The 72,089-nt window shown below is 34.6% G+C and overlaps 1 pseudogene; it reads right to left on the bottom strand.

Moving 5' to 3' along the window:
- Positions 1-18,745: 18,745 nt before the first annotated feature.
- Positions 18,746-36,832, bottom strand: LOC133032330 (uncharacterized; annotated as a pseudogene).
- Between the last annotated feature and the right edge of the window lie 35,257 nt (positions 36,833-72,089).

A 72,089-nucleotide genomic window follows, 5' to 3' on the forward strand; every position in this document is an offset into this window, starting at 1 on the left:
AACAACAGATTTATAATATATCTTACAAAATTATTAGAGTATTAGTAAACTACAAAAATGTACACATAATAAAATAAAATAAATATATTTATATATATATGCTTCAAAATACAAATGTAACTGGAGCAGAGCCGGTGGGGACGATTGCTAGAGTCGAAGATGATTGTTGAAGGCCCGGAACCGAGGACGACTACCGATTGAAATTGTTGAACCTGGAAGGCCAAAAAAACAAAGAACTTGAGAGAAATCTAAGTGAATAGAATTTTTTTAAAGAAAAATTAATAGCAAAAATTCTAGTTTGATACATTTAAGCATAATAATAAGATCTATGAGAGGAGAGATCTTAGAGGTTAAGAGAAAATATATATATACTTACAGTGAGAGAAATGGACGTGAGAAAGAAATATTGAGGAGAGAGAGAATCGGCAGGGGTTCTACTTTAGAAATTTAGGAGTTTTACATAAATTTATACAATTTAAAATTTTTGGGTTTAGAGAGAAATGAAGAAGATGAACTGATGAAGAAAACAACTATGTATATAGCTATTAACCCAAAAAATTATGCGGGAAGTATTTGTTTTCCCACTCGTACAAAAATTTCATCTACCGCCAATAACTACAATTTTTTATGGCTAATTAGGATTTTCGTCCCATGAATTTTGACATGTACCAAATCATGCCCCCAGAACTTTTAAGGTCATTGAAAATGCCCCTGAACTATTGAGATTGTTAGATTTAAGGACTTTTTCTAATTTTAGTAAAAAAGTCTAACATGGATGAAAGTTCAAGGGGCATAATTTAGTGCATGTCAAAGTTCGAAGGGCATGATTTGGTAAATATCAAAGTCTGGGGAACATAGTTTAGTACATAAACAATCATTGAAATAGTAAAATTGAATAAAATTAGACAAAAGTCCTTAAATCCAACAATCTCAATAGTTCAGGGGACATTTTCAATGGCCTTAAAAGTTCAGGGGGCATGATTTGGTACATATCAAAGTTCAGGGGGCAAAAATCCTAATTAACAATTTTTTATTTGTGTAACACTATTAGCCGCGGGATCCGCCCCTAATAATAAATACATCCGCTGCTAATAATTTTTTAAAATATTTTATTATTAGTGGCAGATTGGACCGCCAGTAATAAATATTTCTCCGCTGCTAATACTATTATTATTAATTTAATATTAAAACTTTTTAATAGTGGTGGAATCATATATCTGTTGGTAATATTGATATTATTAGCAGCGGATTTGTTCCGCCCCTAATAATTCCGCTGATAAAAATTATTTTTCTTGTAGTGTAGTGGTTAGTGGTTTATTATACTTGTTGGTTATGTAAGTTGTATCGGATGCAAGGACATCACCAAATAAATTATAATCATCTATTGAGATTCCATATGCCCAAAACAAGTTTGCTAAGCGATTATCTTGATCAACTTAATATACCACCTCCATTTTTGGATCCCTTTCAATTAGGAAGTCCAAAAATTCTAATGTTGCATCTGAATCAGTTTGAGACTGCTCAAACACACGTGCGCCAGCCACTTTATTATACACATCCCACAGTTGGCATGGCAAATTGGTGAATCCACCACTCTGCAGGGCCATGTGTGTCATTAAATTGGATGTTCTAATTCCGACATCCATATTCATTGATCTAACTTAGGACACCAAGTCTTCACTCACTTGACGATTTGATCTGCGTAGTTGTATCTGTTGGATTAAAAATTCTGTGTGGGCACATATGTATAATGTATATGCTATTATAAAGTGTGATACAAAATTAAGTGACCAATTATGTTATGGGTATCAAAAGGATATTAAATTGTCATGGAAATAATGTGTAGATACCATAAGTTAATTTATAATTTGTTGAGGAGCCAAATTATAAATACCCAAAACTCATTCTAAGATGAGTCTATAAATAGGTAGTGGTCCCCAAGAAACACTAGGGTTTTATGTATTCTCTCATTCCCCATCAGAGAAAATACTCTAGAAAATAGTGTATTCTTGGAAGATCAAAACCTTCTGTGCAATCTCCAACAATGGCTTCAGGTTAGTGCTTCCGCTGATCTTTTATCATCATCTTCTTCTTTAATTTAGCAAAGGCTTTATAGATTTATGATTTAGGGTTTTCTATATTAAAGCACTTTATGAATATGTTTAGATCTGTGATTTATATATTTCTTAAGTGTTTTATAAACCCTAACAAATGGTATCAGAGCCACCTTTGTTGAATTAATTGAAGATCTGATGATTTTGTTTATGAAATTTGGAGATTTTAAAAATTAGAGTTCTTATTTTTTCTGCTGCCGTAAATTTTTGTGAATACAATTATATATATATATTGCTATAAGATTATCTCAATTCAGTATAATTATTTGTTTTGTTTTTCTTTACTGTACGAGTAAAGGAGATAAATTAAATTATATATATATATAATTGTCGATAGATTCAAAGATGTCAATTTTTTTTTTATCACCTCGCGCGGCATCGCTTCAATTTGTACTGTACTAGTTAACAGTATAAGTTTTGAGATTTTAATTGAGTCGTACAGTATATATGGCTCTGACATATATATTTTAATTGATTTCGGTATTATATTTTGATTTGGGAATTTGGCTTCTCTAACGCCTCCCATATTACTGTTTTTTGGATCAATTTTCGGTGTATTTTTTTTTTTGTTTCTCCCTCAGTATTGATATATATTATACCCATAAATTTTTATTTATTGATCAATATATTCATATTATGGTTTAGAATCTCTATGAAATTTGTATTGTTTACATATACTAAGGATATATAAATATTCAGTTTATTATATATTTGGAACAATTTAATTCAACTTTTGGTGTTGGTTTATGACTAATATTTTGAGTAAATTAATTGAAACAATATGTCGCCAAAGTGACCTCTTTTGTGTAGATTAATTTATTTAAATATTAGGTTGGTTGTGTGTTTGTAATTGATGCTTATATTGACTAGCCCAAAGGTAAGTGAATATTTTGCTAGATTTCAAACATACCTGTGGCGATAAATGTGTGACAATTATAAGGTATTTTGTGTGAGCAATACGTTAGTCCAAAGATTAATCTATTGTTTGACACAGTTTTATTGTCAATATTTGATTGCTACACCAAGAGTACCGCTTACAGTTAATATTACTGTCCAAAGACTTGATATTAATGTGTGTTTGGTATCTTGAGATGGGATTAACCAAATTTTGAATTTATTGTTTAATTATGCATATTAATGTGAGCTTGTTTTATTTGTTCTATATTCAGCTAGTTCATCTTCTGCTGCTTCAATATCTGCTAACATTAATTCTATTCCTATGCTTAATGGGACCAATTTCAAGGATTGGAAAAGGAACCTACTTATAGTTCTGGGATGTATGGATTTGGACCATGCACTAAGGAATGAACAACCTGCACCTCTCACTAAGGAAAGTTCCCATGATGATAAAAGGGAATTTGAGAGGTGGGATCGTTCAAATCGCATGAGTCTAATGATTATGAAACACAGCATTCCAGAAGCCTTTTGGGGCACAGAATCCGAAGGGGTTACTATGGCTAAGAATTTCCTTGAACAAATTGAGGAACGTTTTGCTAAAAACGATAAGGTTGAAATGACAACACTTCTTGGTTCTTTAATGAACATGAAGTATAAGGGTCAAGGAAATGTAAGGGAGTACATTATGGAAATGCATCATATTGTCTCAAGATTAAGGACACTTAAGATTGAGCTTTCGGATGATGTACTTGTACTCATGGTTTTGTTAACGCTTCCTCCACAGTTTAACCAATTTAAAATTAGTTACAAGCGTCAAAAGGAGAAATGGACTCTCAACGAGCTTATTTCTCATTGTGTGCAAGAGGAAGAAAGGTTGAAAAAGGACAAAACCGAAAGTGCTCATTTGGCCACTACTCCTAAGGATAAGGGCAAGAAAAGGAAATTTGAGAATGAAGGCGCTAAGGGTCCGGTTCAAAAGAAACAACAACGGGATTCTAAGGGTTGTTTCTTTTGTGACCAACCTGGACATGTGAAGAAAGATTGTGCCAAATATCACGCATGGCGTGTAAAGAAAGGTATTAATCTTGCTTTGGTCTGTTCTGAGGGTAATTTAGTTTCAGTACCTAGAAACACTTGGTGGATAGATTACGGTGCTACTACTCACATAAGTGTTTCTATGCGGGGGTTGCACGAGCTACCGAAAGCCAAGTGATGGTGAAAGATACATCTTTGTGGGCGATGGTCAATCGGTGGAAGTGGAAGCAATTGGGCATTTCGGATTGTTATTAGGAACCGGTTCTTATTGGGATTTGAAAGACACTTTTGTTGTGCCGTCTTTTAGGCGGAATTTAGTTTCGTTTCTTTGTTGGACAAATTTGGATATTGTTGTTCATTTGGAAACAATCAGTTTACTTTGTCTTTAAATTCAAATATTATTGGAACTGGTTATTTGAATACTTATGACAATCTTTATTTGTTAGAAACAATTGCATCCTATAATGAAACCTTGCATGTGGAATCACGAGGTACTAAACGCAAATTAAATAAAGAAAATTCAGCGTCATTATGGCATAAACGCTTAGGTCATATCTCAAGAGGTAGAATTGAGCGTCTTGTGTCTGATGACATTTTAGAGTCTCTTGACTTCACGATTTCAATGTACGTGTAGATTGTATCAAGGGAAAACGAGACCAAAACTAAGAGATTAGGTGCCAATAGAGCTTCGAAGTCTTAGAATTGATTCACACAGATATTTGTGGGCCATTCCCTACGGCATCTTGGAATGGTCAACAATATTTTATATCATTCATAGACGATTACTCACGTTATGGGTACCTATATCTCATTCATGAAAAATCTCAGTCTGTGGACGTGTTCAAAGCTTACAAAGTTGAAGTTGAGAATCAACTCAACAAAAGGATTAAGAACGTCAAATCTGATCGTGGTGGTGAGTACTACGGTAGATATGATGGCTCAGGTGAACAACGTCCAGGACCATTTGCTAAATTCCTAGAGGAATGTGGTATTGTCCCACAAGACACCATGCCGGGATCACCTAGCATGAATGGTGTTGCCGAGAGACGAAATAAGACTCTTAAGGATATGGTAAGGAGCATGATCGCTCATTCTACCTTACCCGAGTCCCTACGGGGAGAAGCATTAAAGACGAGCGACTTACATTCGAATAGAGTACCAAGTAAAGCGAGTTGCAAAAATACCTTATGAGCTTTGGACAGTCGAAAGCCTAGTCTAAAGCATTTCCACATTTGGGGATGTCCAAAGGCAAGGCCTTATAGGCCACATGAAAATAAATTGGACTCCAAAACAGGTTAGCGGCTACTTTATTGGTTATTACGAGCGATCTAGGGGCTATAAGTTTTATGATCCCACCGTCGAAATATTTTTGAGACGGGAACTGTAACATTTTTTGAGGATGTTGAATTTGGGGGAGAAATAAGGTTAGAGACATTGTTTTTGAGGAGGAATTGAATTCAAATTCAGTTCCTACTATCATTTTAGATAATGTTCAAGCTTCCACACCTGTCATTGATCAAGAAATAAATCCGAAACCTCAACAAGACAATGTTGAACAACTCCCAAATCAAAATGAGGCTATTGTTCCAGAAGAACAAATTCAACACCCTCAAGAACAAGAGCCATTAAGGAGGTCCACAAGAGAGAGAAGAAATGCTATTTCAGATGACTATTTTGTATTTCTTCAAGAACATGAGGATGAAAATGGAATGATGGAAGATGATCCAATCAACTTGCATCAGGCCATGAAAAGTTCTAACTCTCAAAAGTGGATTGATGCCATGGATGAAGAGAATAAGTCTATGCAAGACAATAAAGTTTGGGAAGTTGTCCCATTACCAGAAGGTGTAAAACCAATTGGTTGTAAGTGGATACTTAAAACCAAGAAGGATGAATATGGTAATGTGGTGAGATTTAAGGCACGTCTTGTAGCAAAAGGCTATACTCAGAAACAAGGCATTGATTATACAGAGACTTTCTCTCCGGTTTCATCGAAAGACTCTTTTAGGATAATATTGGCACTTGTTGCTCATTTTGACCTTGAGTTACATCAGATGGATGTTAAAACAGCGTTTCTCAATGGCGACATTGATGAGACAATTTATATGGAGCAACCAGAAAACTTTGTGGTTGGTGACCCAAAGAATATGGTTTGCAAATTAAAGAAATCCATTTATGGACTCAAGCAAGCTTCTCGTCAATGGTATCACAAGTTTCATCAAGTAATTATCTCATTTGGTTTTGAGATGAATATTATTGATGATTGTGTATATCACAAGTTCAGTGGGAGTAAATACATATTTCTGGTTCTATATGTCGATGACATATTGCTTGCCACTAATGATATAGGCTTATTGCACGAAACCAAGAGATTTTTATCTAAGCAATTTGAGATGAAAGATCTTGGTGACGCCTCTTTTGTATTAGGAATTCAAATACGCCGAGATCGTTCTCGGGGTATTCTTGGATTATCACAAAAGAGCTATATCGATAAAGTACTCAAAAGATTTGGCATGCAAGATTGTAGACCAGGTGATACCCCTGTTGCTAAAGGAGACAAATTCAGTCTTAGACAATGCCCTAAAAGCAAATTTCTTTGAAATTCGAAATGAAAAAGATTCCCTATGCATCGGTTATAGGGAGTCTAATGTATCTTCGGTATGTACGCGTCCGGATATTGCGTACATTGTTGGGATGTTAGGCGGATATTTAAGCAACCCCGGTATGGACCATTGGATAGCGACAAGAGGGTTATGAGGTATCTTCGGAGAACAAAAGATTACATGCTCACATACAGAAATCGGATCATTTGGAGGTCGTAGGGTATTCGATTCGATTTCGCCGGATGCCAAGATAGCAGAAGGTCTACATCAGGCTACATTTTCTTGTTAGCTGGAGGAGCTATATCCTGGAAAAGTGTCAAACAGACACTTGTAGCTTCTTCCACTATGGCAGCTGAATTCGTAGCGTGTTATGAGGCATCAAATCAGGGAATATGGCTGAGAAACTTTGTCACCAGGCTGCGTATTTTGGAGAATGTCGAAAGACCACTTAAGATATTTTGTGACAATAAATCAGCAGTGTTGTATTCCAATAACAATAGGAGCTCATCCAAGTCAAAGCATATTGACATAAAGTTCCTAGTTGTTAAAGAAAGAGTGCAGAGTGGACAGATTTCCATAGAGCATATTGGGACAAACTCCATGATAGCGGATCCGCTCACAAAAGGATTACCACCCAAGGTCTTTCATGAGCACACTGCTCATATGGGTGTAGTATTACTTGAGGATATCATGATTTAGTGGGAGTTTGTATTCTCTTTGCTTTATGTTTGTTTAAGACATTTATGTATTTGATTATTTTCTGATCAGAAATAAAGTTTTCAGTTTATTCACTCTGTTTTGTTATGTTTAAGTTTGACCTCACTTTGGTTTAAGGAGGACCAGTTGGAAATAGGCATGTTCGGTTCACATTGCATGTAATTTCCATGCTACACATCCATGATTGATCTATGTCATTTGGCTATATTTGTATATGTGACCATTGATGGGTTTAGTCATGATTGATATGACGAAAATCGCTTTGATCCTATATGGGTATAGTTGATGGAGGAGATTGTTTTGAATACCTTTACATAATAGCAAATTTTGAGCTCATAAGGTTATACATTTATCAGGTAACATATGTGGCCCAAGTGGGAGATTGTTGGATTAAAAATCTTGTGTGGGCACATATGTATAATGTATATGCTATTATAAAGTGTGATACAAAATTAAGTGACCAATTATGTTATGGGTATCAAAAGGGTATTAAATTGTCATGGAAATAATGTGTAGATACCATAAGTTAATTTATAATTTGTTGAGGGGCCAAATTATAAATACCCAAAACTCATTCTAAGATGAGTCTATAAATAGGTAGTGGTCCCCAAGAAACACTAGGGTTTTATGTATTCTCTCATTCCCCATCAGAGAAAATACTCTAGAAAATAGTGTATTCTTGGAAGATCAAAACCTTCTGTGCAATCTCCAACAATGGCTTCAGGTTAGTGCTTCTGCTGATCTTTTATCATCATCTTCTTCTTTAATTTAGCAAAGGCTTTATAGATTTATGATTTAGGGTTTTCTATATTAAAGTACTTTATGAATATGTTTAGATCTGTGATTTATATATTTCTTAAGTGTTTTATAAACCCTAACAGTATCTCTACTGGTGCCACCATTTCGTGGTTATGTTTGGCATTGAAACAAGTGCACGGCCAAGAGTTTGTCCCTACTATTTTCCTGACACGAATTGCTGCGTTACACCCCACTCTTATGATTGGATTTTACTATTTTTCAGCGGTGCATTTTCAGCATGGTTCTCACATCTCAAGCCTTCCTTGGAGCACACCCATTTTCGTACATGTGGTGTAGCCCCTAGTTTCCGCTTCACGTCCAGACATCTTACACCAAACCCAATGGATTGTGAGTAGGTCTTGTAGAATTCGTGCCAATCATTTTGTGGTGGTAACGCCTTCCCAACGATGTTCTCGATAGTGATTTCAGCCAGGGGTTTGCTAATTTAAAGTAGTTCGTGTATCATTTCCCAATCTGTTTTGGAGAAATTCTGTGTGTTATCCATAGTGTCTTGTATTTTAAGGAATAAGTGAATCTTTTTAGTGAAGGATAGGTAACGCTCAATTAATAAATGAATTAATTTAATTCTTATAATTAATTAGCTTCACTTTTTATTGAAACAACCTTCCAAATTTTCTAATTGATTTGATTATATAAGTTTTTGGTTGTTTACCAAGTTACATAATCTTCTTGTGAGTTAATAATGGGACCGATCTTAATTCTATTAACTATTTTTGGCCTATATTATTTTTTCTATATAATGGAAAAAAATCTATTATTTTATGGAAAGAAAATGAAGAAACAGAACTGCAAATAATAATTTAGTTGGCTAAGGATGATTTTTTTTATGTTTTAAAAAAAAATTAGTTTTTTTGGAACTCAATGAATTTAAATATTGTGTTAAGGTGAGGGGTTTTTACACTAGGTACCAAATTTAATTACTTTTTTACATTTTTAATGTTTATCAATTTATTAAATATTTTTACAAAATTACTTTTACTTTTTTAAATCTCAAAAAGTGTTATAATTACAAAAATACTACATTCACCATTTTTTTTTTTTTTGAAAAGAAGAAGAAACTTCATTAACATAAGTCATCCAAAATCAAGGATGAAATTTCAGATGGCAAAGTAGCCACACTGAATGTACAATCAGCTGTATGAACAGAATTACGAGCCAAAGCATGCGCAACCTTGTTCGCGGATCGCTTAACAAAAACAATTGAAACAGACAATAAATCTACTAAGAATGCCTTACAATCATGAATCACAAAACCATATGGAGAAATCATTGGTTTGTTAGAATTAATATCATTGACAACATTAAGGCAATCGGTTTCCACAATCACATCTCTCCATCCCTTGCTCTTAATCCAACTCAAGGCCTCCTTTATTCCCACTGCTTCAGCCAAAATCGGTGCAACTACACCAGAAAAACTGGTTTGCCGAGCCTCCAGTAGTGCACCAGCACTTGTTCGAGCCACCATGCCTGCCCCAAACCTTTCCTCTTGTTGAAAAATGGCCCCATCAACATTAACCTTAAGCTTTTGAAACGAAGGAGGAGTCCAATGCTCATTGTTAGCTACCCTGCTGTGACTTGTAGGGGTAGTTTGAAAACGATTTTGAGCATTTATCCAATTAGCTAAGGTGAGTTTCGCTGATGTGACAATTTCTTCCACCAAAGGTGACTTTGCATTCCAGACTTTATCATTCCTGAACTTCCATAGAGACCAACACAGCATAGATACTTCAATTTTTGTTACAGCATCCCATTTAGCAAGACCCGATTGGAACCAAGCTGCAAAAGTTACATCAGTTGAGTCTATACTTCTAATTCCCATATTACTCCAGCAAGCCTTTGCAACAGAGCAGTGCACAAACAAGTGAAGAGAAGTTTCTGCAGTCGTATTACACCATGGGCATCGAGTATCAAGGTGTACATGCCTTTGCCGAAGCTGTGAACGAGTAGGCAAACACCTCGAACATGTTCGCCAAAGAAAATTCTTGACTTTAGGGGGTACCTTAAGATGCCATAAAGCCCTCCAAAAACCCGAGTTGTTGTCTTGAGACCAATTTTCTTTCAATTCTTGAAGACAATGGTATCCACTCTTTACGGTATACATACCAGATTTTTCTTTACACCAGTACCAGCCATCGTTAATTCTTGTAGAATTTAGAGGAATACTTAGCACTAGTTTTTTATCCCTTTCATTCAACACATCCTCCAAAACTTCTTTATCCCATTCCCTCACACCTATTTTCATCAGAGAACTTACCGTAGCGTTATTCAACACAGGATGAATTGATGAAATGAATGGATCATCATCATGCATAAGCCACGGCTCCTTTAGGACAGTAACCGAATCACCTGATCCTATAAGCCTTCTCATACCCACCTTAATGAGATCTCTTGATGCTAGAACACTTCTCCATATGTAGCTTGGATTGGCTCCCACTTCAGCAGATAAGAACGAGCCCTCTGGGAAATATCTAGCTTTGAATATTCGAGTAACAAGGCTCTCGGGATTAGTCATGAGTCTCCATCCTTGTTTGCCCAACAATGCAATATTGAAATCCCGAAGATCTCGGAATCCCATACCGCCTACGCCCTTGTGCTTGCTCAGATTTTTCCAACTAAGCCAATGAATACCATTCTTTTGGGATGATTTCGAATGCCACCAGAAATTACACATACTTCTCTCAATATCCTTACAAGTATCCTGAGGCAATTGGAACACATTCATAGCATACGAAGGAAGTGCCTGAACCACAGCTTTGATTAACACTTCTTTGCCTGCTCTAGATAACAACTTCCCATCCCAACTTTGAATCTTCTTTCTCACTTTGTCTTTCAGATAGCCAAACACTACAGACTTATTCCTAGACAAAGTACTTGGCAGCCCCAAATACTTACTATCCTCCCCTGCTTCGATAATGCCCAAAGTCTGACATATACGATCTCTGTCTTGACTTGTGGTGTTTGTCTTTGAAGAAAGTGAAGATTTAGCAAAATTAACCTTCTGACCTGAAGCCATTTCGAAGACCCGAAGCAATTCGAACTCTTTGAACGTCACTATCATTTGCCTTGCAATACAGATAGCTATCATCCGCGAAGAGCATGTGCGACACCACCGGGGCTTTGTTTGCAACCTTGCACCCATGAATCCACTTTCTTTCTTCATATTTCCTTATCAAGGTCGAAAATCCTTCGGCGCATATCAGAAATAAATAAGGCGAGATAGGATCCCCCTGTCGAAGTCCTCGAGACGGAACAATAGGCCCAACCTCATGCCCCCCACTAACCACTGTATACTCTACCGAGGATAAGCAACTGGCAATCATTCGAACCCATTTCTCGTCAAAGCCCATCTTCGTCAACATAGCGCCTATATAAGACCATTCGACCCGATCATAGGCCTTGCTCATGTCCAATTTAAGCGCCATGAAACCATCCTTTCCACGTTGCTTCCTTTTCAAATAATGAAGAATTTCAAAAGAGACCATGATGTTGTCAGTTATCAGTCTTCCTGGGATGAATGCGCTTTGGTTCACGGAGATAATGTCATTGAGAAGCCCTTTCATTCGATTAGCGAGTACTTTTGTAATGACTTTAGCTAGCACATTGCATAGCGAGATCGGTCTAAGCTCCGTCATCTTGTCTGGGCACTTCTTTTTGGGAATTAAGACCACGTTTGTCTTGTTTAAACCATGTGGCATTGCTTCCTTGCTGAAGAACTCCCTTACCGTATGTACTACATCCCCTCCAACTATATTCCAAAATTTTTGATAAAATGCCGGATTCATCCCATCAGGTCCCGGGGATTTGTCAGGATGCATTTGGAACACAGCCGCTTTAACTTCCTCATCCATAATTGGTTGTAACAACACTCTATTATGATTCTCTTTCACCACATGTGGTACACAAGACAAAATTTCTCTCCAATCAACAACTGAAGCCTGAAACAACCCTTGGAAATAATCAAAAATGACACTATTCAACCCACTTTCCCAATCCACAAAGACTCCATTCTTATTTTTTAGACGCACAATCTGATTGTTTCTACGTCTAGCACTAGCTCTAGCATGAAAGAACTTACTATTTTGATCGCCATCTTTGAGCCATAGTTGTTTAGACCTCTGCTTCCAATAGACCTCTTTTTGATGAAGAACTTCAAACAACTTCTTCTTAGTTTCACTATACTGTTGCAACCCGTCCTCATCACTTCTTCCTTTAAGCCGCTTAAGAGCCATATTACAGCTTTTAATTCTTTGAGAAAAGTTGCCTTCCATGCCTCTGCCCCACTCCGCAAGAGCTTCACCACATTTACTAATTTTGAACTGAAGGGATCCCCTTATATTATTTTCCCAGCATCCTCGAACAACTTCCTCACAACCCGGTTCACTCAACCACCAATTTTCGAATTTAAAATGCCGATGCCCCTGCTCTTTATTTCGAAAATTTGTGTTCAGAATCAAAGGTGTGTGGTCCGAAGGAGAGACATCATGGTTGAAGAGTCTCGCATAGCTAAACATTGCCAACCAATCATCACTTATCATGACCCTATCCAACCGAGCCTCAATCCAATTTGGTGTATTTCTTCCTTTCTCCCACGTAAATGGATGACCATATAACTTTAAATCTTGCAAACCACACTCTCCAATCGCTGCCCGAAAGCCATCAATGAGCCAATTTGGATAGCGATTACCTCCTTTCTTCTCGCTTTGCTCCATTACATTATTGAAATCACCAATTAGACACCACGGCAAAGAACTTTCAGCTTTTAACTCCCTTATTAAATTCCAAGTGTTAGCTCTAAGACTTCGGTTTGGCTCCCCATAAATGCCAGTTAGCCGAAATTGATGAATGCCTTCCCAAGAGATAGAAGCATCTATATGGTTCCGAGAGTAACCATTGATTGATACTTCATCTTTGTCTTTCCACAACAGAGCAAGCCCCCCACTTCTTCCTTGAGCCTCCACAACAAAACATCCTTCAAACCCAATAGAACTACTCAGCCTCTCCACTTTGTCCTTTTGACATAACGTTTCACATAAGAAAACAATACTGGGTCTCTTTTGACCAACAAGTTCGGCCATGAACTGATAGGACCGCGGGTTCCCAAGCCCACGGCAGTTCCATCCTATAATACTCATAATGTTGGGCGAGCCCCATATGAGAAGCCCGCCAAATTTGAGTTTTTTGAAAGCCCAACATTTTCCAAGCCCACCGAAGCTTCCTTTTCCAAAGCCTCTGTTGACTTCCTTCTTTTATTATCCAGTATTAAAACATTCTCATCCAAACTATGTGTAGCTGATTCCTCCATTTGTGAGTCAGAGATATCCACAATGAGATTCTTTCCCTTATTAGTCTTCCTAAAATCTTGCAAATCCACCTCATGATTCAAATTAGCTTCTTTTTCTCCACCTTTCTCTCCATGATTCTTGCCACCTTCCTCTCCCTGGTTGTCACTTTCCATATTGGTCTTTCCCATATGATTCTCCACCGGTCCACCACTGCTCTCTCCGACCACCGCCCCTGGAGTCCACCCTCGGGTTCTAAGCCATTTCGCACCAATGTTTTGCTTACGGTTCTGGAATTTGGCTCTCATGAATTCCCCATAAGGCTTAACGATTTGGTCTAAAGGTTTGTCAAAGAGTTTGACACAAAACCTTTCTGAATGTCCAATGATTCCGCATATAAAACAAAATGTTGGCGCCCTTTCATACTTGAAATTTGCCCAAAATGTTGTTCCATCAGGCTTTGTCAATCTCATCTACATTCACCATTTAGTTTCTCTCATTTTCGTTCTTCTTCTTTGTCTCCGACTATTGATGAAGGGTGGTGGTTCGGCAACTGAGTTTGCAAGTCGGAGAAGTCGAGCTCTAATCGCCGCTTCCAACTACACAAAGCCAACTCGTTCATGGAGTCCTTCCCTCAAGAACACATTGCACCGACTCCGTTGTCGCAACTCACTCACCCCATCACTCGTTGCCCGAGTCATCGACCCCTTTCTTCTTCCTCACCACTCACTTGCACTTGGATTCTTCAACTGGGCAGCCCAACAACCAGGTTTCAGTCACACTTTCATAACTTACTAATCAATCCTCAAATCTCTTTCTTGTTCCCCCCAATTCAATGCCATTGATGCTCTCCTCAAGCAAGTGAAAACTCAAAAAGTTACTCTCCATTATTCTATTTATGGCTCTATTAAATTTCGAACCAAAATATGTAACTCTTTATTAGGTACTTTAGTTTTTGCTGGTTATTTTGAGCATGCTCAGAAGGTGTTCGATGAAATGTCTCAAAAAGGTGTTCCTTTTACAACTCTAGGATTTGGTGTGTTTATATGGAGATATGTGAGAAAGTTGAATTGGGTGTTGTTTTAAGTGTGTTAGATGAGGTTAAATGATGTGAGTCATTGATTAATGAGAACTGTAAACTTGATTGTGTTTGAAGTGTTTCAATCAATAGGGAATGTGTTTGAGATAGAGAAGTTTTTTTTTTTTAAAAAAAAAAAAAAAAGAGAAAGCTTGGGGTAGCTCCAAGGACTAATGACTATAGAGACTTCATCTTATGTTTGATTATGGAGAGGAGATTATATGAAGCAAAATAGTGGGTAATTATTTGTGGAAACTTTCCAATTGAGGATGATGTCTAAATTTGCATTATCATGTTGTTTGTTTGTTGTTATATAGTTGTTCAAGCATGTATTAAGATTGTTTGTGTGTTGTTCAATTTTAATCACACATTATTTATTTATGTCCAAAAGATAATATTTTCAATTAATTTGATTTGTGACAATATATTAATTAAGAAATTTATTTTTGTTGTTTTAAATTTTTATTTTAAGTTTGACGCTATATTTTGATGGGAGTTGTTATCCTTTTGTTTGTTTGTTGTTACTTAGTTGTTCAAGCATGTATTAATGTTGTTTGTCTGTTGTGTTTATGTTGTTAGTTAGCAATTAAAAAAAAATCCTAATGCAAGTTAGCCATTTTAATCCCACGTTATATATTTATGTATTCAAAAGATAATATTTTAAATTCATTTGATTTGTAGCAATATATTTAAGAAATTTATTTTTCGTTGTTTTAAATTTTTATTTTGAGTTTAGGCGCTATATTTTGATGTCTAATTAATTTTCATATTAAAGTAAAATTATTATATGCTCTTTTTTTATTTATTTATTTGTTCAACCAATTTAAAAATGAGTATCTACTTCATTTTTCATAGGTACATATACTTTTGAGTTAGTGTACAAGTATTTTGTAGTTGCTTTTAGTTTTAGTTTTTTTTTTAGATTATTAGTTTGTAGCTTTTATTTTTGTTATTGCAATGTGTCGGAATCTATTTAATTTGCATATTAAAGTGGGGTTGTTATTATGTTATTTTATTGTTGTTATTTAGTTGTCTAAATAATATAAAAATAATAATATGTTTAATTTTTCATGAGTACACGTAAGATTACTTTTGTGTTGTTAATTAGCTGTTTAAACATGTATTAAGGTTGTGTGTGTGTTGTGAGAACCCAAAAAGTTACTGCAATGTGGTGTTGAAATCTATTTATTTTTGTATTAGGTTGTAGCTTTTATTTTTGTTATTACAATGTGGTGTTGAAATCTATTTAATTTGCATATTAAAGTGGGGTTGTTATTGTGTTATTTTACTGTTGTTATTTAGTTGTCCAAATAATATAAAAATAAAAATATGTTTAATTTTTCATAAGTATATGTATTAAGATTGTTTTTGTGTTGTTATACAGTTGTTTGTTGGTTGTTAATTAGATGTTTAAACATGTATCAAGGTTGTGTGTGTTGTGTTTATGTTTTTTTAAGGTTGCTGACAATATTTCGTTCATGTCCAATTTATTTGCATATTTTTTTTGTTAATTAGTATTGTTGTGTAGTTATATTTTTTGTTGCAAAATAAAGTTAAAAGTCAATTTTTTTATATATATATTTGAGTTTTTTTTATATTGTTATTTGTTTACTGTTAGCTATTTATTTATTGTTATTAAATGTTTAACTAAGAGAAGAAAAAAAAATACATACATATATATATGTTTAGTTTTCATATGTACATATTTTAATAATATTTTCGGTTTATTTTTAGGTACTTTGTAGTTTTTGAATGGTATTATAGTAAACAAATATCAAATTAATTTTTATTTTATATTTTAATTGATCATTATCTTAAGTATAATTTTGCACAGATATATTTTGAGTTAATTATGTTTAAATTATATATATCAATGTTTGATATTATTGTCTACTTGATTTCTAATTGAGCATATTTTTTTATTAATTATTTTATTTTTCTAAAAAAATATTATTTTAGTGTAATTTTTATATTTTTTTAGTTTATGTGTTTCAATTTTTTTTTTATATTTATTGTATTAAATTTGTAAATATTTTTTATATGTTCAATTAGTAGTTCTTGTACAGTGTTGTTGTCTAAATTTTAATTGTGTTAATGCAATATGTTAATATTTAATAAATTTCTTTTGAAGTTTGATTGTTGTTAAGTTGTTTTTGTATTGTTAATTAGTTGTTTTCGCATAACTGTTGCATTGAGAAAAGAAAACCCTACACGCCCAAGCTCACTTTGTCTAAACTGCCATGTGGCAGCCGCAAAGTCACTCCCACATTTTGACGCGCGTCAGTAAAAATTTTTACTCTCCCACTAGCGTGTGAGTCTCACTCTCCTATCCTATTCACATGTGTATCTCACTCTCTCCTTTTACACTTGGTATTTTATCTCTCCATTGTATTTTTGTAATAAAAAAACTTTATAAATATTATTTTTGTAATTAGTAAAAATACAAATGTTTATTTTTTCTTAGGATGGTATAAATGTTTATTTTGAGTAATTTTAACCTAAAATAGAAAAAACCCCAATAAATAAATACTTGGTACACCGAAATAATTGTTGGGCTATACATGGTCAAAGTCACCTTTAGGAAGGAAGGTATACTTAGCTATGGTATATTTATCTAGCCAACTAGAATTAGCTAGAACTCGATTCAGTTTGGCATAAGTCCTAGCTCTCCCTTCTGGCTTTAATTCTAAGTAAAGAAAATCTCACTGATCTTAATGTCCTCCAAACTCAAAAACCGTATTTTTGCAAATGTCAATTATATATACGAAAATATAAAACTGTATGCGCCTGCAGAAGCAGAATGTAATTCTGTTATTGCAGAAACCAGTTTTGCATTAACAAAACAGAACAGGTAGAATATAAAAATATTTGCAGAAAAATAAATAACTTGACACAAGAGATTTATACGTGGTATCAGTGTTCTCCCGAACACTACTAGTCCACGGGGCCACGCCCAGAGAATGAAATCAATTAATAAAGTATCAAAATTACAAAGACAATTGACTTAAACAAGTTTAGACTCCCTCTAAAGTATTGCCGCAATCCTTTGTAATCTACTTTATGAATCTGACTTCTTGAAACACCTTCAAACCCGAACTCCCTTTGTCTTTGAAGTGTGAGTGCTTACTTCCTCCCGAAGTAAGGCTTCAACAAGTCTTCTCCCGAAGACCAAGTGCTTACTTCCTCCTGAAGTAAGACTTTATCAAGTCTTCTCCCAAAGACCAATCTCTTGTTCAGTCAAGTAGTTCTTCACAACCTCTAAGATAGAGTAAGAACAAAAATAAACAACTAGAACCTAGATGAACAACTAGGCTCTCACAAAACAAAGAAAAACTCTCTTCTCTCAAATAAGATAAGTGCAAAAAATGATTAATGGAAGAGCTGATTCCAATGGCTGCTCTCTAGGCTCTATCTATAGAACATAGAAACCTTAGAGACAGTCACAAGATCGAATCTACAGCTGTACAAAAGCTTTCCTAAGAAAACACGATCTGCAGCATCAGATTCGGATGCTGACGCAGCAGATCAGACCAGAAACGGGAAACTTGCTATAATCGGGTCTGATCCTCTATCAATGCTTGATTCCTGCCAAAAACAGATTAGATATTCTGATTGTATCAAGATACAATCGAAATCAATAAGGAAAAGGCAATAATCAAAGTTTCCCTAAAAAAGACATCTTTCCAAAAGAGAATTGCTTCTCTTTTAAGAAGTTTCCAAAGGAAAGTTCAGCTGAAAAGTGCAACTTTCCTAATAAGGAAAAGAGCAACTACAAACCGAATAAACAAGGTAAGAAATCAGTTATGAATGCACAAGAATCTTACCATAAAAGAAAAAATATTTGGTCAACTAACTTGCCAAAAAAAAGGAATTTACAATCTCCCCCTTTGGCACTTTAGATGAACAAAATATTTTTTAACACAAAGTACCTGCAAGATAAAGTTAGCCATAACAAATAACTACTCCCCCTGAGTAACACAATCAAAAACCAACAATAACTAAAGAAACATGCTAACTTTTAAATCAAAATAGTTCACAAGTACTAAACACAACTCCCCTTGGAAAATGGGTCCAGAGTTGGTTCAAACAAACAGTTAAGAACAAAATATTACTCCCCCTTTTTGTTTATCTAAGGGCCAAAGATAACAAATAAGAAAATAGTAATATGTCCAATCAAAAGCAAAGAAAGAAAAAGATAAAAACTTAGTCTCTGTAAAGCTTGACCAAGGAAGTCAATTGCTTGGACATCTCTTGCTGAAGTTCCTCTATGGCAACAAGACGATTGTTCACCAACTGAACCTCATTCTTGACTTCCTGGATTTCTGCAGCAGGAGAACTTGAACTTGCAGCAGCAGCAGCACCAGATTTAGGCCTCTTTTGAAACACACCATCAAAATACTCAGAGGGTTGGAATGTTGGTCCAGTGATCGAAGGCTCAAGTGTTTCATGAGATTGGGCCACATTTTTCTGAGAGGATAAAACCTTAAAGATTAGATTTGGAAAACAAGCTTAAAGGTTGGTTTTTTACCTCTTCAGAATGAAACAATTTGGTTCAAAATGTGGGAGGCCAAGTCAATTGAAGCTCCAGAGGTGATGCGGTATAGGAATGAGGCCACATCTTGAGACACCACAGTCTTGTTGGAGTTTGGAACCCAATTGCTAAGAGCAAATCGCATAAGAGATGCATGAGGAAATGTGAGATGTGTAATCCGAAGACTCTCCCCTGATTTCAATTCAGACCGTGCACCTGTGAGTTCAGAGAGCATCAATTCACGATCCATAGACATTACTGCATTGGAGACATTCTCTGGAAGTTGCAAGGCTTGAGCAATGTTTTTTTTTTCAGAAAATGAAAACCAATGTCCCCTAACATATACTCTCCGAAAAAGTCTAGAATTCTCATCAAGAAAATCATCAGTGAGATTAGCATAGAAATCCTTAACAATGTTTGCAATGTACCCATTGAACCCAGTGAGAGTGTTTTCCCATTGATGGAATTGAATAAACTTAACAATTCCATAGACCCGATGAGCAAGCAAATCATAATTCCTCTCACTTTCAAACTTACGGGTAGCATACAAATTCCAATCACGCTCATTATCACGATAATAAAATCGAGGACAGTGAGAAAGAGTTGAAGGAACATTACCAGGAGAAGACTCCTTCATGGGCTGCTTGCCTTTGGCAGTAGCAGAAGCCTTTGCTGCTGGAGAAGAACGAGCAGGAGTTGGAGCAGATTTTGTCAATTGAGGCTCTGGCTCGAGTTCAGTGTCCTCACTATTTGAGGAAACTCCCATGTCCTCTAGAATCTCCTTCTCGGAGTGCAGAGAAGCGGATTTGTCAGAGGAGACTTCCGTTGGTTCTTCTTCTTCTAAAGAAGAAAAAATCGAAGGAGGATTGGCCTTAAGCTTCTTCTTGGCTGGAGTCACTGCCTTATCACGACTTCGAGATGCACGAAGTTCTTTCTCGACAGATGCTTGCTGGGCTTGGGTTCGAGTAGAAGGACCGGTTGGAGTGGTAGCAGGAACTGATGCAGCAGGAGGAGGGATTGCTAAAGGTGGAGGATATTCCTTCGAAGATGAAGACGAAGAAGACCAGGTTCGATAAGGGCGTACAGATTTTTGAGCCACTTGCTTAGGGATGCGTTTTGGCTTCTCGAGTTGAGATTCACGCTGGGGAAGCGATGAATCTCCTGATTTTGTAGCAGCAGGAGGCATGGATGAAGCAGCAGGGGATACATTGGAAGGGGTTGCATCGGTTTCCACCAACTTTTTGGTATGCCCTAGGTTCTTAGTTCTCACCATTTTCGATCTGAAAGGGAAGATGAACAGAAACAACAAGAGAAACAAGAAACTAGGTTCGGGTAGGTGGTGAGATAAATAACAAAGATTGGTTTAAATAGATATGGAAGCTAGAAAAGAAAAGGAAACCAATTTTGAAAATTTGAAAAATAACCGCCATCCCATGTACAAAAAGGAAACTGCCCATTCTCTTACAACTCCTTTCCCCTTTTTTTTTGAAAAAATAAAAGGAAACTAGAATTACCAACAATATTTCCAAAAATAAGACAATCTTTCAAGATTAAAAACACATTACCATATAAAAGATCAATCTTTAAATGGAAACATATCAAAATAAATCAAGGAAGAATAAATATTGATACTTACCACTTAAGCACAAAATTTCCTTAGCCCATGAATCAAGTCACCACGCCTCCCCCCTTTTTTTAATATTTTTTTTATTTAAAGAAACGAATAATAAAATAAAATATATACAATAAATATAAGAAATTCTAACCAAGCAATTTAATCAAATATCATTAAAAATGACAAAAAAAAATACATGTTATGCTTTCAAAAGAGAATAAATAATTAGTATCTCAGGTACAAATCATACTTAATTGATGTTGAGGAAAAAGATATGCATGTTACTAAAAATTGTGAACCAGGATTTTCAATTTAATTTAGTAGAGGAGATTTACAAAGTTGAACACACTTGTCAGACATAAGTGTGTGCAGTGAAAATAGGATCATTGTCCTTGGCAAGATTTTTCATTTTTTGCCTTTTTCAATTTGATCCCGCAACTGGATGCTATCACACCATACTTAAGGTAGCCCTTTTCTATGGTAGTGCATCCTCATCATAGTTGCTAATTACAATGTTCCAGCTTACTCAAAAGATGGCTTTCACACCTCAGTATGGGTAGCTCTATTCCAGTAAGGGGCCTGACAAGACTGAAACAAAAATAGCTTAACTCTGTATAAGTACATTATTTAATCCCAGACACAAAAAGAAAGTAACATGAACCTTTTAACACAACCTCACAATGTATGATAAGAAAGAGATCCTAACTAATTATAATCCAAAAGAATAAACATGATTTGTCAAATTAAAATGAAAGAAGATTAAATGCTAGAAAAGAAGACTTAACAAAATTGTACAAAAATATGAACAAGAGAGATTTAGACAATGCAAACTCCCAAAGACTTTCTTAGGGAGTCAAAGCGACTTGAATCTAGGGCCTTGGTGAAAATATCAGCTAATTGTTTTTCAGTATCAACATATTCTAATTGCGAAGATTTATTTTCAACAAGTTCCCTGATAAAGTGATGCCTTATATCAATGTGCTTTGTTCTAGAATGTTGAACATGATTTTTGGAAATATTTATGGCTCTAGTGTTATCACAAAAGATAGTTAAAACACCCAATTCAAATCCATAATAAATTAACATTTGTTTTAACCATAACAGTTGAGTACAACAACTGCCAGCAGCAATGTACTCAACTTCGGCTGTGGACAATGAAATAAAATTTTGTTTCTTGCTATGCCAAGATACTAGATTGTTTCCAAGAAAGAAACAACCTCCACTTGTGCTCTTTCGATCATCAGCATTGCCTGCCCAATCTTCATCACTAAACCAAGCACGGTTAGAATTAGTATCTTTAGAATACCAAATTCCATAATCAAGAGTAATATTAACATATCGAATAATCCTTTTTACAGCTGATACATGAGATTCCATAGGATTACTTTGATATCTAGCACAAACCCCCACACTGTAACAAATATCTGGACGACTAGTAGTTAAATATAATAGACTTCCAATCATGCTACGATAAAGTGTAGTGTCTACCTTTACTCCATTCTCATCTTTTGTCAATTTCAATGTGGTGCTCATTGGAGTACTTACCTGCTTAGCCGACTCAAGACCAAACTTCTTGACAAGGTTCTTAGCATACTTACTTTGAGATACAAATGTACCTCCTTCCATTTGTCTAACTTGTAGACCCAAAAAGAAAGTAAGCTCACCAACCATGCTCATTTCAAATTCACTTTTCATTTGATCAACAAAAACCTGCACTTCATGGTTAGATGTAGAACCAAAAACTATATCATCAACATAAATTTGAGCAATAATAAAATCAGATTTTATATGCTTGATGAAAAGAGTTCTATCCACACTACCTCTTTGATAATCATGAGAAAGTAAAAAATGAGTCAACCTTTCATACCAAGCTCGTGGAGCTTGTTTCAGACCATACAAAGCTTTTTCAAGCTTGTACACATGGTCTGGAAATTGAGGATCTTTGAATCCTTTTGGTTGCTCAACAAAAACTTCCTCACTCAAAATACCATTTAGGAAGGCGGATTTTACATCCATTTGAAACAATTTAATATCCAAAATACAAGCAATGCACAAAAGTAAACGAATTGATTCTAATCTTGCAACAGGAGCAAAAGTTTCATCAAAATCAATACCTTCTACCTGTGTGTATCCTTGTGCCACCAATCTGGCCTTGTTTCTCACAATTGTACCGAACTCATCACTTTTATTTTTAAAAATCCAATTTGTTCCAATAATATTGATACCTTTTGGTCTTCGGACCAAAATTCAAACCTTGTTGCGAACAAATTGGTTGAGTTCCTCTTGCATTGCATTGAGCCATTCTTCAAAAGTCATGGCTTCCTTCACATTTTTCGGTTCATATTGAGAAACAAAACAAAGAAAGCTAATCAAATTAACATACCTTCTTCGAGTTACCATGCTTTCTTCAGGATTTCCAAGAATGAGATCTTTTGGATGATTCAATTTGACTCTAGTGCTTGGTTCCTTCTGGATAGAATCAATGATGATGTTTGGATGAGTCAAGATAGACGATTCTGGTTCTCCAGTCTCAGTTGCAGCAGCAGATTCGTCATTTGCTGCATCAGCGATGGGTTCTGCTACATCAGGATCTGCTTTTGCTGCTTCTGGAGGAGTATCCATAAGACTATCTATCTTGGCTTTTGTGGAAAACTCTGAAAAATCTTTAAAATCATCAACAACCACATTAGCTGATTCCAAAACAGTTTGAGTTCTCATGTTATAAACACGATAAGCTCTACTGTTTAAGGAATAACCAATAAAAACACCAACATCACTTTTAGCATCAAATTTACCAATATGCTCACGATCTCTATAAACATAACACACACATCCAAAAACATGAAAATGACTTACATTTGGGCGTTTACCTTTCCAGATTTCATAAGATGTTTTTGAGGTACTTGGACGAATAAACACTCTGTTTATTATATAGCAAGCTGTGTTAATAGCTTCAGCCCATAAACTCTTTGTCAACTTCTTGCTATTTAACATCACTCTTGCCATTTTCTGCAATGTTCGATTCTTCCTCTCAACAACTCCATTTTGTTGAGGAGTTTTGGGAGCTGAAAATTCACGAGTCATACCTGTAGACTTACAAAAATCATCATACACAGAATTTTCAAATTCCTTACCATGATCACTCCGAATTCGAACAATTTTCCCAATATTACAACCTTTCTCAACTCTTAATCTTAAACAAAGAGTTTTAAAGGCATCAAAAGTGTCAGACTTTTCTCTTAAAAAATCTACCCAAGTGAAACGAGAGAAATCATCAACACAAACAAAGATATATCGTTTACCATTCAAACTTTCAACTTAAATTGGACCCATAAGATCCATGTGAAGCAATTCCAATACTTTTGAGTTATTGATATCAGACACAGGTTTGTGAGTGATTTTTAATTGCTTCCCAAGTTGACATGGTTCACACTTACTAACACTTTCTTTACCAAGCTTGGGTAGACCTCGAACAATACCTGCATTTGACAATTTTTTCAGGTTTTTATAATTAATATGCCCAAGCTTGGCATGCCACAAATCTGTAGTGTTGTTGATAGCTGAATGACAAGTAAACACAGGGGTTAGAGTATAACAGTTATCATTGGATCGAAATCCCTGCAAGACACATTCATTATCATCATTAAGCACATAACAATGATCACTGTCAAATGAGACAGTATACCCTTGGTCACAAATTTGACTAATGTTAAGTAAATTAGCCCTTAGTCCTTCAACTAACATCACATTTTTCAGTCTAGGTAACCCTTCAAAATTTAGAGTTCCCATACCAACGACTTTTCCAGCTAAGCCATTACCAAAGGTGACTTCTCCACATTGCATAGGCCGAATGTTAGTCAAAAAGTCATTGTCACCTGTCATATGTCTAGAACAACCACTGTCAAAATACCACATTTGAGATGCAGCACTTTTATTAGAAAAACCAGCTAGACAATTTTTCTTAACCCATATTTGTTTCAAACCTTTATGTTTCTTTTGAGATTTTTCCAAATTACCAAAATAATTTATTTTAAACAAAATTTTCATCGTGAAACATTTAGGTCTGATATGTCATTTTCTACCACAAAAAGGACATATAGGAACAAATCTTTTTACCTGAGATCTTACTCTTTTCGTAAATCCTGGAGATTTTGCGACATCAAAAACAGCTTCTGCTGCAACAGGCTGTGAAACTGTTGCAGCAGACTTAACATTTGTAGCCTCAGGAAGATTCGTTGGAACACTAGATTTAACAAACTTTGTGATTCCAGAACTTTCCATCCCATTTGATCCAATGCCAGCAAAACCTCTTTGACCTGCATTCTGAGCTTTTTCAAAAATAGAAGATCCAGGGTTAAGCATTTGAACATTTTTCTTAAAATTTTCAAGTTCTTTCTTCAAGAGAGTGATTTTTTCATCTTTAACACAAAAATTTGTCTCATACTCTTTTGTTTTTAGTTCACACATTTCAATTTGATGAGACAATTTTTTATTCAATTTATTCAACTCTCTATTTTCAGAAGTAACCTAAATCTATTTTTCATACATGACTTTGTATGATTCAGCAAGAGACTCTTCACAGATCTCAGACTCATCCGAATCTGATTCCTCTTGTTTAGTGGTATTATTCAAACATACCAATCTAGCTTTCACCTGTGAATCACACAACACATTAGTCATAACAGAAGTTAGGGCAACATTCTCAGAATTATCTTCATCACTCTCGGTTTCATCATCACTCCAAGTGACATTGAAACTTTTCTTATTCTTTTTCAAAGTGTTTGCACACTAAGATTGAATATGCCCAAAACCTTCACATTCCCTGCACTGAATTCCCTTTTTGTTAGAAACAGATGGTTTAATAAGAGTATTACCCTTTGAAAATTTCGAGATATTCTTTTTATTTCCCATCTTTTTCATATATTTCTGAAAATTCTTTGTTAATAAAGCAATCTCATCATCACATTCACTATCAGAATTTTCATTATCAGCAACTTTCAAAGCAATACTTTTACCTTTATCAGCAATGGATTTGGGTTTGTCCTTTTGTTTAATTTGTTGATTTAATTCAAAATTATGCAAGGAACCCATAAATTCTTCTACCTTCATTGTGCTAAAATATTTAGCTTCCTCCATTGTCAGAAGCTTAGTATCGAACCTTTCTGGAAGAACTCTAACAATTTTTCTCACAAGACCAGAATCATAAGTTTTTCATTAAGAGCAAAATATTCATTAGCAATATCAGATAATTTTTCATAGAATTCAGTTAAGGTTTCATTCTCTGACATCCTAAGCTCATCAAATTTAGTTTGAAGCATAATGAATCTAGAGCGCTTAACATCAGAAGTTCCCTCAAACTGGGTTTGAAGGATCTCCCAAGCTTCCTTGGCAGAAACACAAGATGATATAAGTTTGATATAACCTTCACCTACACCATTAAATATAGCATGCAAAGCTTTGCTATTGTAGGCAGAAAGTTTATCATCTTCAATAGACCATTCCAGTTCAGATTTTATAGTAGTATTACTTGAAGAATATGTCTCAACTGGAAGAGACCAACCTGATAGAACCATCCTCCAAGCTTTCTCATCTTGACATTTGATGAAAGCCCTCATTCTAACTTTTCAATAAGGATCATTCGAATCATTAAGCAACGGTGGTCTAGAGATAGAACTTCCTTCTGTAAAAAATGACATTTTAACACAAAAATGTTATCGGACCACACTAAGAGTTTAGTGTCCCGCTCTGATACCAATTGAAAAACCGAGTTTTTGCAAATGCCAATTATATATACGAAAATATAAAACTGTATACGTCTGCAGAAGCAGAATGTAATTCTGTTATTGTAGAAACCAGTTTTGCATTAACAAAACAGAACAGGCAGAATATAAAATATTTGCAGAAAAATAAATAACTTGACACAAGAGATTTATACGTGGTATCAGTGTTCTCCCGAACACTACTAGTCCATGGGACCACGCCCAGAGAATGAAATCAATTAATAAAGTATCAAAACTACAAAGACAATTGACTTAAACAAGTTTAGACTCCCTCTAAAGTATTGCCGCAATCCTTTGTAATCTACTTTATGAATCTAACTTCTTGAAACACCTTCAAACCCGAACTCCCTTCGTCTTTGAAGTGTGAGTGCTTACTTCCTCCCGAAGTAAGGCTTCAACAAGTCTTCTCCCGAAGACCAAGTGCTTACTTCCTCCCGAAGTAAGACTTTATCAAGTCTTCTCCCGAAGACCAATCTCTTGTTCAGTCAAGTAGTTCTTCACAACCTCTAAGACAGAGTAAGAACAGAAATAAACAACTAGAACCTAGATGAACAACTAGGCTCTCACAAAACAAAGAAAAACTCTCTTCTTTCAAATAAGATAAGTGCAAAAAATGATTAATGGAAGAGCTGATTCGAATGGCTTCTCTCTAGGCTCTATTTATAGAACATAGAAACCTTAGAGACAGTCACAAGATCGAATCTACAGCTGTACAAAAACTTTCCTAAGAAAAGACGATCTGCAGCATCAGATTCGGATGCTGACGCAGTAGATCAGACCAAAAATGGGAAACTTGCTATAATCAGGTCCGATCCTCTATCAATGCTTGATTCCTGCCAAAAACAGATTAGATATTCTGAATCGAAATCAATAAGGAAAAAGCAATAATCAAAGTTTTCCTAAAAAAGACAACTTTCCAAAAGAGAATTGCTTCTCTTTTAAGAAGTTTCCAAAGGAAAGTTCAGCTGAAAACTGCAACTTTTCTAACAAGGAAAAGAGCAACTACAAACCGAATAAACAAGGTAAGAAATTGGTTATGAATGCACAAGAATCTTACCATAAAAGAAAAAATATTTTGTCAACTAACTTGCCAAAGAAAAGGACATTACACAAACCAAAAGCTTCCACACAATGCTGAAAAGGAATCATTTCCATAATATTTCTATGATACATTCTCTAATCTTTCCTTAGTTGAAAGGACTAAATTAAAGTCCCCACCAACCAACTATCGAAAGAGAATTAATACTCTTAAACATTTCTTTTAAATCGTTCCACAACTTTTGCCTTCTTTTACCATTATTTAGAGCATAAACTATAGCAGTCGCAAACACCTCTTCACTCTTAGGCTTGAGAAAATAATAAATTAACTAACTAGAGCATCCTTTTATATCCACTTCATAGCTTGTAAAGACTCGGTCAAACCGAGTCAAAAGAACAAAAAAAAGGGATAAACTAAAAGAAGAACCCCCCCCCCCCTCTCTCTCTCTCTCTTCAAACCACAAAAGAAAAACCCATAAATACAATCATCGGTGTAACTTCAGTGACCACCATTCGGTCATCGTCTGACCCACGTGCCGGACCATTCAAATCCACAGATGCCAATGACCTCAACTCCTAAGTGGTGTTGTCCTTTCCGTCGCCATTTGCCCAAGATCGCAAGTCAAAGTTTGAAGGTTCAAACTTTTAACAAATTTTCTAGTCATTTCCGGTGCCTGTTTGACGAGTCTTCTTCACCATTAGACTCAACTCGTCGAGGAGAACAATCTACACTAAGTCATTTAGCCCAACCCGCTACTTTTTCTGGTAATAATTTTATAGCTCCGCCTATTTCCAGTGATATCATGTACTGTTTCGATAAATAGTTAGTATGGGTGTGATCTACTCATCGAGGTGGTCATTTTGATATATACTATCCCTATTTTTAGTAATGTTTCTAGTACACCCGTTTCTAATAATTAATGTGCACTAGTTATGTGATGTTTTAAAATTCTAAACTTTAAATATAGTTATTTTATATGTTGTTGTACTCGATTTTGAATGTAAAATGCAAAGATGATAACTATTTAGCTATTTGATGGTATAGGTGGAAGTGATATCTAAGATTAGACTAAACAATTGGAGCTCATGACTTGAGAGCTTAAGATCGTTTTTTGGATAAAGTTTAACGACTTGAGAGAGGTAGGGACTCAACTTGATTTTATATGTGTTGAATAACATTAGACACATTCCAATTTTTATAATTTACAAATTGTTTAAAAAATTGAAAACTTAATCTGCATATTTTTCTGGACTGTTTTGGGGCCCTGAGTGCCAGATATATCTTTGTACAAATATTTATGCAGGTTATGATTTTTAGATTTATTCAAAATACAGTCGTTATGCTGTTGGATTTTCTAGAAAATAAAAGGGAATATGATCTTTTGGTATTCTTATTATTCTCCTGCTTTTAGTTATACTGATGAGAGACATGTTGATCATGATTTGTATATATTGTTGTTTCACGATCTAGTCTATGTGTCATCATAGGTAGATCAGGTGTGCACTCAGCTGTAAGTAAAAGACCTAGAATTTGTACATGAAGTTAATTGAATGTGAGCCCCGGTATTATGGTGGTTATCAGGTGCGACTACTTAATTTTTGGATGTCGTTTTCTATGATTGGTATTGAGAGCTAGGGGTCTAGTGAACGGTGTGATATGTATTTGACGCTTAATTTTGTGATTATTTGTGGTCTCTCTACTTTGTTTATACATTTTGATAATGGTGATACGATGTTTTATTTTTAAAAGCTAACTATGCAAAAAATTTATTAAACTAATGGTACCTTTGATATTAATTGTTTTCCTACTGGGCTTTATAAGCTCACCCCTTATTTTCTCTCATTATTCCAGGAACTCAGTTTGATGCTAGTGGATGAGGTTGGTACAATTGAGGATAAAAATCGTTATTAGTTTAGTCTTATTTTATTTATCAAACTTTCCATCAAAAATTAATTTTTGTATTTTAGCTTGAATGGATAGTCAGGATGACATAAATTAGCTATGTACTAGTTAAAAATGAGAATTGGTGGATGTTAAGTATTATTTTGGTATTTTAATGATTTATTAAATCCATCTATTGGTAATTACATAACTGTGGGGATATTAAAGGGTCATTTATAAGCATTCTCTTCCTACAAGGGTCATAGTGTGACCTTTGACTACCCAAGTTATGGATATTACATATCTGTCACGACCTAGGACTTTAATCGGGACATAGCAATAATAATTCTACCATTCGAGTGATGGGAAAGATAGTGGTAAAACACCAACTTTGAAACATTTGTAGGTACAAGGCTCCCATCCTAGGCGCCTTTACTTTAGTTTTCAGGAGGCTAAAAAAACGTATATTTTTGTTAGAGAACATTTTCATAACCTCTTTTTACTTCGAGGTTTTGTTGATTCTCCTCGCATTCCAAAAAAGAAAAACATATCCATTAATTGGTAGAGGGTCTCCCCCTCCATCAATTGTGGAATATAAATCACATAACACTTCCTCAACCTTTCTTTCTTGAACATTTAAAACTACAAGGGCTTCAAATAGATTATTGGTACTCACTTTGCTAGGTTGAGCAATGACAAACTTCTTTCCCTTCACTTCCTTGAAACCATCCACCTCTGTCTACTAGCCATCTTTCCTCTGATTTCATTTCAGGATTTTTAGGCTTCCATATTTGTTTGAACTAGGAGTCTTCGCGGTGCGGGTGGTACGGGTATAGGTAATATTTTCAAACCAAACTGCATATGTAGTTTTTATAATTTCTCAAACTGCAACCGCATCGCAAGACCTTAAAATCGCGAAAATCACACCATAAAAATGTGGTGTGGTATGATGCAGTTTAGGAAGTTTACACTGTCATCATTATCAAACATTAAAATAAAAATTAAAAGATTAGTCTAATAAAGTTACAACAATTAAAAAAAATATCTTATCAAACTTTTAACGTCATAACATATATATTAATCAAGTTATTTTATTGAATTGTCTCTAAATAATTATATAATATACTTATATATTACATATTATATACATATCAATAATAATATGTTAGCAATAAGAAGTTAACAAAAAATAAAAAAAAAGAGAATAATTTATATAGATGTTACTTAAATTTAATTGTATGTCTTGGGTTTTGTAAACATATAAGTTGTTCATAAATAAAAATGAGAAATCATAGCGAACAAAATTAGTATTTTGTAATATATAATGCGATGCAGTCTAAACCGCGATTATTAAATTCAAAATCGCACTGCATTGTGCAGTTTGGCGAAAACACAAATTGCAACCGCACCGCAAAAATTTTCAAACCATATTTTTTGTGCGATGTGGTGTAGTGCGGGCAGTTTGTGATTTGATGAACACCCCTAATTTAAACTTTCAATATTTTAATCTTTTTACAAGCATCTTTGTTATGCCCAATACCACTAAAAGTGCCACATTTTTCAGGTTTTCATTCATAAGCCACTTCTATGTACACCCTTCAATCAATCTCATCTTCAAATCAAATTGAGTTTGGCAATTCTTGAGTAATATTGACCTCCACAAGACCTTAGGTGAATGGGAGCTTGTCTCTATTTAAAGTAGCCTGATCTAGCTTAATAAATTTCCCCATAGCTCTTTCCCCCTTCCCCCAATATTAAGTCTAGGTTCCTAATTGCATCCATATTGGCACTTTCCAAACTTCTTCTCTAGTAAATCTTGTATCTGGATCCTATGCTTTCATTATTAGTGATTTCGTGATAAAAAATTGATAGCCCCTTTATAAATGCTATCTTTGTCTTCCACCGAATGGAATCTAACTAGAAAAACTCCATGTGTGAGAAAACTAACTTTGTTTGGGTTTTGTTTTCGCCATATCCTCCTAAAATAACCCTACATTAAATAAATGGAATAAAAATTATTTATTTTCTATTCTATTTCATTTCATTACCTCCAATCAAACGCCACCTTAGAGACTAAAAATTCTCCATTCTGGCTTTGGTCATGGAGCAAAGTGTGAATTCACATAATTCCAATGCAAGCATTATGTCCTTTGGATCACTTCCTGAGTCTATTTGGAAATTTACATAAATTATTAAATTCTTACACTTTGTTTAAATATTTTTAATATATATTTTTACGGTATTTACAAAAACAACAAGAAAATCACGTCAAAATAATATATAAATAATAAAAATGTAATAATAAAATTACAAGAATACAACATAACAATACATAAAAAAAAATTGTATTTATGTAAATAAAATCGTAAAAATTGTAAAAATATTTAAAATTCCGCATAACTTGGTATTTTTGTAATTTTTTTGCTATTTTTGTATGTTTCTTGAAATAATCCCATCCCATGTTTTTACTGCCTTGGGCTTGGACCGTGTGAAACATTGGACCACAGTTAAGAGCATAGGCCATCTACTAAAGCGACAAATTGGGCCTTATCATATCTGCCACTTCATCAAATTGGGCTATGCACAAACTCTGCAATATAACACAAATTCGATTAAATGAAATATTTCTTAACCAATATATGTTTTTGCAATTAAAATTATGAAAATACAAATGTACCTAATAATATGAAATTTTAAACACTAATCATGTCATGTGGTGAATCTTTTGTTTTGATCAGCATGTTAATTTGTGATTCTTGTGTGCATGCCTTAATAAAGCCTTTGGTTGGTTCTATGGGTGTTTGATTAGCATTATATGATTTTAGTTTATAATCTCAGCGTGCACATCAGCCTATAATATCAAAAGCTAGAAAATGGGGGCCATAACCATTACAAATTTACAACTATAAATAGAGGAAATTATAAATTTTATGGATTTTATACTTTTGGTATAAAAACAATGGCTTTTTTTTCAATTTTTTTTTTTTTTTTTTGGAGAAAATAGAAGAAAAAGTTAAAAAATATGAGAAAATTTGGTAAGAATAACTAGGTACATTTATGGTAATTAAAGGGGTAACCAGTTACCATAAAGTGTAATAAGGTACCTTATGCTGTTTTTTTAATATTTTTTAACTTTTTTTTTAAAGATTTTTCTATTATATAACCTTTTTTTAAAAATGCCATATTTTTACAAATCTATACTTTAAAAACCATAAAAATAAAAATTCTTCATATGCTGTCGAGTTCTACCGTATTACAGTTTTACTATTATTATTAGGGAAGCTTACAATAATATATATTGTTTGAATCTGACTTATAAAAATGATGTTACTACTATTACTCGCGTGCCATATCGGCTAAATCTAACTTATATGATGTTTTCCTTTTTTTTTTTATCTTCCTGCATTTTTTTTTAAAAAAAAATTATTGGTTACTTATAGTGTTGATAAGAAACCAATTAATTACTTTTACATAGAAACTTTCATTTATATATCATATAATTTGAAATACATTTTGGTTACCTCCAAAATTTATTTGTATACATCTTAACAATTTATTAGTTTTTTTAAGTTACATTATGGTAGCTCAGATTTTAAAATACATTTAAGTGATCTTAAAAAATATTTTTAAAACTAATAAATTGTCATGAAATATAACAAGCTATTATTTTTATATACTAATTATTTTATATACATTTTTGTTATTTTGAAAGCTAATTAGTTATCATATAATATAATATAATTCAATTAACAAAATTCTAAAATAAATGTTAAATATGATTTAAAAAAAAATACATTTTTTTTTACATCTTGAAATATTCACATTGAAGAATAAATCATAATGATATTTTTTTAGGACCAACCGAGTAATGACGACGTGGCGAGAAATTATTTTAAAGATAATAAAAGGACAGAAAAAGATGAAATTAAGAGAGAAAAGCATACAATTATAGCATGTTTACTAATAAATAATGGGAATCAATGGTAAGGTAATCATTCTCTTACACTTGTTTACTTACATTATTAAAAACAGGAAATGGAGAACTTGGTTAAATAAGGCAGAAAAGAAAGGGAGAACTTCTCCCACCAATTTTATAAGGAATGCTATTAAGGGTAATAAATTTAATTATTTTTATTTTATTTTTTAATATTAAATATGTAATGAAAATTTTATCCTTTAAAATATATCTTACAAAATAACTACCATATAATATAGTTTAACTCAAAAGAGCAATTTAGTCAATGTAAACATTCCGATTACGTTTTCTAATAAAGTAAACAAGATAAATCACAACTATTCCATTTCTAAAATATTTTAGTAAACAACATATTAAAAATATTGATTCCGTTTATTTTTCATTTGTTCCGTTACATTTCCTAATTAATTTATTCTGATTCTAAATACTGTATAATAAACGTGTCATATCTGTTAAAAGGAAGGAAATAAAAAGAGGACACATGCTGTATTTAAAACATGCCAAACGTTATTAAACATTAAAAAAAGTTAAAAATAGATATGCTCAAGTCATTTTTAAAAATCAAATGTCAAATAAAGTGTTAAATGTAAAATACTCTTATTATTATTATTATTATTGTTGTTGTTGTTGTTGTTGTTGTTGTTAAAGACAAATCACACTCATTAAGAATGTTAAACTATTTCTATCAAAAAAAAAAAAAAGTTAAACTAAATAGATGATTAAATAAATGAATGAACCAAATTAAGATTTAAAATTAAAACTTGACGCTGAGATGAACAAAAGTAAGAACTATACTGCCAGATGAAACTACGTAACCCACAGATGGATCCATGAAACTAAATACGTAAATTACATGGTTAAACTCAGTTAATTATAAGTCTAGTTCATGAAGAAAAAGCACTAGGTCTTCTTCCTTATTGCTTTTAAGATTGAAGTTTCAGTAACCTAGTTTACACAACGAGTTCTTAAAACTCAACCCTCACTAATACATAAAAATTCTCTCAAAACTCTCATGGAGAAAACACTAAATCTCAAGAAAAACTCTCATGAGAAACACTCAACTCTCTTTGAGAGACTCTCAACTCACATGGAGAAAACTTGGTTCTCTAATTTTCACACTCATTGAAATCACTTAAGTTGGTCTTTATATAGAAGCCAATACCCAACTAACTTTACTAAACATTCTTGACAACCACTAATATTTTGTCACATGTATATGTAGCTTCAATCATTCCCAATGTTGGAAAATAAGAACTTCGGAGAGAATACTTGAATGGAAGTAGCTATATTTTATATCTCAACTTGTGTGATTTGTGACTTGGTACAAAATGATGGGATTACATCTCTATTTATAGGACTCTATGGACTAATCTAGAAACATTATTAAATGACTATAGCTTCTACATTTCTACATAATTCTCTCTACTAACACAAGTGAAAGATAATTCTAGAAAATTCAAGAGTACTCAAACAAACAAGAAAACGCTAGACACTTTAGTAATTGTAAGAATAGTCTAGAAACTTTCCTTTTTAGCATGTTGCAAGCCATGTTGAGTATGGTTCGATTCTTCCTTTCTGCCACTCCATTTTGTTGGGGGGATCTTGGCACTGTTAATGGACAACGAACTCCTTGATACTCACAGTATTTGTTAAACTCATTTGATGTGAACTCTCCTCCTCGGTCAAATCTCATGGCCTTAATAGGAAGACCACTTTCCTTTTCAACTAGAGCTTTGAATTTCTTGAAGTTCTCGAACACTTCTGATTTCTCCTTCAAGAAATAAGTCCATACTTTTTTTGAAAAATCATCAATAAAGAGGAGGAAATATTTACTCTTACCAAATGAATTTGGTTTAATTGGGCCACAGACTTCAGTGTGTACGAGCTCAAGCGGCTTTGTGGCTCTTGATAATGACTCCTTTGGAAAACTTCTTCGGGATTGCTTTCCAAGAAAACATCCTTCACAAAGTTGATCTGGTTGGTTGATACATGAAAGGCCTCTCACCATCTCCTTCTTCTCTAAGAGTTTAAGCCCGCCAAAATTAAGATGTCCAAAGCGTAGATGCCAAAGCCATGATGACTCATTGAAGCAGGCCTTTAAACACTTCGAAACATCATGTTGAATGTTCAAGAGAAACATTCTACTCTTTGTCATGGGAACTTTGGCAATCAAATTACTTTTATCATCTCTTAAGAAAAGGTTATTTTCTTTTAAGTGAATATCATAACCTTTCTCTAGTAATTGACCCAAACTCAAAATATTATTTTTCATGTTGGGCACAAAGTAAACATTTGAGATGAATTGATGGCCTCCATTTTTCAAGCGTATAAGAATCTTACCTTTGCCTTCCACGGGTATTTTTGATTCATCTCCAAAAGAGACATTCCCTTTTACCATTTGATTGAGCTCCACAAACATTCATCTTTCTCCGCACATGTGATTGCTATTTGCTAGCCGCAGTGTCAAGATACCATTTATTTTCTAGAGCTTCATCTTTGTCTTTGCAAGCAAGCAACAAAGTTCCTTCTTCTCCACCTTTGTCTTCGACAAAATTGGCTCTTTCTTCGACCATCCTTGATCTACATTCGGAGCCATAATGGCCGTACTTGTTGCAATTGTAGCACTTGATGTGAGATTTGTCACTCCTTGACAATGAGTTGCCTCTTCTGTGCCCTCTTGGTGCTTGTGAATTTCGGCTTCGTTCTCCATTGTTGAAATTATTATTATTATAGCTCCCCCTTCCTTCTCTTCGTTGTCCTCGACCACGTCCACGTTCGCTTCCTCGGTCACGTCCTCTTCCTTTTTTATCTTTACTGTTGTCAGAATTTTCTTCTTCCAAGGTGAGCTTTAGTAATTGCTCCATCTTCTCCTTTCACTTGTTTTTCCTTTTTTGTTTCTCCTCATAGGCTTGTAAAGAACCCAGGAGTTGCTCAATAGTCATGGATTCTAAATCTTTATTCTCTTCAATGATTGTAGCAATGTACTCAAAGGTTGGACTCACAGTACGAAGAATTTTTTTTATAACCTTTACGTCACTAATTTCTTCTTAACGGATTGACAATTGATAATGCTTTAGTGAAATAATCAGAAATTGATTCAGTATCTTCCATAAATAAAGTTTCAAAATCATCTTTAAGAGCTTGAAGATGGATCTTTTTCACTTGCTCTGCTCCTTTGTTGCAAGCTTGAAGCTTCTCCCACGCTTCTTTGGCCGTTGTTGCATTTGAGATCTTCTCGAATGCATCTTCATCCACCGCTTGATAGATGAGGTAGAGAGATTTCTTGTCCATCTTTCTTGAATCCCTTAACGCATCTTGTTGAGTTTGGGAAAGAGCAACATCGTCTTGATCTACATGACCTTTCTCAACAATATCTCATACATCTTGAGCTCCTAGTAGCGCCTTCATCTTAATACTCCAATTGTCATAGTTGCTCTTGATGAGCATTGGAACTTAGAAGGGGATCATTCCTCAACTTGCTATTTTTTTTCACAAACTTGGCTCTGATACCACTTTGTTGGAAAATAAGAATAACTTTGGAGAGAATACTTGAATGGAAGAAGCTATATGTTATATCTCAACTTGTGTGATTTGTGACTTGGTACAAAATGATGGGATTACATCTCTATTTATAGGACTCTATGGACTAATCTAGAAACATTATTAAATTACTAGCTTCTACATTGTTCTACATAATTCCCTCTACTAACACAAGTGAAAGATAATTCTAGAAAATTCAAGAGTACTCAAACAAACAAGAAAACTCTAGACACTTTAGTAATTGTAAGAATAGTCTAGAAACTTTGGTAGCAACAAAAAAATTCTAAAAATTAACTATATTAAATCAAGTTTAGTATTTCAACACCCAACAATTCCACTTTGACTGAACTACTTAACTTGTTGATAAAACTGTAAGACATAATGCTTATAACAACTTCAATGAAAACACCTCAAACCTAGTAACCATATCTGAATACGTTGAATCAGTTGTTGTGAAGGCATAAGCAATTTGGACGTCCTTATTTCCATATCGATCAGTTAACTTCCTTTTACTAATTTGGCCATATGTCAAATGTCATAGTTTAGTCGTTTCTACATGGTCTTAGATGCGACTGTAGAATTTACACCACCAGCAAATTTCCCTTCAAGAAATACAACCCAGTCTTGACGCATGACAACTAAAGAACCTCTTAATACTTTACATTTTTGTCCAAAAGTCTCAATTAAGTGTCACAGTTAATTGCTCACGTTACATAAGTGTACACGTAGTAAATTTTTAGTACTTAACGTAATATTAATTATTTGAATATATTAAAATTATTTTAAAATGTAAAAAATAAGTTTTTAAAAATTATAACTCTTCAACCTATTTTTCTTTTTCTCTGAAACCATGGGAAAACCACCACCACCTCAACATATTTCTTCAACACACCCATCAGCCTCCACCAAAACCACCATTGCCCACCACCAACCTCCACCAAAACCACTATTGCCCACCACTAGCCCCCACCGAAACCACCACCACATAGAGAGAGAGAGAGAGAGAGAGAGAGAGAGAATTTTTTTATTTATTTTTATTATTTTAAATTACTTTTAAAAATTTTAATTAAATTTTATAAAAATGAAAATAGTTAAAATTATGTGGATAAATCAAAATATTTGTGATTGTGTACACATAAACTTTTCACTTAGGCATGTACTTAACAAAATCATTTTATCGCGGGTGTAAAAACTAAAACAGAAGTGCAGTTAAAGTAAGTTGGCCACCAAAAAATTAATTTATGTGATTCAATGTGTTAAATTGTACAATTCAAATAATTTTGCCAACACCATTCATGTTATTCTTGTAAAGAAAAGAAATACAAATAAAAATATCTTACAAATATTCCTAAAAAAAAAAACCTTTCAAAGGCTATATATCTATTCTATATAAAATGTGTCTATATAACTGAAATTCTTGGTTTATGAGAAATTTATGGGTGACTTTTTATTTTTATTTAATAAAATAATAAAATATTATTTATATATAATAAAATAATAATAAAACAAATCCTATTAATATTTGAATTGATATTTAGCATATTTCAACTCTATATATAATCACAACTAAAACTCTAGAAATTAAAAATACATATATATATATATATATAAAATAATCGTCCATTTTATTTATTTAGAATAATTCATTGTGGTTCAAGATCACAATGAACAGAAAAAGTGGCAAAAACACAAATGTAGTTCAAAATCATAGTAAACTAAGAAAGAATAAGAAAAGATTATTAAGCATTAAATATTCTCAGTAAACACACTCAAAGAATCGCATTGAGAGAGAAAAAAAAAGAGAATACCAATTGTGATATATATAAATAAATAAAAGCGAAGAATATTATATAATTATTTTTATTATATATATAACAGAATTCTTGGTTTATGAGAAATTCATGGGTGACTTTTTATTTATATTAAAAATAAAATGATTTATTAATAAAAATAAAATAGTTTATTAATTTTGAAAATACAATTTTAAAAATTAAAAAGTAAAAACAAAACCAAACCAAACAGATTTTTTAAAACTACCAACCAATCAAAAATTTTCGTGTGGATTCATCTTTTAAATTTTCAGAAACATAAAACTTTTTTGAATTTTAAACTAATCAAGCCTTTGTATATATGTACAGTTTGATAATAGATATATATGGGGTAGATTTTTAAATAAATTTAATTTTGTAGGTGAAAAAAATGACAAAATTAGTTGTAAATCACAAAGAGATAATTGAGGTTGAAAGGATGAGCAGGGAACCGAATATAGTTTATGATCGTAGATGTATATTTATATTAAAAATAAAATGATTTATTAATAAAAATAAAATGGTTTATGAGAAATTCATGGTTTAAAATATTTAATTTGATATCTTAATTATTAATAAACAATACCATAAATATACATCTACGATCATATAAGAATTTTATTCTAAAACTATACGATCATAGATTAAGTGGTCAAGGTCCAAAGAAAAATAATAATTTCTTATAATCTGAAATCAAGACACGAAAAACAGAAACTAATTGAATAGGACTCTATTCAATTGAGGTGTCGACCATGCATGGTAAGTAAAAAGCTATATATTAAATTTTATGCCATGATACAATTAAAAATTAAATAAGAATTTACTACTATTTATATATTATATGTATATATTGCTAAAGATGCAAAAGTATTGCATTTATATATCCCGCGATGTTTCAAAAATACTTTGAAAAGTTCATCTTGAATTAATTATTAATATGTAATAAAAAATATTAGTTATTATACTATTACTTCAAACAAGGGAAAGTTCTAGCGGTGCTTCTACTTTCTAATCATAAACCTCAATTTTGGCTTCTTTAACCAGCTGCCACACACAACTTACTTACTCTGAATTTATAACCATTTACAATTTTGTAACACTCAAAAAGTTACTGAGTTTGTTTTCTATAGCTCTACTTATTAAGGTAGAAAAATATTTTTAGATTGACTCCATTCTGTTTATTAAATGAATTATTTTCAAGTTGACACATTAACTTAAAAATGACACAATAATGACCTACTACAAAGTATACACTTATATTCATTCTATTTATTGAGAATCAAAACTTCAATCTTTTTCACTAGATTAGCCAGAGACACATAATATTTGGACATAAACACAGGACACAATAACACTTAGTCGAAACTTGAATGAATAATGCCACTCTTTTAAGTTTTAAGACTGTATATGACTAGGCAATTTTGGTTATTGTATTATTATTCCTGCTACATAGTTGATCATTTTTAAATTTTTGATGTGAAATTTCGTATTGTGAGCTTTTTAGAGTTTCTTATAGACTTCAATGAGTAATAGATTTATATAATTATACCTGGAATAAATTTTCATAATGTTGTTTGGTGGATTCCTATTTTGTTATTAAGTAACATAATATTATTATTCGTTAGGTCTGTCACAATTATTATTAAGTGAGAATGAATCAATTTAAAAACCTTTTACTATATTGAAAGGTGAGATTGATTTTAATATGAGCTTAGTTATATTTAATTTTATTTTGTATATCTATTGTTTTATTTGAAAACAAGTGAATAAATGACTACACTATATACAACAATTAAGGACATCACTCCAACTACAGAAAGTTGGAAGAATAAAATGAGAGTGCTAGAAAAATTTGAAAAGCGGACAAATAAGAGTTCACCACTCAAATATCAAAAGCTTAATGTTAGCAGACAAAAAAATATACAATCAGTTAATTTACGGTTGAAATTGTCAATACTCTACTAATAAATGCTATATTTTCTGAATTTTGCTTGTACTCGCGTTGCAACAAATTATTATTTCATAAATATTTTTTTTCCTTAAAAATGAACACAAGGTAATGATGTTGAACCTAATAACTAACAATATATTTTTTTTAATTTTTAATTGTATCACTTTTTAATAACGTAGAAAAAAACTAGCATAAAATTTAATATACGTGTCTCGCATGTAACTTTTTACTAGTATATATATTGGCTAAATTATCTAATGAAAATCCAGTCAAGACTTATTTGTATAGAAAATAGTTAATTCAGATGGGATTTGTCAAGTAATAAATTACTTGGCTGGTCGAACTTTCAACCCTTAGGAGTAAGGGCCAACTGTTTCTTAATAGATAAATAAATAAATAAATGAATATGTAAAAAGGCAGTTTCTTTCTTTCATGTGATTTACAATTCAAGTTTTGTTTTTATCACTGAAACTTTCTTCTTCTTGTGCTTTGTAGTTCCCCAAGGTGGTGATGTTCCTGAATGGGTCTGTAATGCCTATGGTGGTAGCTGGAATTGATATCTCATCATCATGCTCTGCACCCTTTGTTTCATCCCAAAAATAGAAAGTAGGAAAGTTACACCCCAAAAAGAAAATTAAAAAACAAAAATAAAAAATAGGCTTTCAAACACAGTTTTACATACATAGTTGAATAAATATAGATTTTAGGGCAGCAGAAATTTTGGTTAGTGTAGTGTGCCAGAATAGCAACTTAAATTATATTCCTCCCATTTTGGTTTCTATTGAAATGTTTCATTGATTGAGACATTATTTATTAACCAAAGGAAAGAAAGCATTTCTGAGACTCCTCATCATCATCATCATCAATGTCTTGTCAAAGGCCATAACTACAGCTGTTGTAGTTTTCAAACTTCATTGCTGTTTTCTTTCTCAGACATGATTTGGATCAAATCATTTAACACAGAGATAGACAGAACGATAGATTTGCTTATAAAGATTTAGACAGGAAGACAATCCTTGGTTGATTCTCATGTAGATATTTTAGGTAGCTGCTGTGAATATCTTATACCATGTGGGTTGTTAGAAATATAAGTGATAAATTATAATTGATTAGTGAAATTTTTTAAAATTATTATATTAAATTATATAGAATCTAATCAACAACAATATAGTACTTAAAAAAGTGTTAGCCACTAATAATATATTTTAACATTTTTTAAGAAAATATCCTTGCAATTTTAAATTGAACGCCATTTTAACAACAAATTATGGGGGTACATAATTAATAGCCTTGTTTTTACGACAAACTTATATATGAATATGGGTGTTACTATTGGATATATATTGATGGTTTTTTAAAAAATAAAAACTAAAGCACTTCAAAATCCAGAGCCTAGCCAACTATATTGGATATGAAGTGGGGGAAAATAGTCTTAGATAGATCATTAGTTACATATATATATGGGTATGCTTTTAATGGGTATTGCCCATGTATGGGTATTTTATTCTTGACCATTGGATCAAATATCTAATGGTTGATATTTATAATCATTAATTAAATATTAAAAAATTAATATTTCCTATTTAGTTATTCTCTATATTCCTAAAATAGATAAAACTATTATTAGAAATAAAAAATTTATAAATGGAATTGTTATTTAAAAAATAAAACACACTAAAAAAATTAACAAACTATTTTTTTTTAATAAAAATCATTTTAAAGATTAAAAAGAAAAAAAGTGTATATTTATCTTTTTATAAAATTTCTTCATACTAGAATTCTAAATTGCATTACTGAAAATAAAAAAATAATAATTTTAAACTTTAAACTGTAATACACATAAAATGTATAAGATTTTTTTTTAAACCTAAAATTTTTAATTTTATAATAATTAACAATTATTTATATGTTTTTATTTTTTTTTAAATACTTGAGTTTACCAAATCTATAAGAACAAAACCAATGAAGAAAATTTTAACAAAAAAAAATGAAGGAAGAAAAAAGTGTCATAAAAATTACTGAATAATGGCAATGGCCAACACAAGAATTTCAGCACAAAAAATTATATTTGACCCCTAGACAAGATTATCATCTTCCAATCTTAAAAATATAAATAATGAACAACACCTCATTAGTTATTCTAGGAGAATGATTCATAATAATATTCAAAAAAAACCATTGGATGGTAATAATATTTATCTAACAATGATAGCCTAAGTAAGAACTAAGAAGCATTGTAGAGTTTTATTTTTAAGAATATGAATAATATTAAGACAATTGGATTCTACAATCAAGCTCCTATTCTTCTAATAAAAAAAAATACATTAATATACATGTAAATGATTTTTAGTTTTACAATAATAAATTATTAATAAACTCATAATTTCATAAAATAATAAAGTAGTAATTTTAATTAATTTTTAAAAATAATTTATGATTTTTTTTCAAATTATTAGTTGTAATTATTATTTCCAATTTTATAAAAAAATAAATATAATTTTTTTTAAAAAAAAATAATTTTTAGAAACTTGCCATAAAAAAGTTATTAGATTATTACCTTATTAATTATTTTTAGTTCCCATCAATGGGTATTACCCATTAAAAAGTGTTCCATATATATATTTATATATATTTTAAAAAAATAGCAAAATAACTAAATATAATAAAGAAGTTAATGAATTAAAAATATACTTATTTCAAATCTATTTTTTTAAAAAAAATTATATAATAATAAAATTATATTATATAAATTTTCTAGCATATTAATTTATTGTATTACAACAAATAAATACAATTTATCATCAAATATATACACTATACATCCAATAGTATTTTATATAAGGATATTGGCGGCTAAACCATCTGAACTTTACGTTTTGTAACACTTAACAACAAAAACCAAATTTTTGGTGGCAAAACCTACTGAACTCCCATTCTGTTTTGCTCTGTACCCCTCCGTTCAAAAATCACAGTTAAGTGCTACAGTGTATTGTCCACGTGTACACACTTGTACACGTGGCAAATTTTTAGTGGTCCACGTAATATTAGTTTTCAAAAATAATTATAAATATTTAAAAAAAAAATTAAAAACCAGAAAAAAAAATTCTTTTTTACTTTTTTTAATTTAAAAAAATTCAAAAAATTAAAAAAAAAATTATTTTTTCTTTTTCTTCTTCTTTCTTCTTCTTCTTCTCTCTTCTTTTTCTACTGAACCCCTCCTAGGCTCTCTTTCTCTCTCTTGTCTCACCACCGAAGCCTAAGCACCAGGCCGAAGGCGAAGGCTCTCTCTTTCTCTCTCCTGATCTTCTCCTTTTTATTTTCTTCTTCTTCTTCTTCTTTTCTCGTCTCTTCTCTCTCTCTCTCTCTCTCTCTCTCTCTCTCTCTCTCTCTCTCTCTCTCTCCCTCTCTCTCTCTCTTTCTCTCTCTGTCTCTGTCTCTCTCGATCTCTCTCTCTCTCTCTCTCTCTCTCTCTCTCTCTCTCTCTCTCTCTCTCTCTCTCTCTCTCTCTCTGTCTCTGTCTCTGTCTCTGTCTCTCTGTCTCTCTCTCTCTCTCTCTCTCTCTCTCTCTCTCTCTCTCTCTCTCTCTCTCTCTCTCTCTCTCTCTCTCTCTCTCTCTCTCTCTCTCTCTCTCTCTCTCTCTCTCTCTCTCTCTCTCTCTCTCTCTCTCTCTCTCTCTCTCTCTCTCTCTCTCTCTCTCTCTCTCTCTCTCTCTTCGTGGTGGGGGGTTGGTCGAGAGATTGGGGAGAGGAGGAGGTCGGGGTTTTGGGTTTCGGGGCTTGGGGGTGTTGGGTTTCGGGGTTTTGGGTCTCTTGGTCCGTTGGTGGCTCCAACGCCGCACAAGGAGTCGGGGTATAGCCGGCGTTAGGGTTTGCTAGGGTTTTTTAGTGAAGAAGAAGAAAAGAGAACGGAAAGGGAAAAAAAGAAAAAAATAAAAACAAATAATTTTTATATAATTTTTATAATTTTTAAATTATTTTTTTATATATATAAAAAAATATATTTTTTTTTATTTTTAATTTTTTTAAAAAAATATTTATAATTATTTTTTAAAACTAATATTACGTGGACCACTAAAAATTTGTCACGTGTACAACTACAAGTGTGTACACGTGGACAGTACATCGTGGCACTTAACTGTGATTTTTGGACGGAGAGGTACAGAGCAAAACAGAATGGGAGTTCAGTAAGTTTTGCCACCAAAATTTTGGTTTTTGTGGTTAAGTGTTACAAAACGTAAAGTTCAGGTGGTTTAGCCGCCAATATCCCTTTTATATATCGTAGTACAGAAAATTAATATACTAATAATCGGTATGCAAATACAATTGAATATTATTTAAAATAGACGAAATATAATACAATTAAAGTATATAAAACTAAGAATTAAATATATGTAGTATTTTAATAAAATTATATATCTACATTGAAATTATAAGTGATAAAAATTAAAAAAAAAAAAGATAATTTTTTTATTATTATATATAAGAAGAACTAATAAAATCATATGATAGACACGATTAACACACCGTTTCATTTGAAAGAAAATGTAGGGGTCAAAATACAGAGCTCAACCATATTATAAAGCAGAGCGAAACTCGAGAGAATTAGGAGCAGAGCTTGAGGAGTTCTGAAGATCGAAACAAGCAGATGGAATGCCCAAAAACTCTGAGAGGAACTAATTTACATGGCCCAATCCGAATAGAAGAAAAGCGAAGGACAAACAGTCACTCTCGCCTATAAATAAGACGCCCCATCATTCAAAAAGGGGGATAGATTCTTACTCACATCAAGCTAGTCGAAACACTGTTGGATACATCCTTGAAACCATTTCGAGCTTGAGATTAAATGAATCAGAAAGATAGTAAAAACTAAGGAGGAATTGTGTAAACTAACAGAGAGTTTGTATTTGGACTAGATCGAACCTGATGTAAAGAATTCAATATCGTAATACCAATTTGTTATTGAGCTAATTTCAGCATCAACAGCTGGCGCTGTCTGTGTGAATCACCAAAAAAGCTAAAGACTAGGTTACAAACTAAGATGGGATCCAAGAAAGCACTAGAAAATGCGCCCAAGGCAGTAGCTCTGGGTGAAGGGGACACTCCCAAGGCAGTAGCTCTGAGTGTTGAAAACTAATTATTTTATCAGGATCTAGATCTACTATCATGTATGTTGATTATAATTCTATAATCTAATATCCTAAATATGAAATTCCTAAAAACAATAAATAAACACATAAGAGTTATAGAAAAATTTACATTGATGGCATCAAAATAATATGACTCATTCCATTCAGATCTCTAATTCTTGATCCTTTTTGTTGCAGAGTATGATCAAGATCTGAACCTGGATTCTTCTTCTGATAACGATTGAACTACATAATTTTCTTCACTATATTGAGTATTGCTTTGACATGTGTGGGGGCATATTATCAACACCAAGGAGCACGAAATTTGAGAGTAAAATCAAAGAGAATTTTAAAATTTACAAATAGAATAATAATAGTTAGCTTTTCATTCAACTTGTCAGACAAAAGAGAGTCAAGAGAGTTAGTAATGAAAGAAAGTCATTTTATTCTATTTATAAGGAGACAATAGGGTTAGATTTATAAGAAATGAACTGAATAAAAAAAAATATAAAATTGCTTTATACTCATGCTTGGCCGAAATTAATATAGGGCCAATGAGTTTAAATTTTGATACTTTTGTTTCTAAAAGTGATACAATCTTTTCTATCTTCAAAAATACCATTTATCTATTCTAATTACTTAAATGTTAATTTTATCTATTTGATAATTATAATTAATTATTAAACAAAATTACTATTTAAATATGTTTATTAATTATACCCTCCAAAGTCTCTTAATTAATAAACAAATCCCAAATTCTCTTTTCTTCTCAATTATCCCATTCTTTAGTAAAATTCATTAATATGACATAGTTATTATTTAGAATCTTAATTAATTAAATAAATCAATTAATTTAGACTACAAAATAATATTATCTCATTTAATACGGGGACCATGGGCCTATGTAACCAAGCTCCTAATAAGAAGATCCAAAATTTACCAAGTAAATTTCATAGCTTATCAATTCCTCCTGGCTCTACTATGGATTCAGACTTGCCTCTTGATTATATAAAATGCTCTACATACTAAATATAGATATGTTATGAATTATCAATTATTACAATCTAAACAATCAATAATCCTCTATAGATGGTCTACATTGAATAGAGATTGAAATACCGTTTTACCCTTCAATTAATTTTATCCTTAAAATACTTAGCTACTTGTAAATGATATTTCAAGAAACTAATATAATTGCTGAAATGAGGCCTCAATCATTTAAACGCGTTTAACTAAGCACTAAGAAAACCATCATTTTACTTCTATTAGAAGCTATAGATTCCATATCTGTAATTAATGTTCCCACTCAATTAAACTATTGAGTTCTCAAGATGTAAGTATTGGGTCGGTCCAATTGGTCAGCTTTAACAAACAAGTCAAAGAACGCGTATAGTACAATTAAGTTAGAACTTAACCATCTTAAGATTCAGATCAATTGACCTAAGATCAACTAAGTGACATTGACTTAGAAAATACATACAGGTAAGTTTATTATATCTTTTCCACTGTCAATATTGGTTCAGTCTGATGTATAAATACATCCAATACAAGTTTACTTTGCTAATGTCCTCGAAAGGACATTCCACATATTAGTGTGTAAGTAAAATTTATCATTGATTATCACGTCAGTATAAATTCAGTGCATTGATAAATCATGAAACTAAATAGTTTAAAGCATATAATCATAATTACTTTCTACTGTAATGACATCATTGTAATTGTGAATAACTATATGTTCAGAATTTGATAGAGCTTATATATTAAACCTATAATCATGTATAAAATATGTGAAAAAAGAATACGACAAGGTCAAGATATGATTTTTGATCTTTATGGAAAGTAAATAGGATTACAATAAAATTAAGTTTTATTTAATGAATAAAATCTCAAACCGAGGTCGTGGAACAATGAGAAAAAGAACAAAAGAAGATAAATCTCGAAAGTAAGAGAAGGAAAAAAGAAGGAAGAGTAGCTCTAATTTCCAATCCACTTGACAAAAATTCCCCATCGAGAATTGGTGAAAAATGTTCAAAAATGAGATTTGGGCAAGATTAAAGAGGACATATGGACAAAAGGCCAAGAATAGAGCCTGAATTTGAGGTCGAGCTCAATATAAAACATGCTTAGATCTACTTGTATAACAAAGAAAAACCTATTTGGAAAGATCCTTACAATATGATGGCATCGCACAAAACTTTGTGCCTTCCACATTGATGTAGGGCATTATACAGATAACGATAGATTTCTGATGAGGAAAATACAAATGATAATTTAGGAGGGAGGCTTTCAGCATTATGTAAAGAAAAATTAAGAAAGGAGAAATACATATAGATACACAGAGGAAAAAATATGGGGAAACATAAGACAACAGACCTGGGAAGAGGGGACCTTCTCCAAAGGAAAAATGATAGTATTGAAGCAAATTCCCATTATTCTGAGAAGCACAGAGTCAATGATTCATCAATAAAATATAACTCGTCAGGAGAAACAAACCATCGAAAAAGTAAAAAGGGTGGGAGCTCAGCAACATAAAGTCAATTACATTCTTTCTGAAGAGAGATATTTTCCAGCGGCAACAATCACCTTCACCAAAGGAGACATGTGGGGAGTAAAGTTGCCTCATGATGACGCTCTTATCATCTATCTACAGATTTAAGATTGTCTCTTAGGCAAAATCTTAGTAGATAGAGGGACCAGTGCATACATTTTGTTTTATGAGGCATTGATCAATATGGGGCTTGACAAAAAAAAATAAGAAGTTAGACCTTGTCAGTGCTTTCCTTTGACAACAATCAGGTCTATCCTATGGGAAAAGTTGAGCTCGATGTCATGACTGTTGAAAAAATCCTAAAAGTAAATTTCATCGTTGTTGCCTTGGATTTTTCTCAAAATACGTGGCAGCGGCTGCGTGTGACATGTGGATTTCAAGAACACCTCACCCACAAAAATTGGCTACGTCACGTATGGGTAGGAAAGTGCATCTCAAGGAGTGAGCCCCCAGAGAGGAGCATAAAGCATGCCTTGACTCTCCGGGAGCTAGAAATATAACAACGCGTCTCCGGGAGAAGAAGGGCCCGTTTGAACAGTCATTTCACATTTAATGTGGCATGGGGAAAACGTATCAGAATCCCCATAAAAGGATTTGACAGATGGCGTAAGCCTCTTTTACGACGATTACATGATAATCAACAAGTCTAGTGACGACTCCATTATGAAGAATCACGTCAATCACGGAAGGATAAAGATTACTTTCACCTAATCCCTAAGATACCTACGACATAGGATGTATGTCCTATTTTATATCTGCTAGGAATTTGTGCCCGTAAGGGGCTGACACTTAAAGACAAGCGATCCCTTTCTAGTATGGGTGTTCGCGGTGCGGGTGGTGCGATTTTTTGCCATTTTTTCAAACCAACCCGCACGTAAGGTTTTTCCAATTTTCCAAACCGCACCCGCACCGCGAAACTAAAAAACCGCAAAAACCACACCGCAAAAATGGTGGTTTTTACGATTTGGACTATCACCAAATAATTAAACTATCACAAATACAATAAAGCTTGAGCAACACTTGTCAAAGATACCATAAGGCTTGAAAATAAATATAAAAAAAATTAAGTTTCAACAATACAATAATTAGTGGGCTTTGAGTTGAACATTCACCTATTGGACCTAAATAAATAAAAAAAATTGGTATTTTTATAATGTGCGGAGCGATGCGTTTTGAACCGCATATTAACAATTCAAAACTACAAACCGCACTGCGCGGTTTAGGAAAAATTCAAACTGCGACCGCACCGCAAAGAATTTTAAACTGCATTTTTTTACGGTGCGGGCGGTTTGATGAACACCCCTACTTTCTAGTGATTCTCCCAAAAACTCTATAAATACCCCAAAAAATAATGAAAAGGGATCGTTGGAGGGATTATTGAATCAAAGAGAGTAAAGAAGAGAGAGAGAGAGAGAGAGAGAGAGAGAGAGAGAGAGAGAGAGAGAGAGAGAGAGAGAGAGAGAGAGAGAGAGAGAGAGAGAGAGAGAGAGAGAGAGAGAGAGAGAGAGATTCACCTAGAACATTCTCTGTATAAGAACTCTCATAAATAACAATGACTCGTGGATTACGGCTCATTAATGCCTGAACCACGTTAAAACCACTGCATTAATGCTTTTATTGAGAGCTGAAGGAAGCGTCGTTAAAAAGACAACAGTTAAAGAGTCAGAGTAACAATGGTGGAAACTCAAAACAATACACGTCAGCCCCGTTCAGCTCAAGATGCTCAAAACCCAGAAGGCGAAGAAGTGGCCTCACGAGTAAATATGGGTTCTGAGGAACGTGATGAGGCGAATGATGAAGAATACAAAGAAAACCTCGAAGGGTACGACACCTACGACGAAGGTAGCTATACGAAACTGCTGGTCTTGAGGAAAAAGGCGGCTGATCATGAAGCCGAACTTGCTGCTCAAAAAGAACAGAATAAAAGGATGCAAGAGGTAATGGTGGCCATGCAAAAAGCCATGGAAACAATGGGGATACATATACACCCCAAGGCCATCCTAGCGGGACCCGAGAAAACACCGAAAGAATCCTCACCGAGTACTCAGAAGCCCAAAACCAGGGAACCAAGCCCTATACGGTACCCTTCCGAGGAAAACCTTGAGAAAAATCTAACTTCGATCCCAGGGAGACAGAAGAAGGCGCAGGATCCGCGAAAAGTCCGCTCAGATTTCCCGAAAGGGAAAGGTCCGTAGAGGGGCAAGCTGTTGAGATTTTTATGCCCTAAATAAAACCCATTCAATCAAATCTGATTTGTTATCAATAAAAGATTAGAAGTCATTTATGTTTACATGTAGTTTTCATGTTTATGGTTTAATATATACAAAATCTGTTAAGTCTAGAACATATAGTTATTCACAATCACAGTAATGTCAACACAATAGAATGTAATTGTGATTATATGCTTCAAAAGACAATGTCCCTGATTCATCAGTGCACTGGATTTACACTAATGTGATATTCAGCGATGAAGTGTACTTACACCTTGGATAAGTGTTATGTTCTTTCCAAAACATTGGCAAAGTATGCTAGTTTTGGATGTATGGAGTATACATTGGACTGGGACCGATATTGATCTTGGTAAAGATATTATAATCTTACCGTTGTATCTTTCTAAGTCAATATCACTGGTTGATCTTAGATCAAAAGATCTTATTCCTGACATGCTTAGGTTCAATCTCAGGAGTGTTATTCATGTTCTTTGATTTATTAGTTAAGCCTACTTTTTTGTCAGGGTGATACGTACATTTTGGGAACATGATAGTACAATTGAGTGGGAGCGCTAAACATAGATATGGAATCTATAGCTTCTATCTGGACATAGAAGTGAAACGATGATTTCCTTCGAGCTTGGCTTAATAGAGATAAATGGAAGGGCTCTTATTTCAGTGATTATATTAGCTCACTGAAACATCATTTATAGGAAGCTAAGTGTTTTAAGGATAAAATACATTGATGGGTGAAATGGTAAATTTATCCCCACTCGGTGTAAATCATCTATAGAGGATATTTAATTATTGAGATTAGAATGATGGTTAAATGTTTATAGCGTATCTATATCGTGGAGCATATAGAGCGTTCTATATGACTTAGAGTGCAATTCCAAGTTCTATGGTAGATGCAATAAGGAATTAATAAGTCTGGGAATTTACTTGGTAAATTATGGTTCTGCTTATTGGAAGCTCGGTTGTATAGGCCCATGGTCCCCATACTAGTTGAGACCATACTGCTTGTAAGACTTAGATAATTGATTTTAATTAATTATAATTCTAAAGTTAGACTATGTCTAATTTATGAATTTTCACTAAGCAATGTGAAGAAAAGAGATTCTAGAGATTATTTATTAATTAAGAGATTTTATTAAGTCTAATTAATAAATATTTTAAATGGAAATTTTATTTGATAATTAATTTTAATTATTAAATAAATAATTTTGGCATTTAAGTGGTTAGAATTGGAAAAATGACATTTTTGAGAAAATAAGCAAAGATTGTTGTAAAATGGCAAAAATTCCAAAGTGGGGCCCATATCCATGGTCGGCCACTTGTATGGTATTTTCTATTTAATTTTTTCAATATTTTAATGCCGAATTAATTCTAACCTAAACCTAGTTGGTTGCCTATAAATAAATAGTGATGGCTCACACTAAAAGATGATGAAAATTCAAGCCTTCAGTAAAATTTTCCTGAGCCATCTTTTCCTTCTATTTTCGAATTACCATCCTCTCTTTCTCTCTTCATATTTTCATACCTTGAGTGATAGAGTGAGTGCCCACACACATCAAGTGGTATCTCAATCATAGTGTGTAAGGCTGTGAAGAATCCAGAATCAAGAGAAGGACATTCGGGCTCAGATCTTGGTGATACCCTGCTACAGACAGGATACAAAGGTTAGAGATCTGAGTGGAAGGAGCCATTAATATTCTGATGCACCCACTGCAATGTTTCTGGAACTTTATATGTGTTTATTTATATTGTTTTAGAAATTCATATTTAGGATGTTAAATAACATATATGGTAGTAAATCTAGATCCTGGTAAAACATATTCCAACACAAGCTCCCTCGAGCGAGTCTTGGCCCTCAGGATCGAGAGGACCAAAAAAGCATATCCGTGCACCAAGAGCCCGGGGAAAGAGGGAGGAAAAACTGAAGGTACCCTCCAGCTGACCTAAGACAGAAAATCAATGAAAAGCATGGTGACTTAAGAGGCCATCTTGAAAAGAAGAAACACGCACTGCCAATTTCTGGAGACACGTTGAATGAGGGAATCCTGGTTGAGTTGACAATACTACGCAAAGACATTTCTAGGGTCTCCCGGAGACAAAAAGGCGATGACTCGGACTCAGATGGTGAGGACCGGGAACTATGCGCTCGGCACATACTAGATGCAGAGCTCCCTAAGAACTTTAAGATAACTGAAATGACAACTTACATCGAAGATTCGAACCCTAGCGACCATTTGTCCTGATTTAACCGGGAGATGCCTGTCATCAGGGTCAGTAATGACGCGAAGTGTTTATGCTTTCCACTAACACTAAGCGGTTTTGCTGAGGAATGGTTCAAGAAATTGGAACCAGGATCAGTGGACAGCTGGAGCAAGCTACAAGTCAGTTTCTGGAGGCAGATTTTCACGGCGAGAAACATTAACCTTGAAGTCAGCGCCCTGACTAATATAAAACAATTGCCTTCGGAAACTCTAAAGAACTTTATAAAAAGATTCAAAGAAGAGGCTTCAAAGACCAAGAAGGTAGATGATGGACAATAGCTGGCCCCCGGGACTCCTTTCTGGAATGAACTACAACAAGGGGGAGCAGCTAATCTCCAAGATTTCCAAAAAAGGGTCCAAAAGTACATCAACTTGGAAGAAGCCCAAATAGTGGCTTACGAAGGATACTACCCGACTGGAGTATTAGGATATGCAGCTGGAGCACAGCTTTTGGGAGCCCTACCTCCGGCCACTCCTCAAATGAGCGGAATTGTATTCTCCACTACCCCGGGATATAATCAAAGCCTCGCCCTAGCTCCCACATCATCACACTTTGGGCCACCCATGGGCAATCCCTCGAGGATGAATGTCTGAACCCCGTCCCAATCCGCGCCTGCCACCAGCCTGGCAAGACCTCTTCTGAGCTCCCGGAGCAAAAGGTCCTCAAAGGGTAGCACCCAAACTGAGGACAAGCGACAGCGGAGGAGGTATACCCCTCAATACACTCAATACATGAAGCTCACGGACACACAGGAGCACGTATACTTTGCAACCATGTAGAATACGCATTATCGGAAGCCTCCTCCCCTATATAGGGATAGCTCATAGAGGGATCCCAATAAAAGGTGTGAATATCACAACAACATTGGCCACAAACAATGAGTGCAAGAACCTGAAAGACGAAATCGAGAACCTAATCCGATTAGGTCATTTGTATGAATGGATCAAGAACAGATTACCCCATCTAAACCCGGCTCTAGCAGGAGACCCTTTACCTCAGGGGGGACTAGGAGGTATGCCCGGAGAACAAGTACCCAGTGTACCCCCCGTAGGAGCACTCCCCCAGTAGGTACCTGGATTGCCACCACAGCCAAATGGGAGCGTGGCCATGATCTCCGATGGGCCTCATATCGGAGGAACCACCAGAAACGAACTAAAGCGTTACGCTGGGGCCATAAAACACGATGAAGTATGGGAAGTAACTCAACTCCCAGCACAAAGGCCCCGACTCATGCACCAACCCATCACTTTCACAGAAGACAATGCAAAATCAGTGCGTTTCCCTCACCACGATCCTGTGGTTATAGAGACTCACATCGCCAATAAGGTCGTGGCAAGAATACTAGTAGATAACGAGAGTTCTGTGAATATTTTGTTCAAAGATGCCTTCATGGCCATAGGGCTCACGAAAAGGGTTCTATCGCCCAGCAGCTCCCAGCTCATAGGATTCAACGAAACAACGCTTATCCCAATGGGAAAAGTACGACTTCCTATCACCCTATGCCCAGACACCCCACAGAGCACTTTCAAATACTGCACCTTTGTAGTAGTAGATTTCCCGACAGCGTACAATGCCATCCTTGGCCGACCGGCCTTGGTCGATTTTGGAGCAATCACCTCCATCCGACACTTATGCCTCAAATTCCCTACCCGGGAAGCCAGAGTGGGGACGATGAGGGGAAACCAAGGAGAGGCAAGGAAATGCTACAATGTTGCAATTCACTTGTCGGTACTGATAGTGTAAAGGGGTGAAGAGCCAAAAGTGATGGAACAAGATGAGTTGGATCCCCACGTGGGATCCGAAACAGCTGTAGAACCTATGGAGGACACCAAGGAAGTAAGTGTGTGCGACCTTGACTCCACTAAGTTTATCCGTCTAGGAAAGAACCTAGAGCCGGAGGAAAGAAGCAAGATCATTGAAACATTAAAGGCAGCCACAGATGTTTTCACGTGGTGCCAAGAGGATATGACCGGCATAAGCCCCCATGTGATCACCCATGTCTTAAATGTTAACCCAGACATGCCTCCGGTGCAGCAAAAGCGACGTCCTCTTGATCCAGTAAAAGCAGACGCCTTAGAGAATGAGGTGGATAAGCTGTTAACCAATGGCCTAATCCGGGATGTGTACAACCTGGAATGGCTGGCTAATCCGGTGTTGGTACCCAAACTGAATGGGACGTGGCGTGTTTGTATAGATTTCACTGATCTCAACAAGGCTTGCCCAAAAGATTGCTTCCCTTTGCCTCAAATTGATCAAATGGTGGATGCCACCTCAGGATTCAAGCTGCTGTCCTTCATGGACGCGTACTCCGGATACAACCAGATGAAGATGAATGTCGCAGATCAATATTGTACTAGCTTCAGGACTGACAAAGGGGTATACTGTTACCTGGTCATGCCCTTCAGATTAAAAAATGTTTGTGCCACTTATCAAAGAATGGTTAACCGAATGTTTAAAGGCCTCTTGGGAAGAAATATGGAGGTATACGTAGATGACATGCTAGTTAAATCTAAGACATGCATGGGCCATGCAGATGACCTCATGGAGTGCTTTGAAGTGGTTTGAAGGTATGTGATGAAGCTTAATCCTAAGAAGTGTACATTTGGCGTCAAATCGGGAAAGTTTTTGGGATTTATCGTCAGCCAATGAGGAATAGAGGCAAACCCCAAAAAAATCCAGGCCTTACTGAGCATGCCTTCCCCCAAGAAATACAAAGATGTGCAAAGCTTGACTGGGAAGGTTGCCGCCTAAGCCGATTCATTTCCCGGCCAACTGACAAGTGCATCCAGTTCTTCAATATTTTGAAGAAATGTCGAAAATTCGAGTGGATTGAAGAGGGCGAGAAGGCATTCAAAAAACTAAAAGAGCACATGGCCAAACCCCTGGTACTGTCAAAACTGGTTCACGGAGAAGACTTGTTATTATACTTGGCCGTCTCTGAGAACGTTGTCAGTGCGACCTTGGTCCGGGAAGATGATAAGGTCCAGCATCCGGTGTACTATGTCAGTAAGCGCATGATAGGAGCCGAGACGCGGTATCCCTTAATCGAGAAATTAGTTTGTTGCCTCCTGATGGCTTTAAGGAAATTAAGACCCTACTTCCAAGCCCATCCCATTAAGGTACTTACAAATCATCCGCTTCCGCAAGTCTTGCAGAAACCTGAAGCCTCGGGAAGACTCCTTAAATGGGCCATGGAACTGAGTCAGTTCGATATACACTATGTCCCACGCATTTTCATAAAAGGACAAGCCCTGGCAGACCTCATAACGGAATGTAATGAAGCAGAGGCCAGCTCAAATATGTCAACCCCACGAATGCCGGCATGGAAAGTGTTCGTTGATGGGACGTCAAATGAAAATGGATCTAGTGTCGAGATAGCAATGATATTGCTAGACGGACTCCGGCTCCAGGCTGCCCTGCGCTTTGCATTTCCAGCTTCCAACAACGAAGTTGAATACGAAGCACTAATTGCGAGACTAAGATTGGCCAAAGTTGTGGGGGCTACAAGGGTAGAAGTCTTCAGTTATTCACAATTAGTGGTCAACCAAATATCAGGGGAATACCGAACACGTGGAGAAAAAATGGCTGCTTATGTAGCGATTGTCAGAGAATTGCTCCAGAAGTTCACAAAATAGAAAGTGGAAAGGATCTCACGAGAAAAGAATGCTCATGTAGACTGTTTGGCTAAGCTAGCCTCGGACAGTAAAGTAGAAAAACTGGGGGTGGTACCCGTTGAACACCTCACGGAGCCAAGCATCAAAGCCAAAGAAACGGTAGCTACTAATGAGCAAGGATCGAGTTGGATGGACTCCATCATCAAATACGTAATGAAAGGAGAATTGCCTTAGGAAATGGCTTTATCCAGGAGGTTACACTATCAGGCACATTGATACGTAATGATGGATAATATTTTTTACCGGAGAGGGCTCAGCATACCATACTTAAGGTGTATGTCGGACCCTGAAGCTAGACGGATCATGCAGGAAGTCCATGAAGGGTTTTGTGGAGATCACACCGGAGGTTCGAGTCTCTCAAAGAAAATATTGAGACAAGGATACTTTTGGCCAACAATGAAGAAAGATTGTATAGACTTTGTCCTAAAATGTGATTCGTGCCATTGTGAACATACCAAGAGCCCCGCCCAACGAAATTACTCTAATGACTAGCCCCTGGCCCTTCGCGGTGTGGGGGATAAACCTCATTGGGTCCTTACCAACGGGAAAGGGAGGGGTAAAGTATGCCATAGTGGCCGTAGACTACTTCACAAAATGGACGGAGGCTGAGTCTATGAAGACCATAACTGCTAAGAAAGAATTAGACTTTGTTATCAAAAACATCGTGTGTCGATACGACTTGCCTCATAAAATAGTCTCAGACAATGGAAAGCAGTTTGACTGCAAAGAATTAACAAACTTCTGCAATCAACATAGAGTCGTTAAAAGCTTCTCCGCGGTTGCAAGGCCGCAAACAAATAGACAGGCAGAAGCCGTCAACAAAATACTAAAAGTCACCCTAAAGAAAAAGTTGTTGGCCTACAAGAACAACTGGCCTAAAGAACTGCCATGAGTATTATGGGCCTACCGGACCACCCTAAGAACTACAACCGGACACTCCCCATTCTCAATGGTGTACAGGTGTGAAGCTATGGTCTCGGTAGAAACCTTGTTCCCATCCCACAGAAAGGCGACATATGATCCGGCAACGAACAAAGCCTTATTACAAGAAGCGTTGGATCAAATAGACAAGCTTCGGGATGAGTCTTAGGTGCGAATGGCAGCTTACCAAAGAAAGGTGGCTAAATACTTCAACGCCAAGGTCAAAGATAGAAAATTAACCATTGGTGAACTAGTCCTAAGACGGGTCTTTCCAACCACTCAAGAACCTGGAGTGGGGGTACTTGGGCCAAATTTGTAAGGACCATATGAAATTGAGAATGAAATTGGCTCTGGTACCTATAAGCTAAAAAGAATGGACGGAACCACAGTGCCTAGGGCCTAGAATGCTGACCAACTCCGCAAATACTATCAATAGTTAAAAACGAATTTTATATTCTGTAAAAGAGCTTGTGCCGGACAAATGTATGCAACCTCTTATGTAATTTTTAAAGACAAAGTGAACTAAAAATTTCTTTTCACGTCACTTAGGGGGGTATTAAGGCATATCATACAAGCAAAAAATAGGATTAATATAAACAGGATAAATATAGACAGAATGAACATAAGAAAAGTAAGATGCTAAATAAATCCAAAGACGCACAAATTGTTCAGAAGACAAGAATATCCAAAAAAAAAAATGAAAAGGGCCTAGGGCTGGGCCATAAAATGTCTCCCCTTAAAAAGAATATAGAATTGTTTTATAAGAAAGGGGAAGGGTAAAATAAAGAAACAAAAACAAGCAAATCATTTAGTTAACCCGAGGAGGAAGACGGGGACCCCTGTGTTCCTCCAGAATGGCCTAAAGTTTCTTATTCTTCTCCTAGAAATGGGCCAATACTTCCTCAGGATTAGGGTAGAAAGGGAGACGAGGTTCGAAGTTGTTAGCTTTCCAGCACATGAACACATCGTCATCAGAGCGCTTCAGACAGTGTTGACAAGTGACTGGGGCCAGCATGGCATCCCTCTTTGCTTTAGCTGCTTCTTTGCGATCCTGCTCCTTAAACTTACGGAGCTCCTTTACTTCAATAATCAGGCTAGTTGTTGTTTCCAAATCAGTCCGGTGCAGCTCCTCCAAAGATTTTAGCTTGGCAGCTAGTTCTTGAACTTCTTCCCTGAAATCTCAAAGATCCCTCCTCGCTGCAACAAAAACCTCATCCCTGGTCTTCGATGCCTCCCGGTGGTTCTGCTCCATAAGAGACTCCTTTTTTGGGCTTCATCATGGATTACCTTCTTCTGCTCCTCTAACTCCCGGAGACTCTTCATCGCCTCCTCCATACCACCAAACTCAGACATAGTGTATCCGTGATCAATTAACATCTTTGAGAGACGACCGACCTCTACTACAATCTAGCAGTCAACAAATATATATATATATGTTATTAGAACCTTCACTACTACAAAATGTGTAATTTGCGTCGGTCAACGCGTCTCCCTAAAATGGTTGACCGAAGTAAAAAATAGGCAGATATTTTATGCTTTTGTAGATAATCGAAGCAAAAAAAAAAATAATTAGTGTCAGCTACTACACTAACGCGAAAAGACGAACCGAGGCAAAAAGTAAAAAATTTGAAAATTATCTTTTACATTTTGCTTCGGTGGAAAAGAGACGCAAATTTCTTTGGCTTCAGTTGTAAACAGAAGTTAAAAAGTTTGCGATTGTTATCCACTGAAGCAAAATAATTTAAATTTTATAATGGGCTTCGGGCCCAATTAAAAAACCCTAACTTAAAATATAAGCTTAACCTAAATATCACATTCACACACAGCAGCACTTGTCTCTCTCTTTCTCGCTCGCTTTCTCTCTCTACACAGTCGCACAGTCGCACCATGGCATCTCTTTCTCTACTCTCTAATCTGTCGCCATTCCTTCTTCACCAATGATGATGTAGTGCATTATGTAGTGTTTAAATTAAGCTCCAGCTCAAATGGCAGAAAACATTTCACCAGTGGGGACCAACCTATTTTCCCCTTTCAAGATGGCCAACTTCAACCTATCTCACAGGTTAGTCACCCAAATCTACTTCGATAGATTTTTGTTAGTTTGAAAAACTCAGAGGACTTAGATATGGGTTTGAACTGATTTTGCTTTTGCTTTTATTTTTGGTGTGGTTGGCACTTGGGCAGGGTGGTGCTTGCGCCCATGACAAGGTGCAGAGCTATAGATGAAATCCCTGGACCGACCCTGGCTGAGTACCCATGGCAGATTTCTCATCACTAAAGGGACTTCCATCTCCAACACCTCAGTTGGGTACGTTTTACTATTATTGCTATTTGGTATCTTAAGGTGACCAAGAGATCATGAAGTTACACTTTATGAGTATAGTAGAGTATTGAATGGTGCTTCTAACAATTATATTTTCATTGTTCTTCATTACAGATAAGACATGGTAAATATAGTTTAGTTGGCCTTTATCAAGATAGATAGTTTAGTTGCCAATAATTCGAGGAAGGACCGTATTATTTTTGTTTTTCGTTGATAACATTTTTTTAATTTCTACCAAACATTTGAAGTCAATATAAAATTTAATCCAATTGATACGAATATTACACTGAAACACAAATACACTACACAGTTAGTCTATATATATATATATATATATATATATATATATATTTCTATTTTCAAAGTGTTAAGAGTGATTTTGTGGAATTATTCTATTTCCTAAAGAATGGATATCATGCTCAATTGTTCAAAAATATATATATATATATATATATATATATATTTATATAATTGTGTATAAATTTAGTTCTTTTTTATGAGATTTTCGCATTATATGTATTAATATATATGCATCTCTGTGTGTTTTTGGCTATGGGTATAGAAGAATGTTTACTTGGCTAGTGTGTTGATTGTGCTGTAAGAAGTTGAGTGAATTCATTTTATAAGAAACAAACTTTTCATTTAATTTTTCTTTTCATATTTCTTTTTGGGCTAATGATCTTGTTTTGAAAGGGTTTAATTGTAAGTGAAGATAGCCATGCATGTAGAATTAAGTGATTGGCATAACGCAAATTTGAATGAGAGGATTAGTTTAAGTTATTGGAATGAAATCCATGTTTAGTTTATAGTGATTATATATGTACATGTGACCAAATTAAAATGAAAAATTTGTGATCTTGATAGTGTAGAGTAGGTGGAATGTTTGACACTAGCATATTGTTCACAGTTTAGTGATTAAACTTTTAATTATAGTTAACTAGTTCTTAGTCAAATAATGTGATTAGTTTATTCAAACAACTTGAAAGGTTGTGGGCTATGGAGTTGACACTGGAATAAATATGGTACAAGTGAGTTTTTTTTTTAAAAAAAAAACTTTATTTTAAATTTGTGTGGCTCTAATCAAACTTGCTTCTCTTATCTCACTTGCAGTACAAAAGTGTGATAACATTTTCAAGTTATGTTTATTTCATTTGGTTTTGGTTCCTCTTTATATATATATATATATATATATATATATATATATATATATATATATATATTTATATATGGGTATTTATTCAATTAGTTACATTTTTATTGTCTTTTATATGGTTACATTTTTCTTTAACTCCGTAATAGCAGTTCTTAATAGGTAGACTTTCCTTTTTTAAATTTAATTAATTATAATTAACTATCTTAAAATAATTAATTAAATAAACATTCCTTTTTTAGAATTATTTGATTATAATTAATTATTTTCTTAAAATAATTAATTAAATATTTAACAAGACCTCTTTTAGCAATTAATATTTATATTTAAATCCTTACTTGAATTATTTTAATAATTAAGCCATTTAATTATAATATTTACAATAAAATTTATTTTTTACAAAAATTAAACTTCTTTTGACACAAATTAAAATTCTCTTCTTATAATAAATTTTCAAATAATTAATTATTTTTAAATGATATTTAATTATTTTGTTACAATTATATGAACTAAGTATGAGACCTCAAGCTAATCAATTGATAACAAGTGCAGCCATTTTTTCTCTAAAATATCCTTTAACTTATATCATTTTGTACTTTTTTAAATATTTAAATAAAAAAATTAAATAATTAAGTGTAATAATTTAAAATTAAGATTACAAGTATAATAAAATTTAAATTATGAAATTACATTTGTATAATTTTAAATTATAAAAAGTTTTGCTATAAAATTTTAAATAATTTAAGTATAAAAAAATAAATTGCTAAAAGATCCTTATATAGTAATAAATTGCAAAAAATTAATTAATAATTATAATTAATTTAATTTTAAAATATAATTAATCTTAATTAAAGTTTTATAAGGAAATAAATGATTAGGTTACTTTCAGGTTACAAGTTATTTATTATTTATTTTTATTTAATTTCCAAATTAATCACAACCATTTAATAGTAATCCAATGGCTTAAAAAAATGTAACCATGATGGTTACAATAAAAATGTAACCATTGAAACCTCTTCCATTTATATATATATCTATATATCTATATATATTTATCTTATTCCCTTTTTTAATCTCTCTATTTTTAATCTGATATGCCTATTTTTAGGTTTGCAGTGGTAAGGTGGTGGTGCTGTCATTGCGCGCGGTGGTGCTATCCCATCATTGAAAAAATTTGAGATTGCTGTAAATTTGAGATATGAGATTTGTTTATGTGAAACTAAAAATATTGTGTGAAATTAAAAGAATTCATGTGGCATCGATCTGGTTATAATTACTAATTTTTTTTTTTTTTTGCTTCAGTTTATAACTTAAGCAAAAAACAATTAGCGTTGGCGCACTAGTTTTTTGCTTCGGTTATGAACTGCAGCAAAAATGTTTTTTTTTTTTTTGCTTCAGTTTATAACCGAAGCAAATAATCAATTAGCGTTTGTTCATAACTGAAGTAAAAAAATATCATTATTTGCGTCTACGCGTCGGTTACACCAATTGAAGCAAAATCTTTATATGTCACTTAAAATCTGAAGTAAAAAGCTCTTTTTGTAGTATTGCTTGTACAAAAAATAAAAGAGACTTAAGAAATCTAAAAGATAAGAACTCACTGTAGTGAGGGCCACGCTCATGTCCTGGATTTGGTACACGGGGTTAGTAGAAGCGCATGCCGCATATCTCTTCATGGGGAGTTGGGTCAGGCCGACAGCAAAGTGGCTCATCATCTCCAAGGCAAAAGGAGCCAGGCTAGGTCCCACGAAGCATGAAGCCAGTTGGTTAAGGGATCCAAATTCAAATCCCTGACGCTTCTGGCGTATTCACTTTGGATAGATCCATCCTGGGCGTCCCTTAGTATTTTCTTTAGAGCCTCCACCTCTGCGTTCCCCTTGGTGTACTCTCGCAAGGCATAGTTGTACTTAGCAATCCGAAGCCGAGCCCTTTCCTCATGTAGATGAACAGGAGTCAAGATAATGCCTGGGGGCATAGGATACTCATCCACTTCGGAAGGAATCCCTGAGTCAGCACTGGGAGCAGGAGTATCCACTTGCCTCGGTTTCTTAACAGCCTCCGTCTCCACCATTTTGCCTTTACATTTGCGGTCCATGGGAGGAATCATCTCACCTTCTTCCTCTTCCTCGTCAATCAGGACGACCTGGTCCTCAGGAACGTCAGCAAAAGATCTCTTGGGGGTCACCACTATGTCGCGTGACTCGGGTAGGCCAGACTCAGGATTGTAAGTACAGGCAAGGGCATCTAGGAGGTCTTCCATTGGCTTCGCTGCTTAAGGAATAAACATAGGAGTCAGAACATTGCCAAAAAACCATGCATGCAAGAATGACATAATAAAACTAATCCTACCTTGGCGATTTAATTCTGCCCTAACAAAGGTATATATTAAAAGGCTGGTGTCGTCGTCCCCTAGAAAGTTATCCGATGGGAGGAACCAACTGGAGGACAGATAAGCGGAGTGATCTAAGAGGATGGGTACGGGAGGACTAAAACCCACCCGAGACTGGCCCAAAAAATGACTAAGGTTGGAAAAATAAAAACTTTTGGCGTTATAACCCCATCGTGAATGGGACATTCGAAATTTATGCAACCGATCATCAAATTCTACTGGCCTACAACTAGAGTAATCTTGAGCAGAAGGAACGTTATGAATAGTCAATGGAGACTTACAAGTTCTGGAAGTGCTGGCATCAAGAGCCTCAGCATTAGGAACCAGGAAAAGGAATTTAGGCCAGGAGGGCGCCTGCACTTTCCCCGCTTCCACTCGGAGGATCCTCCCTGAAGCAGCTTGGGCATTGATGTAGGCCAACTCTTGTTCCTTCCTGAATAGATATTTCTTGTATTTGTCTTCCCTGGAGGTGATGATGTCCTCTTGAAGCGCCTTCTCGGTCTCGGGGTTGCGGACATTAGGGCAAAGAACTTTGGATAAGTTGAAATCTTCTTCTGTCTGGCCTTTAGAAATCAACTTATTAGCCCTCCTGCAGTTAGCAGTCGTGACCAAGTCCCCTACATTCAACCCATCCTTATCATAATTGGCGAAAAACTTTCGCATGTTGAAGGAAGAGTTGGGTAGGGGCGGTACGGTACGGTGCATAGAAGGGGCCCTAACCCACTCAGTGAACAACTGCAGACACTCCACGACTTTGAAGCCGGAGGAGAAGAAGAATCGGTGATGGTACTCCTTCACGTTCTTCTAGAAGTTGTAAGGCACCGAACCCTCATTAGCAGAATGGGCTTGGAGCTTGAAAAATCCATTTTTAAGTTTGTCCCCCTTTATGGGGACAGATAGAAGTTCGTAAAAATAAAAAATTTCGGCCAGACTATGCAGGGCCCAGTTCCTAGAAAAGTAAAAAATATACAGGCCTAAAAGTAGGCGGTAAGCTCTAGGAATAAGTTGGTACAGCGCAAGGCCAACAAAAACTAAAAAATTTATGAAGTAGTCTTGAAGCGGTAGAATGGCTCCAGACATCAAATGGGTTTGACTCCATGCCCCAAAACTGTCGTAGTTGTGGTTGGGCGTTCTTCGTCCCTCGGGAGGCGATGAAAAATCCCGACCGTGGAAGGCTTGATCCCGACAATAGTAGCTATCTTCTCCAGCTGATGAGTGCTGGTCAAGGTCAAGTGTAACTCGTCCGCGTCCCAGCCAGTGGACCGGCATGTGTATTTCTCATGGACCACCGGGCTCTTCATCACTTCCTCCAAGGTGGCTAGTTTCTTGGGCACCTTGTCTGATAATTTTGCTCTAGTTGAAGTAGGGACAGACATGGTCTGGGTTTGATGAAGCTCTAAAATCCCTCGGTCAAAGCCGAAGAAATCGTGATCGTGAAAGTCGCGGAGAACCTCACTCATCTGAAAAAGAAATCCAACAGTTATCTCTCAAACCAAACCCTAAAACAAAAGAGGGGAATGGGGGTCCCCTAACCGCTGGAAGGAGGCCCCCTCCGGATGTCTGCCAAAGATAAGAATTCTAGAGATTCTCCTAGGAAAACATCAGGTACAAATATCCAAAAGGCAATAAAAGAAAAAAGAAAAGGAAAAAAGGAAGAAAAAGGCAAGAGTATGAAAGTCACTTCACACTCTCGACAGTCCCTAAGTAAAGAAATCGTTTTCTAACCCCAAAAGGAAAACGACAATAGGCACATAAAAAACTACGGCATACAACGGTCTTCGCCATGACCGTCTTATCGAAGAAATCGATTTCAATTAAAACGAAGACGTTGTTCTAAGTTTTACCTTAACATGCAGATGAACAATAAAATAAAGTGTACCCAGAAACTTACACAATGGTGATGGGCGAGAAGTTGATGTCGTCTGACGATAAAACTTGGACTGGCTACGACAGAGGAATAGCAGTAAGAAGTTGATGATTTCTGAAATTTTTTCAAATGTGTTATCTCGGTCGAAAGGGGAGAGTGGTGAAAGTAACCCAACAAAGAGAAAGTGTTGGCTTTTATAGGCCAGAGAGGGTGCAAGGCATCTGTGACCAGGCACCATCATACGGTGGGAATTTGTATCAATTCGCATTCTATGATCCAACGGATGGGGTGAATGGGTGAAACGAAGAGAAAGGATGGTTAAAACGTTCAAGCACCTCTCTAACACCAGCATTAAATGCGCAGGCCTATCAATAGGCGAGAAGCGAATTGTTGCCTACAAAAAGAAATAAATATCAATGATGACGGTCATAAATGCAACCCACGCGCCTGGGGCACGTGCCACTGTATTTATAAAGAGACCAGAGGCCGCGTACAAGCCTCATTTACCATTTACTAAATGAGACTTGGGGGTAAATGTTGCCTCAATTTTTTTCCAAAATACGTGGCAGCCACTGTGTGGGACAAGTGGATTTCAAGAACACCTCACCCACAAAAATTGGCTAAGTCACGTATGGGTAGGAAAGTGTATCTCAGGGAGTGAGCCCCCAGAGAGGAGCATAAAGCATGCCTTGACTCTCTGGGAGCTAGAAATATAACAACGCATCTCTGAGAGAAGAAGGGCCCATTCGAACAGTCATTTCACATTTAATGGGGCATGGGGGAAACGTATCAGAATCCCCATAAAAGGATTTGACAGATGGCGCAAGCCTCTTTTACGGCGATTACACGATAATCAACAAGTCTAGTGACAGCTCCATTATGAAGAATCACATCAATCAAGGAAGGATAAAGATTACTTTCACCTAATCCCTAAGATACCTACAGCATGGTGATGTATGTCCTATTTTATATCTGCTAGGAATTTGTGCCCCTAAGGGGTTGACACTTAAAGACAAGTGATCCCTTTCTAGTGATTCTCCCAAAAACTCTATAAATACCCCAAAAAACAGAATGGAAAGGGATCGCTGGAGGGATTATTGAATCAAAGAGAGTAAAAAAGAGAGAGAGACTCACCTAGAACATTCTTTGTATAAGAACTCTCATAAATAACAAAGACTCGTGTACTACGACTCATTAATGCCTGAACCACGTAAAAACCACCTGCATTAATGCTTTCATAGCTCTCCTTATTATATCATTTGATTGGTTGCCAAAAATCCCGGTCAACAATCATAATCAAAGTTGTATCGAGCTACAACACAATAATGGGAAGAGGATGGTTGTATCGAATGCAGGGTGTAGCATCCAGTCTTCTTCAGATCTTAAGATGCCCATCTCCCAATGGGACTCACATAGTCGACATTAAAGGATGTCAAAAATAGGCTAAGAAATATTGTACTCTGATGAGGAAGGTCAATGCAGTGATAAAAGAGATCGCTGGAGAAGAAGAGAAATATCAATTAGAAGGCTCTCGCAACATACCTAAAGCACTTGGAAGGTGAAAAAGAGAAAAGTGTGAGAGATAAAGGCAGATGAGCTTATCTGTTCTTTTAGAGTTCGAGATACAAGGGGTACCAAGAGAAATGAACCAAAGGGCATATAAGCTCACGAAAAGAGCTTCACTCAAATACACTAGCAGGAATTCATTTGAAGGTCTCAAGTGACCTCGGGAAGCAGTTGCAACCTTATCAAGCCCTTCAGATAGAAGAGTCGAAACCATGCTAGATGGATCCAATGTTTACTTATGTCGATAAAGGAGAAATCTCAGAGGATAAAGAAGAGGAAAACACTTGAAGATAAAGTAACAAGATATGTCATCCTGGCAGGAAAATTATATTATAAATCCTTTAATGGCCCATACTTGCGATGCTTAAGGCCAGAATAAGCTTAGTGATTGTTTATTGATATCCATGAAGGAATGTGTGGTAATTATTTAGAGAAAGAAGCCTGACTTATAAGGCATTGACAACATGGTATTGTGGGCCATACATGATGGTGGATGCCACATTTTATACAAAAAGATGTGACATATGCCAATGCCATGCTCCAGCCATCCATAGACCAACACAAGTGTTAAATAGTGTGGTAGCTCCATGGCCTTTTGCAAAATGGGGAATGGATGTAGTTGGAGAGCTACCTCGAGTTGTAGATGTAAAAAGATATGTGCTCCTAGCAAGTGACTATTTCACTAAATAGGTGGTAATAGAAGTATATGTTATAGTCTCGAAGGTAGAAACCCTAGCCTTTATTTGGAAACACATAATTTATGAATTCAGAATTCCACATGAATTTGTAACAAATAGTGGCTTTCCCTTTTGAAATAAAAAAATTAAAGAGCTTTTTGACACCCTGAATATTAAACTAAGCTTCTCTCTTGTCACATATTCACAAGGGAATAGGCAGGTCGAGACAACTAATAAGACTATTTTCAATAACATATAGAAAGACTTGGAGGACAATAAGGCAAAATGGTTAGAAGATCTTCCAAAGGGTTTGCGTTCATACAGAACTACAAAATGAACTCAGACAAGAGAAACATCGTTTACTATGGTATATGGGATGGAAGCTATAATTCCAACAGAGATAGGCGTACCGACCCTGTGAAGTGAAATTTCAGAAGACGAATATTAAAATCATGTTCATATTTCTCATAATCTTGATTTGCTAGAGGAAGTATGAAAAATCACACAACTAAGACAAGTCAAGTACTTAAGAGCGATAGAGAAGCCTTACCGAGCTTGAGTCAACCTAAGAACCTCTTGAGTTGGTGAATGTGTTAAAAAGCAACCAAAGACCCCAAGAAGCTCGAGTCACTCTGAGATGGACCTTATCAAATCCATGAAGTCTTAAGAAGAGAAGGATATACTCTAAAATAAGTCAACAATGGAAGGGTGGTACCAAATACTTAAATCTCAATGTCTTTAGAAAAATATTATTTATGATAAATTGTATGAATTTCAGGAAAATACTATTTTATGATTAATCTTGTACCATGTAAAGTTGTTGATTTCAAAAATAAACAAAATACATGAGGGATTTTAATGAAACCATGTACAGAACAAATTATCCATTGATCTGTAGAGAAAAAAAATCAAACACGAAGATTTAACAAGACAAGGAGAGAAAACACTATAACAATTTATACCTAGAAAAAGAAAAGAAAATGGGAGAACAGATATATGATATGAAAAAAGAAATTAGAAAAAGAAGATGAGACGGTAACTCAACAATTGGTGGCAAAAATCTCATATATCTATTCTATATAAAATGTGGCTATGTAACAGAATTTTTTGTTTAACGGTGGTTTTAGGTTCTCTACGTTAACTTTAACAGAATATCTCAATTACTTAACATAATATTCTTTATTAATTTTATAATATTATTATATATATTTAAAAATAAAAATTATGCAATATATAAAGAAATTAATTTTATTATATATATTTAATCATAAAAACTATATCTATATATAAAATATATATATTTAAACTTTAAATTCACGACAAATTTTTTATTTTAAAAATGATTAATGATATTGTTAAAAAAAAAATAATTAATGATATATATATATGTTTTTAATAATTTGTACACTTTATTATAACCACACTCTCCTAACTATAAATTATAAGAATGTATCTATCACTATCATTATTTTTTTTTTAAATATATGCTTGGATACATAATATATAAAATGTATTTTGAAAGTAATTAATTTTCTAATCAAACTCAAATTTTATCACAATATTCTCTAATATAATCTTTATGTATAGAGATCAATATAAAATACGTATAACAATAAAATTCATTCTTTTATTGTATATATAAAACACGTATATATAATTACATCTAAAGAGCACACCAATCACCAATGTAGCCGCAATAACTAAAAAAAAATCTTAAAGATCAAAATCTTAAAACTTATTTTAAAAATTAAAAAAAATACATTACTTAATTAAAAAATTTAAACATATATGTATTGCACTTAACATCACTTAATTAAATTTAATTAAAAAGAAAACTAACTGTACGATAATACACGTAACATCAACCTACTAATATAGTGAGCATTGTCTCTCTGGTTCTTATTATTGTATATATGATTAGATAGAAAAGCACAACAAAATCTGAAGAAATATCCTTTTTTTTCTCATTTTTCAACATAAATATATGAAGATATAATTGCCTTTTCTTGCTCGATTGAACACTCCAATCACTTCATTTTTTATTTTCAATATAAATAATTAATCCCTACAAGTAAGTGTCCATCTTTTTTTTTTTCTTGTGGAATTTTAAAAAGTGCTTCGAATTTTGTAAAGAAAATATACAGATATAAATTAAAAAGACTGAATTTGAAAAAATTACAAAAGTATAAAGAAGAACTGTATGGTATATTTATTTTACTGTTAATAAAATTTTTAAATATATTTTATTCATCATTTAACAAAATTGACAAAAACGATTACCCCCTATTGTCTTTCTATGATATGGGTGCATATATATCATTAAAACATTTTTTTGTTAAACTAAAATATTTTACTATTACCCCAAAATAATTGTAGGAAAAATTAAATTGATCAAATTCTCTCCTATATTTCTTTTGAAAAATAAAAATAATAGAAATTATCAATCACTACTACAAAAAGCTCCATTAGCATCAATTTTTTGAACCGACAAATAAATTTATTATTTTAGTTGCTATAACTGATGCTAAAAGATAACATTTGCATCAATTCTCGATTGACGCTAATAGAGTACTTTTGTCGGCTATACATCAACGCTAATAACAAAATAAAATTTAATGTAATTTTTTTATTAGCGTCGATTTTGCACCGACGTAACCCTAAAAAACAAATGTAGCCACAAACCTTTCTAAGTCAATTCTAAAATAAGGACCCAGAAATAACAAACTCAAATTCTTAAAATACAATAAATCCATAAATAAATACAATAGAAACAATAATATTAAAATCTATAACAATATCATTTCTATTTATTGAAAAGAAAATTATTAGATCCAAAATAATATCACTCTCGTTGACATCAACACTTAGAAAAGAAAACAAAACAAAATGAAATTGAGAGAGAGAGAGAGAGAGAGAGAGAGAGAGAGAGAGAGAGAGAGAACACTTACCAGGCAGTTGGGGGCTGCTGGGCTCAATCCGGGTGGAAAGGGATGATGGTGGTTGTTAGGTTCGGTCTGACAATCGAAGGGAGGCACTCAAGCTGCTGGGTCTGGTCACCGTTGATGGGGAAAGAGAGTGAGAGAGTAAGAGTGAGACCGTGTGAGAGAGAGAAAGGGGTTGAGCATGAGAGAGAGAGAGAGAGAGAGAGAGAGAGAGAGAGAGAGAGAGAGAGAGGAATTGATGAGGGAGGCAAGTGATGAGTTGTGTGACAAACAGATGCAAATTAACATTGGTTACAAACAGATGCAAATTAACATTGGCTACAAACAGATGCAAAATTTTAAAAGTGACAAATTGCATCAGTTTTCAAGGTTGACCGACGTATTTTAAATGTTAATTTTTTCCTTTTTTTTTTCTTTTTATTTGATTCTCATAAAAATGAGGAATAGGTGTTTGTGACAGATAGGCACCTTAGGAAGAATTTTGGACCTGATATCCCATCCAAGTTTGGTGTAGGGGTGTGTGTGATCTTGGGTTGTTTGGCACTCTCCCCCAAGTTTGATTTTGGGTGTCATCCGGTACCCCCCTCCCCTCAAGGTTGATTTAATCCCCCCAAGGTCGGTCTAAGCTCCCCAATCGAGCATAGGGGGTTTTGGCCTCTCTCACGCGCTTCCCGATCGAGTACTCCCGGTCCACATGTCTGCACCCCGATGGGGTCACATTGCCCCCCCCCCCTCCGCCGAGGCTACACCATATGATCCTGAACCCCTCGAGGGTACACCATAGGGACCCTATTGGGTCCTCCACTTGACCAAGAGTCAAACCTTTTTTTTTTGTTCGAGTCGAGTATAGCTGGAGAAATTTTTAACTAAATGTCTTCTGCTCCAGGGTAACTCGGGATAGCTTTATGTATACCTTTATTATAAATACACCCTCTCTATTTGTTGTGTTCCCTATATCACACTATGTACTCTTAGTAAATAATTTAAGTAACACTAATAAAATAGTCACCATAGAATTTACCGTATGAGGTTGTCTTTATTTTTCATTCCAATTTAGATATGCAAATTGGTGTCGTCTCGACACTAGTCTCGACACTTCTTTTATGTTGAATGTACTATGTATGCCATATATGTGTGCCTCATCTTCTCTTTTTTAATTATTTTTTGTACTATTGGGTGTGTCTGTCATAGATAGCCTACTAGCATTATTTGGTGTATTCACCTCCTTGTTTTTTTTTTTTTTTTTTTTTGAAGATGTACCATGGCGACTACTGAGGGTGATCACCGGATAGACGAAGATCTTCTTCAACTTTTATTTGAAGATCGTCCTAAGTCACCTTTGACCCCCAAGTTCTAGCTTGCAATTTTGTACGTTGGGACTTGTTATTATCTATATTTTCAGCTCTCTCCTGAAGGGGTTATGCCATGACGTCACAAGTATATAAAGCATGCATGTTCACGCGGGTACACCACATATTTCTTGATAAGTAGTTCATTGGCATGTATGATTTTCCCTCCTCGGGCCTGGCGATGTTGATTCGTTCTCTGGAACAAAATCCTGAGACGTACAATAAGTGTAGAGCAACAATTGGATACTCGAGTACTCCAAATATCCTCTCATACATATATTTTTTCACGTCGTCAAAACTAAAATAAAATAAAAGATATAAAGAAAAAAATTGCTAGGAGTTCTCCCTCCCACCTATCTCAAAAGAAAAATAAAATAAAATAAATATGTTGTAATTGACCTGCACAGT

The sequence above is a fragment of the Cannabis sativa genome, chromosome X, assembly GCF_029168945.1.
Source record: "Cannabis sativa cultivar Pink pepper isolate KNU-18-1 chromosome X, ASM2916894v1, whole genome shotgun sequence".
Lineage (NCBI taxonomy): Eukaryota > Viridiplantae > Streptophyta > Magnoliopsida > Rosales > Cannabaceae > Cannabis > Cannabis sativa.